Source organism: Mesoplodon bidens, assembly GCF_964165515.1.
Source record: "Mesoplodon bidens genome assembly, chromosome: X".
NCBI lineage: Eukaryota > Metazoa > Chordata > Mammalia > Artiodactyla > Ziphiidae > Mesoplodon > Mesoplodon bidens.
This window is the reverse complement of record NC_138163.1, coordinates 135219807-135291895: the sequence shown is the minus strand read 5'-3', so window position 1 is coordinate 135291895 and position 72089 is coordinate 135219807. Positions and strand designations below refer to the sequence as shown.

Genomic DNA, 72089 nt, shown 5'->3' with positions numbered 1-72089 from the left:
GGAAAACATAGGCAGAACACTCTATGACATAAGTCACAGCAAGATCGTTTTTGACCCACCTCCTAGAGAAAGGGAAATAAAAACAAAAACAAATGGGACCTAATGAAACTTAAAAGCTTTTGCACAGCAAAGGAAACCATAAACAAGATGAAAAGACAACAATCAGAATGGGAGAAAATATTTGCAAATGAAACAACTGAGAAAGGATTAATCTCCAAACTTTATAAGCAGCTCAGGCAGCTCAATAACAAAAAAAAAGACACAACCCAATCCAAAAGTCGGCAGAAGACCTAAATAGACATTTCTGGGAAGAAGATATACAGATTGCCAACAAACACATGGAAGAATGCTCCACATCATTAATCATTAGAGAAATGCAAATCAAAACTACAATGAGATATCCACACCAGTCAGAATGGCCATCATCAAAAAATCTAGAAACAATAAATGCTGGAGAGGGTGTGGAGAAAAGGAAACACTCTTGCACTGCTAGTGGGAATGTGAATTGGTACAGCCACTATGGAGAACAGTATGGGGGTTCCTTAAAAAACTACAAATAGAACTACCATATGAGCCAGCAATCCCATTACTGGGTTTACCCTGAGAAAACCATAATTCAAAAATTGTCATGTACCAAAATGTTCATTGCAGCTCTATTTACAATAGCCTGGAGATGGAAACAACCTAAGTGTCCATCATCGGATGAATGGATAAAGAAGATGTGGCTCCTACATACAATGGAATACTACTAAGCCATAAAAAGAAACAAACGAGCTATTTGTATTGAGGTGGATAGGCCTAGAGTCTGTCATACAGAGTGAAGTAAGTCAGAAAGAGAAAGACAAATACTGTGTGGTAACACATATATGTGGAATAAGAAAAAAAATGTCATGAAGAACCTAGGGGTAAGACAGGAATAAAGATACAGACCTACTAGAGAATGGACTTGTGGATATGGGGAGGAGGAAGGGTAAGCTGTGACAAAGCGAGAGAGAGTCATGGACATATATACACTACCAAACGTAAAATAGATAGCTAGTGGGAAGCAGCTGCATAGCACAGGGAGATCAGCTTGGTGCTTTGTGACCGCCTGGAGGGGTGGGATGGGGAAGGTGGGAGGAAGGGAGATGTAGGAGGGAGGAGCTATGGGAACATATGTATATGTATAACTGATTTGCTTTGTTGTGGGGCAGAGACTAGCACACCAATGTAAAGCAATTATCCTCCAATAAAGATTAAAAACAAAAAAGATTAAAAAAAAGAACTTAAGGGTAAGGTGGGAATAAAGACACAGACCTACTAGAGAATGGACTTGAGGATATGGGGAGGGTGAAGGGTAAGTTGTGACAAAGTGAGAGAGTGTCATGGACATATGTACACTACCAAAAATAAAATAGATAGCTAGTGGGAAGCAGCTGCATAGCACAGGGAGATCAGCTCAGTGCTTTGTGACCACCTCGAGGGATGGGATAGGGAGGGTGGGAGGGAGGGAGACGCAAGAGGGAGAATATATGGGAACATATGTATATGTATAACTGATTCACTTTGTTATAAAGCAGAAACTAACACACCATTGTAAAGCTATTATACTGCAATAAAGATGTTAAAAATTTGTTACATTGCAGGTTAGGAATTTGAGGTTCAGAGAGTTGAGGTGACTTGCCCAAGGTCACACAGCTTACACTTGTTTGATTATAAAGCTTGTGTTCTTAACAGTACCACTCATTAAATGTCCAAAATGAGAAAAAAATAATTAGCTACTATTTTAAAACTCAGCAAACATTTCCTCTTTTGGAATATAGGAAATAATGACTATTTCTTGAATTTTGTGGAGCAGCCTATTTTCAGTTTTCCCTTCATTGTTCTTAATAGTACACTTGTACATTTTCAACCACATGTATTATGTGGCTTAAGGAATATGACCACTCCCTGTAACACACAGGGAAGAATCTGTTAACTCAAAAAATAATATTTTTTTCTAAAGATTTTGGAGTGACTGAGAGAAGGAAAAATGTCTGACTCACTCAGTTTCTTTAATTAGTCATTGCTTCTTGTCATAAAGTTAGAATTAGAATGTAGGTATTTCTAACTAGCATGAGGAGAAACGGGTAAGATCAAAGGCTTTTGTAATGATTTATGTAGAATGTCCTAAACCTATTGGTGTGAAGCTTGTTACAGAGTTATAATAACAATAGCAGTAAATTATTCTTATTGATGAGACTCTGAACTGTACGGGGGCATGCAGCTTCCCATGTCTGACCTCATTTTAACCAGTTTTTCCCATCTCTGTTATGTAGTATAATGAGGAGACTACAGTGCCAGGTTACCTAAGGTCTTAAATCTGAGAGAGGCAAGTCTGGGTTCAAAATTACATCTCTGATTATTAGACTCCGGCACTGTCTAATGCATGATGTTACTATAGAGAAAAATATCAAAAAGCTGTGCCCAATATCATAAGTACATATGATATCTAAGTTAGCTCTTGCTATGTAGGGTTTTAAAACTGCAGTCAAGATGTCAGGTCAATTAGAAAGCCTCAGATTAGGTGACTAAACAAGCAAGAATATACAAGGGAGAAAAGACAGTCTCTTTAATAAGGGGTGCTAGGAAAACTGGACAGCTACATGTAGAAGAATGAAATTAGAACATTCTCTAACATCATACACAAAAATAAGCTCAAAATGGATTAGTAAGACCAGACACTATAAAACTCTTAGAGGAAAACATAGGAAGAACAGTCTTTGACATAAATCACAGCAAGATCTTTTTTTGACCTACCTCCTAGAGTAATGAAAATAAAAACAAAAATAAACAAATGGGACCTCATTAAACTGAAATGCTTCTGCCCAGCAAAGGAAACCATAAACAGAATGAAAAGACTAGGGAAAGATAGATGAGAAAAAATATTTGCAAAGCGACCAACCACGGATAAATCTCCAAAATATACAAACAGCTCATGCAGCTGAATATCAAAAAACAAACAAACAAGGCAATCAAAAAAATGGGTGGAAGATCTAAGTAGACATTTCTCCAAATAAGACATACTCATGGACAAAAGTCACATGAAAAGATGCTCAACGTCACTAATTATCGGAGAAATGCAAATCAAAGTTACAATGTGGTATCACCTCACAGCAGTCAGAATGGTCATTATCAAAAAGTCCACAAGCAATAAATTCCACTGTTGGTGGAAATGTAAATTGGTGCAGCCACTATGGAGAACAGTATGAAGCTTTCTTAAAAAGCTAAAAATAGAGCTACATATGATCCTGCTATCCCACTCCTGGGCATATATCCGGAGAAAACCATGATTCGAAAAGATACATGCACCCCAGTGTTCACTGCAGCACTATTTACAATAACCAGGACATGGAAGCAAGCTAAGTGTCCATTGACCATGGAATGGATAAAGTTGTGGTACATATATACAATGGAATACTACTCAGCCATAAAAATAATGAAATAATGCCATTTGCAGCAATATGGATGGAACTAGAGATTATCATACTAAGTGAAGTAAGTTGGACAGAGAAAGACAAATATCATATGATATTGCTTATATGTGGAATCAAAAAAAATACAAATGAACCTATATACAAAACAGAGATAGAGTCACAGATGTAGAAAACAAACTGTGGTTAGACAGGGGGAAAGGGGAGGAGGGATAAACTGGGAGATTGAGATTGACATATAGACACTATGATGTATAAAGTTGATAACTAATAAGGACCTACTCTGTAGCACAGGGAACTCTACTCAACAGTCTGTAATGACCTACATGGGAAAAGAATTTTAAAAAGCGTGGATACATGTATATGTAAAACTGATTCACTTTGCTGTACACCTGAAACTAACACAACATTGTAAATCAACTATACTCTTCAGCATGACAGTTTGTTTCACACAAATGTGCAACCTGAGAAGGCAATAGAGAAAGTCACCTAACATCATGGGAGTAACAATCCATTGTAACCTAATCACAGAAATGACTTTTCTTTACCTTTGCTCTATTCTTTTGGATGGAATCAAGTCACTGGTCCAACCTACTCTCTAGTAGAGGTGATTACACATGGGCTGAATAACAGAAGGTAAAGATTGTTGCGGGCCAACTTAGAAGTGTATCTTTTTTAGTTAATATTATGAGTCATTTTTGAGGGCAGGTGTTAGGTATATGACATGTTTTTCAAGACTAGGAATTTGTAACCAGAGACTTATAAGCAATATCAGCATAACATTGGAATTTGGAATTTGCGGTACATGATATAGGACTATATAGAACTGAGACAGGAACCATTTTGGTATTTTTTAATTGTAGGTTGCCTTGTTTTTGACTAAAACATTTTTATTTGTCTCAAAGAAGAGTGAAGCCCACAAGTTTGTAAATTACTTTTAGAAGAGATTTAAGGAGTGAGGTGTATTAATCTCACTGAAGAATCAGCTCAGTGATAAAGAGGGTGATGAAAAGACAAGTAGAGCATTTCCACTCTGGAAAGTTTCTAAAGATGTCAAACTTCATATCTAAATATGTATACTGAACAGAGTTTGTGGAAAGGGGAGCTGATAGAACTGTTTAAATATATGATTGTGACTCATTTCATTGGAGAATTTCAGTGCACCATAAGCCACTTCTTCATCTTGTCATTCAGTATATTTCCAAGGCAATATACGTGTAGAGAAATTCACAATAGAAATTTATTAAAATGTGTATCAACAAATTAATTACTAATCATTCAAGTAGAATGTTCTCAAATATTTGTTGACATGAAGTTATTAAAACGAAAAAGACTTAGTGGTCATAATATATGATCTAGTAAATTCAAATCTACACCTTGAAGGATTTTTTAAATTTTATTTTATTTATCGTTGGCTGCATTGGGTCTTTGTTGCTGTGTGCAGGCTTTCTCTAGTTGCAGCGAGCGGGGGCTACTCTTCGTTGTGGTGAGTGGGCTTCTCATTGCGGTGGCTTCTCTTGTTGCAGAGCACAGGCTCTAGGTGAGCGGGCTTCATTAGTTGCAGCATACGGGCTCAGTAGTTGTGGCTCATAGGCTCTAGAGCGCAGGCTCCTTAGTTGCGGCACACAGGCTTAGTTGCTCCACGGCATGTAGGATCTTCCTGGACCAGAAATTGAACCCGTGTCCCCTGCATTGGCAGGAGGGTTCTTAACCCGTGTGCCACCAGGGAAGCCCCTGAAGGATTTATTGAAAATACATTTTTATGACATTTCCAGGAATGAAAAAAAATAAGCCACAATTGTGTTTCGTATGTCTTTTTGTTTTGTCTAGCATGTTGATCACTTCAGTGTAATTGGTAGGAAAAATATTTAAATACAGCTACTGATTGGATCCAGAACACCACATTTTATATTCTAGCTCTTAAAGTAATATTGCCCAATCCCAGTCATTTTTATTCTTTGATTTCCTTCTTTTAACATTTTGTTCTTTTATATACCATACCATATTGGAGAGAGTTATCCTATACCCCAAACACATACTAGTCTGTCTTCTTCAGATTTTATTGTTTCTTACTAGGACATGATCATTCCATATTCATTGAGAAACTGGATATTTGAGAACAGTGTACAAAATGGGATAACATTTTAAACCTTTGTATCAACCCTTAATAAATTATTTCTTTCTTTAAAAAACTTCAATTTTGTTTGATATAATAACAAATGAATATATTTCCACTGAGGAAAAAAGAGTTCAAATGTTTGGATAGTATTAAACCCAGATTCCCAAACCCCTCTGGTAAGAGGTTGCAACAGAATTTTATTTGGTACATTTCCTTCCAGTGCTTTGAAAAATTGAAATTTAAAGAAGAATTAAAAGAGTATTTTTAACTGTTGCTGAAATTTAAATGAATTTACAATTTTGAAAATGTTTTAATATGAATTTTTATTGTTTTTCTTTTATTCCCCAAAGTTTGCCTTTGATGATAAAGCAAACCTTGTAGACCAAGTCAGACTTAATCGGCAATGTGAGGAGGCCAGAAAGAGGTAAGAAACTCATTTTAAAAATCTTGCCTTCTGCTTACTTCTTTTTCCCTGGAGAGAAATAGAACACAGTTCAGTATGTGTCTACCTAAAATTTTACCAAAATGCAGTGTCTAATGTAATACAAAATAATGGATTCTCATTTTTCGTTTAGCTTCTGAATACATGTAACAAACTGTCAAGTGCATTTAAAATGTCAAATTCAAAATATTGCTAACACTTGTAAAGATCTGATTCAGTAAGAATGGAGATTTTCCAGCTTTTTAAAATCTTCCTGGCTAGTTGAGAACTCCCTTTTTCCTCCCTCTTAGACTGAGTATCAGTCCCTCAGACCAAGCTAAGTTAAACTATTTTTTTTCCATTTATTTATTTGGCTCAATAGGTTAATGTTGAGCCATTAATGGAAAAAGCCACACATAATTATTTTCAAAGACATTTTAAGAACTAGAGTAACAGGTAATAGCAGTAGATATTCCATTTCATTTTGTTTGAAAGAATTTAAATGCAATTATTTATATTGACCTAAATAATAATAAATAGTCTGGCTTCTGAAATTCAATATTTGACTATAGTTTTTGCCTGTTTGTTTATCTTTCCTAGTCTTAATTTTAGAACATGGGCAAATCTGAGACAATCAATACATCATATTTCTCCTCAAATGCTTAGGGCCCCTTGTTTTCAATATTGTCCCACTACTTTAGCATTACTCTCACCTGCTTAGAGACTTTACCTCTTTTCTTCCTTTGGTAACATCTTAAAACACAGTTGTTTAAAATATGTACTTCTTAAAGCTATAAAGTATATCAAAAAGAAATTTCTTTCATTAAAAATGAAATACTATCTTGAAGACAAAACAGCAGGATACCAGCTAGTGTAAGGAGGATACTTTCTGGCTAAATAATTGGCTCTCATCTATGTGTATAATTTATGTATGTCTGGACTTTCACTTTTCTTGGCTTCTTAGAAAATGTAAAAATATCAACAAAAACAGATCACATGACTCTCTGCTAAGGACAAGCATTAACTGACATAGGTCTTCGGTTTGCTAAGTGGTTTTATATTGAATTTTTTTCTTGCTTATTATGATGTAGTAGTGTTGGACTTTAAAATTTCCACATGTAATATTTCAAAATTCATTATCCATATTGATTATCTACAGTGGTCACATTATTAATCATATACTTCTTCTCTTTAGCTTGCTCATATTTTTTGAAGGAATGTCGCCTCTTGTGAATATTCCTCTGGGCATTTTGCATGTTTGTTCTGAAAATGCACAGTGTAGGCTGGAATTTGCCAGGCTGTACTAAACTCAGAAAATAGGTCATTGCTGTGCTTAGCAAGTAATTGTTACATGTTTTGCTGTAGCATTTACCAAACACAGTGATCAATTTCTTATTTTCTAGAGATGTAACCTTTAAGGTTACAGTGAATAACGTTTAAAATGTTTAGGTAAGTATTTAGGTAGATTATTCATGAAAGAACATGGCATTTTACCTTCTTACGTATATTTTATATTTATATTTTACATATATTTTATTTTTTAGAGCATCTTCAGGTTTACAGCAAAACTCAGTGGACAATATAGAGTTCCCATGTACTTCTTACCTATCTACACATATAACCTCCCTCACTATAAACATCTCCAGAGATGTACCAGAGGGTAGGTACATTTGTTACACTTCATGAACGTACATTGTCACATCATAATCACCTGAAGTGATTCATTAGGGTTTGTTCATGGTATTGTACATTCTGTGCATTTGGACAAATGTATAATGACATGTATCCAATATTATGCTATTCAGTACAGTGTTTTCACTTCCCTAAAAATCCATAGTGCTCTGCCTACTCATTCCTTCCTCAGCACTAACCTATGAAAACCACTGAGATTTTACTAACTCCATAGTTTTCCAGAAAGTCATACACATATAATTATGCAGTATGTAGCCTTTTCAGATTGACTTCCTTCACTTATAATACTGTGTAAGTTTCCTTCCTGTATTTCATGTCTTGATGGCTCATTCCTTTTTAGTGCTGAATAATATCCCATTGTTTAAATGTACCATAGTTTATTTCTCTGTTCGTCTACTAAAGTAAGACATCTTGGTTGCTTCCAAGTTTATTTTTTTATCCTATGCACAATTTTATTGATGGAATAAACATATATTTCCATTGATAAAATGTAAAGACATAAAGGGAAGTGTTTCTTGATACATAGATGATATAAATAAATGCAGGACAAAATTAATAAGAAATGAGATGGAAACAAATTGCTTCCAAGGTTTGTGTATTATAAACAAAGCTGCTATAAACATCCATGTGCAGATTTGTATGGACATAAATTTTCAGCTCTTTTGGGTAAACACCAAGGAGTGTGACTGCTGGATCACATGGTAAGAGTATGTTTAGTTTTATGAGAAACTGCCAAAGTGGCTGTAGCATTTTGCATTCCTTCCAGCAGTGAATGGGAGTGCCTGTTGCTCCACATCCTCACCAGCATTTGATGTTGTCAGTGTCCTCATTTTGGCCATTCTAATAGCTGTGTAGTAGAATGTCACTGTTGTTTTAATTTTCATTTCCCTGGTGACGTATGATTTAGAGCATCTTTTTTTTCATATGCTTTGCTGTCTGTTTATCTTCTTCAGTGAGGTGTCCGTTAAGGTGTCTGGCCCATTTAATTGAATTGTTTGTTCTCTCACTGTTTAGTTTTAAGTATTCTTTCTACATTTTGGATAACAGTTCTGATCAGATGTGTCTTTTGCAAATGTTTCTTCCCAGTATGTGATTTGTTGTCTCACATGTGTTGACATTGTCTTTCACTGAGCAGAAGTTTTAATTTTAATGAAGTTGAACTTACCCATTATTTCTTTCATGGATCATGCCTTTGGTATTGTATCTAAAATGACATTTCCAAACCAAGGTCTTAGTTTTCTCCTATGTAATCTTCTAAGAGTTTTACAGTTTTGCCTTTTATATTTAGGTCTTGAGTTAAATTTTGTGAAGGGTGTGAAGTCTGTGTTTAGATGCTTTGTTTTTTTTTTTGCATGTAGATGTCCAGTTGTTCCAGCACCATTTGAGGAAAAGACTGTCTTTACTATCCTGTTCTTTTGCCAGTACCACACTATCTTGATTACTGTACTGCTTTATATTAAGTCTTGATGTCTCATAGTGTCAGTTCTTCAGCTTTGTTCTCTTCCTTCAGTATTGTGTTGCCTGTTCTGGACCTGTTGCCCCTTTAGAATCAATTTGTTTATGTCCACTAATATAAGTTGCTGGAATTTTGATTGGGATTGTTTTGAATCTATAGAGCAAGCTGAGAAGAAGTGACATCTTGACAGTGTCAAATCTTTCCTATCCATGAACATGGAATGTCTCTTCATTTATTTAGTTCTTCTTTGTATCAGTTCATCATAGTTTTGTAATTTCCTTTGTATAGATCTTGTACAAGTTTGGTTAGACTTATAACTATTTCATTTTTGGAGGTGCCATGTGAATGGTACTGTGTTTTAAATTTCAGATCCACTTGTTTATTGATGGTATATAGGAAAGCAGTTGATTTTTGTATAAGCTTGTATCCTGCAATCTTGCACTAATTGCTTAAGAGTTACAGGGGAAATTTTTTTGTTATCAGTTTCTTTGGGGTTTTCCTCATAGACGATTATGTGAACTGTGAACAAGGACTGTTTTATGTCTTTCTTTCCAATCTGTGCACAGTGTATTCCTTTTATTTTATTCCGTTAGTTAGGACTTCCATACGACATTGCAAAGGATTGGTGATGGAGTACCCCATTGTTCTGAACTTGATCTCAGTGAAAAAGCTTGAGCTTCATACCATTAAGAATGGTATTAGTTGTATTTTTTTTTGTAGATGTTCTTTATCAAATTGAGGAAGTTTCTATTTCTATTTTAGTGGGGGTTTTTTGTTTTGTTTTTTATATATACTAAATGAATGCTAGATTTTTTCAGATGCTTGTTCTGCATCTCTTGATATGGTCACATGATCTTTTTAAATCTGTTGCTGTGATGGATTATATTAATTGATTTTTGAATGTTGAACCAGCACACCTAGGATAAATCCCACTTGACGGTTGTGGTGTAATTCTTTTTGTGTTATGTTGGATTCAATTTGCTAATACTTAGTTGAGGATTTTAGCGTCTGTATTGTGAAGAGAATTTTAAAAGTGAAGTTCATGGATTTTTCTGTGTCCCTGTCTCGCAGAGTCACAAATATCCAGAGGCAGCCCTCCCAGTTTGAGAGCGAGTCCTGGCTGGGCATGGCCGAGGCCGACAGGGACCGGCTGCAGCTCATCAAAGAGAAGGAGGCCCTGCTTCAGGAGCTGCAGCTCATCGTCCAGCAGACGAGGCCGGCGGAAGACGTGGCCCGGCTGGAGGAGGAGCGGCGGCGCCTGGAGGAGGAGATCCAGCGCTCCCAGGCCACATCTGTGCAGGGTGCCACGGAAAGGTGGGCTGGCTGGGCAGGCGGGGCCGGCTTCCAGCGGAGGAGCAACTGGCAAAGCCGAAGCCTTATTACTCAGGCAGCTATGGCCTGGCGGAAGGTGGAGGGAGCCGGTGCCTGCCGTCCGCAGGGGGTACCCAGGGCTCGGAGGCTCCCGGTCCCTATTACAAGTGGGAGGTGGTCGAGAATCGGATGGAGTAGGGAAGACCGGAGAACCCACGACTTAGACCCCGCCCACTCCCGCTGCAGGTGCCGGGTGCCCCCGCCCCCTATGTTTTCAGGACAGCGCCCAGGACAGGTGTCGGGTCTCCAGCCCACAGGGGGCTGGAGGCAGGTGGGGGTCGGCTCTGTGACCACGGGGGGAACCTCGTTCCTGACATCAGCAGCATCTCCGTTTCCGCAGTCTACCTCTTACTTTTATCTCCGACTTCGATTTCTCGCCAGCAAAGCCTGCCCATTTGGCAGCAGGAAGTCTCCGCTGTCTCGCGTGTCTGTTTCTGAACGTGCGTCTCTTCACCTGGTCTTGGGGCTCTTTCCCAGCGTGGGACACATGAAGCCAGCACAGAGTCCTTTGTCCTGTGTTGCTCGGCCTTTCGTTGTGTGCCCTGTCTCCTGGTTTGCGTTTGCTGTGTGTGATCACAGATTGCTATGTGATCACGGATTGTGTGGAAGGCTCCGTCTGCTTTCCACGTTGCACAGCTGTCAGAAGTTTGGGGATATTTGCTGAGCTTTGGAGAGCCCACCGCCCATTTGATAACATACTGGCTCCTTAAAATTCACTGTGTTACCAGGATCATAAGCTGTATCTCTGTGAGCATTCTCTAGGTAGAGTTTAATAGTCACCTGAATTATTTGGTCAGTACAGATGCCCTCATAACGACTGTTTCATCGAATGTTAAGATTGTCCTCTGTATTTGCTGGGGGTTATCTCTACTTGGTTATTCATCATTAATTGATAGGTCTGTGTCCTGTCCTTAGGGGCCAATGTCAACGCTGGAGGGAAGCGGTGTGGTTTGGAGAGTCCAGTGCATAGGAATGGGCAGAGTGCATGCTAATTTGCCTGGAGTGGTAGAGTGCCCTCTCACCTCTCTCAAAATAAACCCAGAGTTTATTGCTTCTGACTCTGCAAAGGGACTATGAAATGGAAGTTTCATCTGTGCTCTTGTGCTTCTGTATTGTTTCAGCTTAATATCACTTTCCATTTTTCCCATGGTATTCTCTTGTGTACGTTCTGGGTGGGAGGCCCTGGCAGTTCCATTTGTTTCTCTGTTAATGGGATGGATTCAGTCCTGTGAATACTACTTGCTTCTTAGGACCTGACACCCACATGCCAGTGACTGATTCTGCCCGTGCCATGTGGAGATGCCAGGGCACAAATCCAGGGAACCCCCAGAGCAGGTGTTACCATTATGCTTGGATTCAAGACCTGGGTCCCCCAAACTTGTCCAGCTTATGCAGTCTCTTTTGGGACCAGTGCAGGAGCTGAGTCTTAGGATCTGAAACCATGGGGTGAAGAAGGAGAGGTGAACTTGTCTTCTGAGTATGAAATATATTGGTCCTGGGTCAGAAATGGTAAAGGGGAAAGGGAGGATGGATAAATTAGGAGTTTGGGATTAAAATATACATACTAGTATATATAAAATAGATAACCATCAAGGACCTACAGTGTAGCACTGGGAACTATACTCAATATCTTGTAATAACCTATAATGGAAGAGAGTATGAAAGGGGAATATCTGTTTATATATGTATATGTATAACTGAATCACTTTACTGTACACCTGAAACTAACACAACATTATAAAGCAACTATACTTCAGTAGAAATTAATAAAAAATAAACATTTAAAAAGTAAAGTGCTATTTAAAGTAAATGACTTAAAGATAGTAAATTAGACACTACATTTTAAAGTCTGTTATCTTTTAAAATACTCATCTTTGTAGAAGGAGTTCTTAATGTTCTTAGAAGTTCACCTTCTTTAATGTGCAAACATGAGACTCTACTTCTAGGGTTGAACCCTGGCAAGTTTCCTGTATGTCTTGTCCTTCCTAGTTGAAAAAAGGTGTACAGAAGGTTGGCATGTATTTAAGATAACTATTTTTATAGAAAAATAGAATAGAAATATGGCCGCTTACATCCCAGACAGTTTTTACATCTCTCAATAACTCATAGACTGGCTTGTATAAATGTTTCCACCTCTGTTTTATAGGGAATTTACATTTACATTCATCACCACCCATGGTTACAACATTTTTTTTTCTTGTCACGAGAACTTATAAGATTTACTTTCATGGCAACTTTCAAATACACAATACAGAATGATTAAGTCTAGTTATACTGCTGTACATTACTTCCCCATGATTTATTTAACTTGATAACTGGAAGTTTTTGACCACCTTTACTCATTTCACTCTGCCCTTCACGTCTGGCCACCACCAATCTGCTCTCTGTATCTATGACCTTGTTAGTTTATTTGTTTGTTTTAGATTCCACATATAAGTGAGACCATACTTTATGTCTTTGACATCTCACTTTAGCACAGTCCTCTCAAGATTCCTCCATGTTGTCACAGATGACAATATTTTCTTCTTTTCTGGCTGAGTAATATTCCAACACGTGTGTGTATTTACCACATCTTCTTTATTCATTCACCTGACAATGGCACTTACGTTGCTTGCATATCTTGGCTGTTGTAACTAATGCTGCTATGAATATTGGGATACATGTATCTTTTCAAATTAATGTTTTCACTTTTTTCTTTTTGGATAAATATCCAGAAATGGTGTTGCTTGATCATATGTTAACTCTATTTTTGATTTTTAAGGAACCTCCATATTATTGTTCATAGTGGCTGCACCAATTTACATTCCCACCAGCAGTGTAGAAGGGTTCCCCTTTCTCCACATCCTCACTAACTCTTGTTATTTCTGTTCTTTTTGATAATAGCCATTCTGACAAGTGTGAGGTGGTATCTCACTGTGGTTTTGATTTGCATTTCTCTAATAATTAGAGATGTTGAGCATCTTTACATGTGCCTTAACATGTTGGTCATCTGTATGTCTTCTTTAGATAAATGTCTATTTCAGATTCTTTTGCTATTTTTGTAATTGATTGTTTTTTTCAACTGAGTTGTGTGAATTTTTTATATATTTTGGATATTAACCCCTTATGAGATATACGATTTGCAGATATCTTTTCCCATTCATTAGGTTGCCTTTTTATTTGGTTAATGGTTTCCTTTGCTGTGCAGAAGGTTTTTAGTTTGATATAGTACATTTGCTTATTTTTGCTTTTGTTGCCTGTGCTTTTGATGTGAAATCCAAAATATTGTTACCAAAACCAGTGTCAGGGTCTTGATATACCACCTATGTCTTCCTCTTGGAGTTTTGTAGTTTCACATCTTATAGCCAAGTCTTTAATCCATTTTGGTTAATTTTTTATATGGTGTAAACTAGTGGTCCTGTTTCATTCTTCTGTGTGTGGCTGTCCAGTTTTCTTATCACTGTTTATTGAAGAGAATGTTGTTTCCCCATTTTATATTCTTGGCTCTTTTGTTGTAGATTAACTGACCATATATGAGTAGGTTTACTTCTAGGCTGTCTGTTCTGCTCCATTGTTCTATGTGTCTTTTTATACAGATATTATACTGATTTGACTATAGCTTTGTCATTTAGTTTGAAATCAGGAAGTGTGATTCTTCCAGGTTAGTTCTTTCTCAAGATTGCTTTGACTATTGGGGTCATTTGTGGATGCCAATTTTAGGAGATTGTTTATTCCTTCTGTGGGAAATGCCATTGGTATTTTGATAGGGATTGTATTGACTCTGTAGATTGCTTTGTGTATTATTGACATTTTAACAGTGTTAATTCTGCCAATCCACAAGCACAGAATATCTTTCTATTTATTTGTTTTTTTCTTCAGTTTCTCTCATCATTGTAACGGTTTTTCACCTCCTTCGTTCAATTTATTCCTGGTATTTTATTCTTTTTGATACAATTGTAAATGGGATTGTCTTTCATCATTTGTCTTTCTGACAGATCATTATTAGTGTTTAGAAATGTAAAATATTTCTCTATATTGGTTTTGTATCCTGCAAATTTACTGCAACTTCATTTATTAGTTTTAACAACTTTTTGGTGGAGTCTTTAGTGTTCCCTATATGTCATATCATGTCATCTGCAGATAGTTATAGGTGTACTTATTCCTTTCCATTTTGGATTTCTTTTATTTCTTTTCCTAGTCAGATTGCTGTGCCTAGGACTTTCAATACTATGTTGCATAAAAGTGGCGAGAGTGGGCATCCTTGCTTTTTCTTGGTCTTAGAGGAAAATCTTTTAGTTTTTCATGTTTGAGTATGATGTTTGCTGTGGGTTTGTCATAATGACCTTTATTATGTTCAGGTATGCTCCCTGTATACCCACTTTTTTTTTTAGAGTTTTTGTCAAAAATGGTTTGAATTTTGTCAAATGCTTCCTTTGTATCTATTGAGATAATCATATCATTTTTGTCCTTCATCTTGTTAATGTGGTATACAATTGATTTGCAAATATTGAAACATTATTGCATCTCTGGACTAATTCCCACTTGATTATAGTGTATGACTCTTTTAATTTATTGTTGAATTCACTTTGCTAATATTTTGCTGGTGATTTTTTCGTCTATGTTCATCAGGCATATTGGCCTGTAACTTTCTTTTCTTGTGGTGTCCGTGTCAGGTTTTGTTAACAGGGTAATGCTGGCATCATAAAATGAGTTTGAATTTGTTCCTTCATCTTCTATTTTTTGGTAGAGTTGGGGAAAAGTTGTTATTAAGTCTTCTTCGAATGTTTGGTAGAATTCACTAGTGAAATCATGTGCTCCTTGGGCTTTTGGGGGAGGTTTTTAATTATGGATTCAATCCTGTTGCTAGTAAACTGTCTCTTCAAATTTTGTTTCTTCATGGTTCGGTCTTGGAAGGTTATATGTTTCTAGAAATTTATTTCTCATAGGTTGTCCAATTTGTTGGTATATAATTGTTCATAGTAGTCTCTTATGATTGTTTGTACTTCTGTGGTATTAGTTATGTCTCCTTATTCATTTCTTAGTTTAATTATTTGTGATATTTCTGATTTTAATTGTCTTTTTTTCTTGGTGAGCCTGGCTAAAGCTTTTTCAATTTTGTTTATCTTTTCAAAGAACCTGCTCTCGGTTTCATTGATAATTTCTACTGTCTTTTTAGCCTCTATTTCATTTATTTCTGCTCTCATCTTTCTTATTTTCTTCCTTGGGCTAACTTTAGGCTTCATTTGTTCTTCTTTTTCTAATTCCTTGAGGTTCAAGGTTAGGCTGTATATTTGAAGATTTTCTTATGTCTTCTAGTAGGTATCACTAAAAACATTGCTCTTAGAACTGCTGTGTAGCATTCCAGAAGTTTGATGTGTGTATTTGGTGTGTACAGATATAGGAGTGTAATTTTCTTTTTCTTGTGGTGTCCTTGTCAGGTTTTGGTAACAGGGTAATGCTAGCATCATTAGTTAGGAAGCATCCCTCATCTTCAACTTTTTCAGAAAGTTTGAGAAAGACAGTTATTAAATCTTCTTTGACTGTTTGGTAAAATTGACCAGCGAAGCCTGCTGGTCCTGAACTTTTGTTTGGTGGGAAGTGCTGGATTACTGATTCAACGTCCTTACTAGTTTTTGGTATGTTCAGTTTTCTCTTTCTTCATAATTCAGTCCTGCCTTGAATGTTTCTAGGGTGCATCCATTTCTTTTGTGTTGTTCAGTTTGCTGGCATACAATTGTTTATAGCAGCCTCTTATAATCCTTTGTATTCCCATGGTGTCAGTTGTAACGTCTCCTCTTTTATTTCTGATTTTATGTGTTTAAGCCCTGCCCTTTTCTTGACGATGTTAGCTAAACTTTCATCAATTTGTCTATCTTTTAAAAGAAAAAAAGCCTCTTAATTTCATTCATCTTTTCTATTGCCTCTTGAGTCTTTGTTACATTTATTTCCATCCCGATCTTTGTTATTTCTTTCCTAATAGTACCTTTGGGCTTCATTTGTTCTTCTTTTTCTATTTTCTTCGTGTGTGAAGTTAGTTTGTTTCTTGAGTTAGGCATTTTATCACCAAGAACCTACCTTTCACAACTGCTTTTGCTGCATTCCATAAATCTGTTACGTTGTATTCGCATTTTCTTGAGGTTGTTTTTCTTTAAATTTCTTTTGATTTCTTCATTGACCCATGGATGGTTCACTACATGTTGTTTGATCTCACACATTTGTGAACTTTCCAGTTTTGTTTCATAATTGATCTCTACTTTTACACCTGTTGCCGAATACACTTGAATCTTCCTTTATTTATTAAGGCTTGTTTTGTGGCCTAAAAAATAATTTCTTTTCCAGAATGTTCCATGTGCTCTTCAGAAAAATGATTCTGAAAAAATGTGATGCTGCTGATTTTTTTCTTTTTTTTGATGGAATGTTCTGTATATATCTGATAAATCTATGTGATCTCACATGTTCTTTAAGGCCTACGTTTTCTTACTGATTTTCTGTCTGGATGATCTGTATGGTTGATGTAAGTGGAGTATTAGAATCTGCTACTATTATTGTATTAATGTCTATTTCTCCCATTTGGACTGTTAATATTTGCTTCTATATTTAGATGGTTCTGTGCTGGGTGCATAAATGTTTACATATGTTATATCCTCTTACTGGATTGACCCCTTTATCATTATGTAATCCCCTTCTTTGTCTCTTAGTACAGTCTTTGTTCATAAACTCTATTTTGCCTGAATATATATATATATATATATATATATATATATATATATATATGCAATCATTTTGATTTGTAAATGGGTCTTTTGTTATAAAGGCAAGATTAATCAGTCCCCACTGTTCAACAATTATTTATTATATGTGCAGGGCTCTACTCTCGGCAGTAGGCTTACTACAGTAGGAGAAAAATATTCTAGAAAATTATGAAGTAGAAGAAGGCAGAAGGAAGAAGAAATATATACTTCCAACCCATATCAACCCATGACAGTTGATATTTTGTTTTATTTGATTTTTATCTTTTATTCTCTAGATACTAGAATTGCATTTATTTTTTGCCTGGAAGAGGGCCTAGGATGAGGGAATCAGATTTATTCCAAGGAAATCCAGTAGATTTCTATGAGCTCTGCCTTTGAACCCATCTGTGGGATTCCCATCCACCTGTCTATTTACCTACCTGTCCACCCACTCATCCTCCCATCCGTCCATCTTATCTCTTTATCCACACATTTGTTCCATCACACATGCAACTTCTAGTGTGGATCACTCGCACTGTTCAGGATTCTAGAGGTACAGTGTGAAATAAAACAAAAACAGTTACCTTGGAACTTGTGACATAGGTGTGCTTTTAGAACTGATAGTCATTGATCTGTTTTGGCGGAATATATAGCTGAATTTCTTGTTAGGAAAATATACTTGGCATCTTTGAAATCCACCAGTGGACTGTTTTTGTACCTACAGGATTCTACTTCAGGAAAAAAGAAACTGTCTCCTGATGCAGCTGGAAGAAGCCATCTGCCTAATGTCCTATCTCCAGTCCGAGTTACAAAGGTAGGTAACATGATTATCATGTTATAACATAGTGGCCGTGAACTTCACGATTCATTTAGCCTGGCTTTCTCTCCCAGAACTTAGAACCTGCAGTGGTTGTAAGTACAGGACAGGAAAGTGAAGACAGGATATTTTTAAGATGAGCTGCTTATATGTGACCCAAGGAATATGAGGAGAACCAAGTGTGACTTCAGAATAATGAATCTTAAGTCAGATTTATCGAAGGATTTTGTAACTCACAGCATCAGGAGTGTATATGTCCATCTACATAGATGCACACGTACACTTTTAATTATTTCTCTTTAAGATACTCATTTTAATTAGGCATGAATATCTTTAAAATCCGAGTTGGATGCTCAGTAAGAGCTCCAGTTCTCAAGCACTTACCGTATCGCGAAGTGTAGTGTTAAGGGCTTTCTGTGTATTATTTTCTCAGTTCTCCCCCTCACAGCGCCTTGAGGCAGGAACCGCTCTCATCCCAGCGCCGGGTGAGAAGGTGGGAGGCTCGGAAAGGGCAAAGCCCTTGACCAAATCAGCTGCATACAGCTAGTCTTGAGTGTGAGCTGGAACTTGAGCTCGAGCAAGAGCCCTTGACGTTAACTACTGCTCTCGACTGACATTCAAAGAAACAAAGGAAATATTTACGAAGGGGCGGGGGTGGGGGTGGGTGTCTTAAAACGCTCAGAGGTGTTGAAGAGGCGCCGGGGTGAACGGGCCCGAGGCAGAGGTTTGCTCCTCGTGGAGCTCGGCTCGCGGTGGGGACGGGCGGGCTCCAGGCTGCTCTTGTCGTTTCAGCCTGTCCGCCAGCACCCTGACCGTCTCCTCGGGGAGCAGCCGCGGCTCCCTGGCCTCCAGCCGGGGCTCCCTGAGCTCCGTCAGCTTCACCGACATCTACGGCCTCCCGCAGTACGCGAGAAGCCCGACGCCGAGGGCGGCCCGCTCCTGCGCTTCGACCTCGTCCCCTTCGACTCCCTGGGCCGGGACGTCCCCTTGGCGGACGCCCCGGGCCCCGCAGACCTCCACAAACAGAGGCGCTCCCTGGACACGCCACAGTCCCTGGCGTCCCTGTCCTCGCGCTCCTCGCTGTCCTCGCTGTACCCACCCAGCTCGCCCTTGGACACGCCCTTCCTCCCGGCCTCGCGAGACTCGCCCCTGGCCCAGCTCGGGGACGCCTTCGAGGTGGCGGGCCTGGGCCCCCCTGGACAGGCTGCGTGCTCAGGCCTCCGCCGTGGGGGACGAGGACCCGCCGGGCGCGGCGTCCCTGCCGCCGCACGGGTGCCCCAGGAACGGGGAAGGACCTCGCGAGCGAGGACCCCAAGCCGCTACCGCTCCCATGGCTGCAAGTACGTACTGATGGGTCCGGTGGGTGCCCCGGGGCCGGGGAGGAAAGGTCTCGAGCTCAGCTGGCTCTGCTGTGGCCTAGTGAGCCCTCAGCTTAGGACCCTCCAGGGCAAGAGGAGGCCCGCACGCACGCACGCACGCTCGCCCGCCCGCCCGCTCCCTTGCTCGTTCCGCGTGCTTTTGCCCTGGGTCCTTGAAATGTCATGGAAAGTAGTCTTTCCCAGCCATTTGGCTTGTTTTCAGAATATACTTAATTGTCGAAAATGAGACAGTTCCTCCGCATTCGGAGGCTGCTAAAGAAGTACTTGGGCCTTAACGAACTCTCCAGGGCGTGTGCCCACATGCAACGTTCTGTGTGTTCCCGCCTCAGACCAGCACTGGCACTGCTGTCTGGCTGTGGCCCGGCAGAAATCTCTACTAACGTTGGCCCTGTGACTTCATCTCTTCATCCTTTGTTCCTGGAATTTTCAAAGACTTAATTCTGTCAAACAGGAAATGACAGTATTTTGGATGATTTCAGAAGTTGTCGCAGTAAGCATTAGTCATTTCTACCAAATTACTTTCTCTGGTGCTCTTCAAATCCTTGCCTACTCAACTCTAACTGCATATCCTTGGGCACACCCTTAGACCTGGTTGACTCTCGGCTTCATTGCTCTTCAACAAATACACCATTTTGTTACCCATGGGTTATAGACACAGTCCTAGTTTCTCTCAGCATTTACATATCTATTGACCAGCTATGTTCTGAATCAGTCCCTTGGCTAATTGGCACCTCCGTTGTTTTCCTATCTTTTTTGTTTGCAAATGCTGCTCATACATTATTTCAACATCCCAATATAAATTATTTCCATAGTTCATATGCATATGTAAGCTGTATTTACTTTGTTCTTTTTTATACACATATTCTCTTGTTCATCTTCACTTATTGTCTAACTTTACTCTTTCCTTTTCCCTTTGCAAACTTTCCTTAAAACGTTTCCATTTTCACTTATTGTCTAGCCTTTACTCTTCTTTTCCCTGTGCAAACTTTTCTTTTCCCTATGCAAACAGTCCGAAATATAGAAGTATCAGTCCAGTTATACACAAAGTCAGCAAAAGATTTAAGGACCCCTTTCGGTCCACGGGAGAGACTGGGTGGGAAGAAGAGCTGACTTAATTTCTTTATTTTTCATCCACCACTTGGTGGTGGATGTTATAGCGCTTCAAGCTTCTTAGACTGGGAGGTCTTTGCTGTCGGTACGGTCAGATACTGCCACCTGGTGGTGCGTTCACATATGAGTAGAATTGGGCCCTTACAAACTAGAGGTACTTGACTCAGTGAATGGGTCCTGATAGGTGCTTGCGCAGGGCTGGGTGAGCAGCTTCAGGCATGGACGCAGGGTGACTCCTTGCCTCCCTTGATGCTTGTGGGAATGCCTGAGCTTAGAGTCATCGCAGCTTCATAAAATTGGCAAGGATCGCAGTACTCATTACAATAACCCCACCCCTCATTTATGACGCCCGAGGTCATGTAGTTCCCTCCACTCTCCAGTCTAAGAACAGTACAGTCTAAGTTTGACTCAAGCAAGCTTTAGTGAGAAAAATTTTAGTAACATAAAATTCAGAGTTGCCCATTGTGTTTTAAATCAGTCTGAGGGGACAGAGGTGGGGCAGGGGAGTGGGGAAATAAACTGTCATCGTTAACTGTTTTTACATGTTTACTACAGTTTTATGGTCCCCACACTTTAAAAGTCAAATGTGGCACGATTCTGAAATCTGTTTCTGTTTTCATTTCGCACTGGTGTTTGCTAATATAAGTCCATAAATATTTTGACTTTGTTCATCTGTTTATTGATGTTTTTATTACATTCATACCCTGTTTAACATTGTTGGCTTAAATTCTACAGTTTTTTCACTTTGTGCTTTTTTTTTTTTTTTAAATCTCTTTTCTCATGTGGCTCGACAGAAACGTTCACTGTAAGTGACCTTGGACTTCCGCTTCGCCTTGCTGGTCAGGCTGTGCCACATGCTTGTGCAGTGAATCAATGTATTTAGGATGGTCGGGGTGTGGTCAGGAAGGGCATAGCTCATGGCTGTGCTTTAATGTAGCTCAACAGTTGCTCTTATTATTGTTGTCGTTTGAATGGTATTCATCCTGGCTCTGAAAGTTGTGTAAGAACTTTTCTAAGAGCTTGACGTATTTTTTCCTTCTTGCGTTTTTTCCCCAGACTTTAGCGCTTTCATTATTTTAATAGGCCAGCTGGCAGCTTTGCCCACGATGTGATTTTCCTTATACTTTCCTCCCTTTTGTCAGGCAGCGTTGCTGTCCTTAGGTCTCAGTGTCTGTTTGTCTGTGTTTCATGATGGAAAGATCAGAGGTTTATAAAATGAATGTGTGGAAGCTTGTTTATTCCTTACCTCACTGGCGTTGCTCCCCACTTTCCGTCTCGTTGCCTAGAAGCCCAAGTGCAGACGGTTGCGGTGTGTACTGTGGGGTGTGCCTTGTGCTTTCTTCCTCAGCCAGGGCAAACGCTGAACGTACCTCCTTCTGTCAACTCCTGCATCCAGTTGCTCCGTGAATGTGCTAAGCCCAGGATCACTGAGGATTGATTCCCCCATTTCCTTTCTCTCTTCATCCACTTTCACTGCAATGAGAGAGAAATTTTGTCAGTTACACCATTGGGTTGCCTGGAAGTTAACTGGATCATTGTGCAGTGTTACTTCCTTAAAGGCACGTAAGGCCGAGTGTCAGGGCTGGGAATGGAAGTAGTGAGCCGATGTGTTTGCTGGCGTTCCATGCAGCAAACTGAGCGGTTCTATCTGCAGTTTAGAGCTGGAGGGAGGCTCTGGGTCCTTCCGTGGGGCCGGGGTGACGAGCAGAGCTGGACCTGGGAGTCGTCATCTACGATCTGAGAGTCGGTGCCTCCGGCCACCCTAGGAAGAAGCCAGCTTCTGCCGCTGACTGAGCCGGAGCCAGTGGCCCCAACGCTGGGCGCTGCAGACCTTTGAAAGGTCGGCTTTTGTCTGCAGTTAACATTGTGAGACCAAAGGCCACAGCCCTGTCTCTTTCTGTTGTTGTTGTTGTTGTTGTTACGCGGGCCTCTCACTGTTGTGGCCTCTCCCCTTGCGGAGCACAGGCTCCGGACGCACAGGCTCAGCGGCCATGGCTCACGGGCCCAGCCGCTCCGCGGCATGTGGGATCTTCCCAGACTGGGGCACGAACTTGTGTCCCCTGCATCGGCAGGCGGACTCTCAACCACTGCGCCACCAGGGAAGCCCGCCCTGTCTGTTTTGTACCCCGATGAATATATCTGGGTTTAATTGTTGCTGTGAATAATAATTTGGCTGAAAAGAGAGATGGTTGGGGACTTCCCTGGTGGCGCAGTGGTTAAGGATCCGCCTTCCAATGCAGGGGACACGGGTTCGAGTCCTGGTCCAGGAAGATGCCACGTGCCACGGAGCAACTAAGCCCGTGTGCCACAACTACTGAGCCTGCACTCTAGAGCCCGCGAGCCACAACTACTGAGCCCAGAGCTGCAACTACTGAAGCCTGCACGCTCTAGGGCCTGTGTGCCACAACTACTGAGCCCATGCGCTGTAACTGTTGAAGCCCGCATGCCTAGAGCCCATGCTCCGCAACAAGAGAAGCCACCGCCCTGAGAAGCCCGTGCACTGGAATGAAGAGTAACCCCCGCTCGCCACAACTAGAGAAGGCCCAGTGCAGCAACGAAGACCCAACGCAGGCAAAAGAAAAAAAAAAAAAGAAAAGAGATGGTTATTGGTGTCAGGGGTGCACAGATGTCTAGATTTTTAGTTTCTAGAGCTTAGATGGCCAGAGAACAGAGAGAGACAAGAGGGACCTGCATTATTAACAAGAGGCATCATGATGCTTGAGTGAGGCTCACTTCGGGGCTTTACGGTTTAAGCCTGTGTTCTGACCGTGTGTGCCTCTCTCAGAAGTGTTGAGGTTCCTGTGTCCGTCATCACATTTTGCAGTGGGAGACGGCATGCCTGTTTCTGTTGCTTTTGTTAAAAGAAACTTGTTGCTGTGAGGGAAGGAATAGAAAGAGTTGATGAAATGGTAAAAGGGAAAGTGTCAGTGGTTGTCTTTGGCTCTTGGTTAAAACCGATATGAGACAAAAATTAGCTGCCCAGTGAAGGTCCTTTCTAATCCCAGGAGACAGTTCTGGAAGCCAGTCTGGCCCCAGGGCTGCTGAGGAGGACGCTGGGGTTAGAGCGGCAGAGGGGTCACGGAGACGTTGGCAAAGGCCGAGTCTGGGTGCATCTGTGTCCTCTGACTTGAAAGTCCCTCCATTTTGTTGGAGGTTATTTGATGATTTTTAAAAACTCTGTTTTCTGATTATAAAGCAGTGTAGCCTGTGTTCCTTGTATAAAGTATGGAGAATACCAAGCAGCGTCAAGGAGGAAACACCCCCCTCCTGCTTCTCGGAGAGCGCGCTGCCATCCGCGTGCAGGCGAAATCTCTCTCCAGGTCTTCCCGTGTGACACTCTCTCAAAGGGCCACGCCAAGGGCCTTCCCGCCACCTTCTGACCTGTGCGCTCATTAAGGAGGTGAAGGGAGATTGATGATCATTTAAAGGGCTTTTAAAGAAGTAGCCAGAAGCCTGTTTGTTCCATTTTCCAATATAAGAAAAGACTGGAGCAGAGTGCATGTAAACACACATCTGCACACGTGCTGGCCTGTCTCTGCCACTTCGTGCCTTTGTCTCTGCTCTGCCCTGGGCTCCCGCACTGTTGCCTCCTGAGCCCGGCCGTGTCTCTCGTCTGCAGCAACGACCCCCCGAGAAGACAGCGCCCAGAGGCTGGAGCGGAGAGTGCGCTGCGTGTCCACCTGCCTGTCCGATTACTTGCTGGCCAGCGACAGCGGCGTGTTTGAACCTCCCACCGAAAGGTTAGAAGCTGACCTTCTGGCCTCCCTGGGCTGACTTCCCAGAAGGCACCCCTGCTGAGACCTGTCTGGCTTGACACCCTGTGTGTCTCCGGGGTGCAGCTCTTCTGGCTTCTCTCCATGTGGGAGGGGCCCTGAGCATCCCCACGGACCCCCTCTGGTCCCAGGTGGCGTCTGGGGACTGGCCTGGCTTCGGGCATCTAGGATGACTGCTTTCTCTCCGGCCCCGGGGGTTGGAAGGCGTGAGCCCAGTAGAGCCGGAAAAGGAGAACCAGTGTGCGAGGGAGACCTGCTTTTCTAGAAAGGACGTTCACTAGAAATGGATGTTCCCCCCGTCCCCTTTCCTGAGCTGGAGGAGTCACTTTGCAAGGACAAAACCCCTTGTGGGCTTTATTTTGTTTGAGACCTTTGATGTCATGTTTTCAGCTCAGATACCTGTATATGTTTCATTTATTGCCAACTTTTTTTTTTTTTTTTGGCTGCGCCGCTCAGCTTGCGGGATCTTAGTTCCCTGACCGGGGATCGCACCCGCGCCCCCTGCAGTGGAAGCACGGAGTTTTAACCACTGGACCACCAGGGAAGTCCCCCCTGCAAAGCTTTTAAGAGTGTATGTTTTTGAACTTTGTCGTGAATATCACGTGGTTTTGAGAGGTATTTTCTCAAAAAGGCCACTTTGTCAGCAGGTACCCTGGGAGGTGACGTCATGGATCCTGGGGACCTGCCGTGCCCTGTCACTTAAAGCATTTATTTATGTCGCAACTTAATAAAGCCCTTCTCAGTAAGAAGCACCCCTAGTGTGAGAGAGCTTCTGCCGAGCCCGAGGTAACCAGGCCCCCTCGGAGTAACACGGTGCCTTTCCGACTGTGTTCAGGAGTGAGGATGCTGACGAGCCTGTGCGTGGAGACGCTTGTGGTAACGAGGGGCCCCAGATCGATGTTGGATTTTTGTGAGTACAGAAGACTCCTTCCCTGTTGCTCATAAAGACGATGGGTAGATTGGGGCCCGCCTGGCGACTCACACCTCCACACACAGGCCAGGAGGGATGGAGGGACCCGCGTGATCTGGGTGCTGCTCCCTGGCCTGGGTACCCCCAGGCCCATCTCAGCGGTCTCAGGTGAAGGGACAGCGGTGGCGGGAAGGAGAGATGGGCAAGAGCGGCTCCACTGCTGTCCTCCAACACTGAGTCACGGCTGGGGACGCTCACCCCGTGGGCACAGTCAGGCCCTCAGGAAAGTTCCCGCCGGAGGTGGGGTAGCCAGGTGCTGTGCAACACTAAGCGTTTTGGTTTCTAGCTACAGTGTCTAGAAAGGCAGTAACCAGCAGTGTTCAGATGAACAAGGCAGGATGTTCACATCCCAGCAGCTTTCTTTTGCTCACTCTTGTCATCCTAGCGTTTCTCGGCACTCGTGACATTCGGGCTGGGTCATTCTGGGTTGGGGGCTGTCCTGAGCCCCATGGAGTGTTGAGCAGCAGCCTTGGCCTCCACCCACTACATGCAGTAGCCCCCCTCCACTCAGTGTGACAGTAAGGAAAGCCTCTAGACTTTGCACAGGTCCCCTGGGGTGGGGTGAGGACCGCTGCAGTAGTTCAAGCAGGATTTCTGCACCGTGGGGCATTTGCAGTCTGTGAATGTGCCTTTTAGTTTCTAGGCACGACAGTGCCAGCGAGTGTCTCCTCGCGAACGTGCTCCAACTGAAGAACTTTGCCGGGCTGGTGGTGAAGGAAGACTGCAAAATGTAAGGTCCCGTGCCGGTGGGGGCCGTGTCCTCCCCCCGGGCCGTCCTCCACACGGCACCACTGGCTGACCTGCTGCACGTGGCAGTTTGGGGAGGGAAAAGACTGTCGTGGAACCTGAATTTAGAATAAAACGCCAGGGAATGTCTGTCTGAAATCTAAAGGATTGTAAGTTTTAAGAAGAGGCTGGTTTATTATTTGAGGCAGGTGGAGTTATTGGAGCCAGGCTGGTTATGTGCCGTGGCCATGCTGACAAAATGCTGGGTGCCCATCATCGGCAGCGTTGGGGCTGAAAACGTCCATCCTGGTCACAAGGCTGGTGGCGACACAGCCACACTCAGCTCTTGCGATCTGATGAGTTGCCTGAAGAGGCCTCAGGCTGGGCTCAGGCATCCTTGTCCGAGCAGGGAGAAGGAAATCTGTATTGTCCCCAGTGGGGAGATGGGTGCCCGATGGGGATGTGAGGTCCCACTCACCCTGGCGGGTGAACCCACCTGTGATGGGTGTTCAGGCCCGACGGTGCCCTCCCTTTCCGTGAGTCGTCTTTGTAAACTGGTCTCCCGAAGGCCTTGGAAGCAGCCTGGTTTTCAGCGTCTGAGGGTTCGCCCTGATGCTGTACTTCACTCCACCGATGCTGGAGCTTCTCCTGGGTGCTGGCTTCCACGCTGGGGGTGGATAGGGCTGGGAGCCCAGCACGGCGGGTGCCTGGGTGGGCAAGCGCTCTGAGAGGCAAGGCGGGCAGAGCTTGGAGAGGGAGCCAAGGGGCTGTGCAGAGATCAGTGCAGATGTTTTGCCACAAAGATGGTGAAAGCAGAAAGTCTGTTTGACTCCCCCTGAAGTTATAATTGCTGATTTTTATGTTTTCTTTTTGCTAATTTTTTTCTTTTCTTTTCCTTTTTTTTTTTTTCTCTCCAAAGGTAGGTCCGTTCTTTGGACTTTGTTTTGGTTGAGAAAAGGACTTTTTCCAAAGGACTTTGCAGTTTTACCTATTCACATCCAAAGGGTAACATACAGGGGTGTTCGTGTATGTGGTCCATGCTTTTTTCTCCCTGTCTCGATTCCAGACACGTCTGCATCTGTTTGCCTTCGCTTGACCCCGACACACCAAACACATTCTGCTCTAAGGCTCTGGAATTGAAAGCCCCCTTGGCGTTTAATGAAGTTTTCAGAATCCCTGTGCATTCAAACATGGTGATGTTGAAGTCCCTTCAGTTATACATGTGCTCAGTGAATCCTCAGTTGCAGGGAGAACTGTTGGTATGGTACCCTCCTCCTCTCTTTCCTACCTTCCACCCCTCTCTCCCCCTCTCTTTTGTCAGTCTCTGCCTCAGTCTTTCTGTCCTCCTGTCTTCTCCCTCAATCCTGCTTTTCTTCCTGTCTCTCTTCCTCAGTTTCTGTCTGTTTTTCTGTTTGGTTACAGTTTGTTTCAGAGTAACATACAGATTAAAATCAGCAAGGGAGGAAACATATAGGCCAGAGTCTGGGTGAGATCCAATCCTGAAGTGTCCATTTCCTTCACTGTGAGTTACCTTTTGTTCTCTGTCCTTCTTCCCTTCCTAGCAGTTTCTATTAAAGTTGAATAAGCAACATGAGAGCCATCCTCCCTAGGATCCTCCAACACCACTTTAACACTACTTTCATTTTACCTTAGTCCTGTTAGTAAGAATGAAATACTTTCCTTTCTTTCTGCTTAAGATTAAAGGGTAACCTTGATGCCCATTGGTTGTTAAGGTGCAGTCATTCAGGGCCTGTTATGCCTTTTTTTTTTTTTTTTTTTAAACACCGCACAGGGCATTGGTCAGATTAACTTGGCTGATTACGATGGTTCGAGCGAGATGCAGCTGTGCTGGTACTCGGTGCAGGTGTTCACCGGCCCCGAGCCCCCCCCCCGGCGGGACGACGAGTGGCTGGGACCCAGCGACTCCTGGGACCCTGTGCCCGCCACCTCTCGGGAGTCAGTAGGTGGCCTGGCTTTAAGAGGGGCTTTTCCTGGGGCCATTGTTTCTAAGAAACGCGTGTAGACTTAGTCTTAAATAGAACACAGTGGCGACGAAGAAACAGGGTTTCAAGGGAAGTAATAAAAATGGACTATAGTGATGGATGTGGCCATTCATGGTAATATTCTTTAATGCAACATGTTCATGATGATGAGTGATGCGTTGGTTGCTTAAAATTTGAGTCCTCAGAGCCACATGGAAAGGCCAAGTTACTGTCTTGCTGCCAGCCCCGGGGGTGAGCTGCTTCCCGCTGGAGAGCAGCCGGGGACGGCCACCAGCCCGGCAGCAGGGATGCTCCCCATGGGCCGTGCAGGCGCCCGCTTTCCGCTTCTTAGCAGCGTCCCTTTGGTCCTGTAGGACGCGGTGACGGTGCTGTTGGCGAGAACCACGACCCAGCTGCAGGCGGTGGAGAGAGAGCTGGCCGAGGAGCGGGTGAAGCTGGAGTACACGGAGGAGGAGGTCGTGGAGATGGAGCGCAGGGCGGAGCAGGCCGAGGCTGTGTCCGAGAGGTGAGCGTGGCCAGCAGCCCCTCGGGCGAGAGGCCGCCGGGGTGTTTGTCAGACGCCACGCTGCGTGGAATGTGTGCGGCGGCTCTTCGGTACCTTTGCCCAGAAGTCGGGATCCTCACGGGGGATCGTATGCCAGTCTGCACGAGGGCAGTACACTGACCCCAGCTCTACGCGTAGGCTTTTCACCTTTCCTTCTGTTCCCCGAATTTCTCTTAAAGGGGGGGACTGTTGAGGGACTCCCTCGGCCCAGATTGAATACAATAGGGCCCTTTAAGTTTTGTTTTTTTCTTTATTAACTGCTTTATTGGGATATAATCTCCCTACCATACAGTTCACCCATTAAGTGGACAACTAAACGGGGTGGATTTTTACTCCTTCATGTGCCATCTTCAGGGCCGCGTGTGGCTCAGGGTATTTTGTGGTCCCTAACGTTTTGGACGCTTGTCAGTTTTCTCCGTTTCTGACATTAAGAGCAGTGAAGCATCCATTTGGCCCTTCTGTTCACCAGACCCTAGTTGTGCCCATCACCGTATCTCCAGTGAGGAGATCTTTGTTCCGAAACTATTTAGCACATAACAAATGCGGACATGCAGTCCCTCCCTTGGCATTTTCTAAAGTGGATTAAAGTGCATTACATCAGGAATAATTACTTTGGATTAGGCTGCCAATAATTGTGATTGTTCTACTTTATAACACTTTTATTTACAGTCATTGACCCAAATCAGAGTAAGCAGCCATGGGATACACTTTTGGTATTTCCCCCTCCCCCAACGTTTAAATTATGCCCTAATCACTTTTTTTTATTTTTTATTTTTTTATAAATTTATTTACTCGTTGTGGTGTGCGGGCTTCTCATTGCGGTGGCTTCTCTTGTTGCGGAGCACAGGCTCCAGATGCGCAGGCTCAGTAGTTGTGGCTCACGGGCCTAGTTGCTCTGCGGCATGTGGGACCTTCCCGGACCAGGGCTCGAACCCGTATCCCCTGCATCGGCAGGCAGATTCTCAACCACTGCGCCACCAGGGAAGCCCTGCCCTAATCACTTTTGTTAATACTTCACATTTCCATTCTTTGTGTGTATACATGTGGGATGTGCACCCAGCTTCTTTTTCCTTCTGAATCATTTGAAAACTAATCCAAGATCATGACACATTCCTCCTAAACAATTCAGTAGAAATCTAAGAGCAAGCACATTTTCTTACTTAACAGTAGAGTTATACTCAGAAAATATAACAATGACATGGAGTATAAAGTCCACGTACAAAATTCCTCCATTGTTCCGTTGTGCTTTGTTGACTGAAAAAAAAAAAAAAACACACTCTAAAAGCTGAGAATTCTGTTTTATTTGGCAGACTTTCTGAGGACTATAGCCTGGGAGACACCCTCTCAGGTACCTCTGAGAGACTGCTCCAAAGAGGTAAGGGAGGAGCCAGGATATATAGGGGTTTTGCAACAAAAACCATGTAGTTGGAACATTGAGAGATTATAGTTAATCAAAGGAAACCAGGCACCTCAAGTTAAGGAATTTATAACACCACTTTTCTCATCATAGAGACTTCAGAATTCAGTAGGCTAATAGCATGGTTGCTATCATTTAAGGTCTTTTGACTGAATTCTGTTAAGCCTTCGATGTGGGAAACTATATCTTCCAGACCTACTGAAGGCACAAAAATAGCTGCTAAGTAATCATACCCTTGAGATACAGATCTCTTGGCCCATTGGGCTCATACTGATGGCAAATTTGCTGGACTTATGTCTAAATTTTTACGTAAGTGGCCTTGAGCCCAAGGGAATCCTAAAGTACACCTTCCTAGCCATCCTGGTGGAAGCCAGGGCCGTATATTGGACCCACAAAGCCATTGAGTTCCATTACGTGCGATGCACTGTATTCTCGTCGCCTGACCCAGTCTGTTCCATACCTATCACTATCTTTAAGGGAAATGATATATTGCCATTTTTCATAATGTACTAGTGTCGTCAGGCTGATGATTTTTAGTGTGATTTAACTGTTCCCAACGTAAGGAGGTCTTTAAACTTAGATGACCATTTTCAGCCGTAAAAATCCATCCCGTAGCTGAGGGAGGGTCCCTCCTAATAATTAAAAAGTTACACCTTTTGATTGAAATTCAGTTCATTGTTCTGACTGAGCTTGACTGACCTCAATGGAAAACTCATATTTATGGCTAGTGTCAGAATAAGTATGCTTGATGGGCCAAGTGAGGGGGTCCCATCTAGTAATATCAGGAGTGGCCTGACAGAACTATAATTTCTTTCTTCTAAAATAAATTTCCTGAGGGCCATCCAATTAGACCCTTGGAGTGGAGAAACCCAGCAAGATAACCCAGAAGTACTGGATGCAGGTGATTGACCATAGTCCCAACATTTGGAGTGATTTCTCAAATTTGCACAGAATTGTGCCCATTATAGGAAAACATTTGGTTTGTGTGCAGAAGGCCAAGAAACCAAGAAGAAAATGTTGTAAATAACCGTATGGGTCAGGTCCAGCCTGTTGGGATAGCTGTCTATTTCTGATGTCACCTTCTCATCCTGGTGTTGGTGTTTCTTTCCTATTGGAGCATCACTTTAAGGTGAGTTTGAGGTCATCAGCCCTGTCTATAGACCAGTCTGGTGCAGGAGCCCTTTTTAGGTGGGAAACATGAATCCTAGAGTCAGTTCCCTTCAGTTTTGCTGCACATGAGTTAGTTAAAAGCACCTGATAAGGGACCTTGCATCTAGGGTGGAGGTAGTCTTTTAAATACTGCCTTTTCCAATGTACGTAATCTCCTGGTTGTAAGTCATGGGGCATCTGATCTTCGCTTGAGGATAGATTACTATGATATGCTTCAGAAACAAGCTTAGAATATCCTTTGAAAAATGCAGTTAAACCTATGCCATGATGTAATATGTCTCCTTTTAATAATATAAGTTAATATAGTCCATCATTCAATCTCATTGTTCTCCCTGTGATCATCTCAAAGAGAGAGAAGTGATGTTTGCCAAGAGGGGTGGATATGAGGTTGAGAACCAATGGAAGGGCCTTAGGCCAGGTGAGGAATAAGCATCCATAATTTTAGCCAGTTGTTTTTTAATTGTTCCATTTGTTCTTTCTACTAACCAGAAGACTAGGGATTATAAACACAATTAAGTGCTGCGTAGTTGGAAAAATCTTGCAAATTTTCTTAATAATTTGTCCAGTAAAATGAGTTCCTTTATCACTATGTATTTCTGAGGGGATTGTTCAAAGAGGTATCACCCTTTCTAAAATTGATTTCTCTACTTACTGCACTGTGGCCTTTCTGCACGGGAATGCCTTAACCCAATGTGAAAACATTCAAATTATAACAAGAATGTATTGATAACCTTCTGAGCGAGACATTTGTATAAAATCAACATACCAAATTTCAAAAAGACCTGCAGGTAATGGGAAATTTCTTTGAGAACTGTGTAAATGCTTCCCTGGGTTATATTTTGGACAGTTGCACATCTTGAGTAAACCTTCTGGGCTATTGTAAAATAGGCTTCGAAAAATATTGTTTACCTCGTAATACCACCTTATCTGGGTTCCAGTGAGTTAACTCATAAATATATTGTGAAATAGGATATTGAGCTCCAAACAGAAAGATAGGCTTTCCCTTTGGACCTGTCCGCAGCTCTTTGTTAGTTGACTCTTCCTCCATTCTGTGTTTAGGTGTCTTTTTCCTTTTTCTGAAAGCTTTAACCATTTTCAGAAAACACCATTCCCTGAAACTTCAGCAGTATATCAGGAAGGTTACTGGGTGGCTGAAAGGGAAAGACAGTGGTTGGTTGGTTGGTGTCGTTTTTCAGAGCTGCTGTCTTGGGAGCATGATCGACTAGAGAGCTTCCTTTTGCTTCTGCAGTGTCAGCCTTTGAATGGCCCCATGCCTTAGTAACAGCAAGTGCACATGGCAACAGAAATGCCTCTAGTAATTCTGCTACTTGTTTCCCAGTTTTGGTAGGCTGTCCTGAGGATGTTAAAAATCCCACCTCTTTTTTTCCAAAAGCATACCAAAATCATGTGCCACCCCAAAAGTATAGTGGCTGTCTGTGTAAATGTTAGCAGATTTTCCTTTTGCCAAATGACAGGCAGGCTCTTGTTCGTGCTGTTAGTTCAGCCTGTTGGGCAGAAAAGACATTAGAAAGGGCCCATTTTCAAGGATACACAGTGGAGAAATGACAGCGTTACTAGCCTGGTCCATTCCATGAGGTCCTCTTAAATATGAACCATGAGTGCATAGTATAAAGTCAGGATTATCCTTTGGGCTTTCTTGACGGTCAATCCTAGAAGATAAAAAACTGTCAGTTAAAACAATGCAATCATACTTTTCATTATTGCCATTTGATACTTAAGATAAAATACTGTCAGTTAAAACAATGCAATCATACTTTTCATTACTGCTCTTTGATTCTTCTGGGAGCAAGGTCACTGGACTAAGTTCATTACACCTGTGGAGAATTATGTTTGGTGAGAGGAATACAGTCTCATGATTACAATCTCAAGTTAAATGGCTCGCTGAATAAGGTTGTGTGTGAAGAGAGTTTAGTAGAGTTTTCATGGAGTGGGGAACAAAGACGGTGAGAGGGTGACTCATGACTGTCTCCTATGTTGTCTGACAAACAACAGCTATTGCTGTGACAGCTCGGAGGCAAGGGGAAGGCCCTTAGCTACTGGATCTAGCTGCTGGCAGTAATATCCTATTGGTCATTAGTGACTGCCTTACAGTTGAGTTAATATTCCTAGTGTGTCACCCTTGTTTTTATGCACAAAGAGAAAAAAGGGAAAATCATAGTCTGGATGCCCCAAGGCTGGGGCCTTTGCCAGGAAGCCCTTTAGAGAAACTAAAGGCTTCGCAATGGTCTGTTCCCCAACCAAGAGGTTCAGGTTCGTATTGTGTAGGCAAATTATTTATGGTCGAGACACTAAAGAAAAATTTGGAATCCAGCTCCGTTGGTAGCCTGCAAGGCCTAGAAGTCCCCTTACTTGCCTTCTTGTTTTAGGAGCAGGGAAAGCCAAATTGCTTCTAGAGCAATTGAAACCCCTTCTTTAGATACCAAACATCCTAAGTATTTTCCATTAGCCTCACAAAATTGTAATTACTCTTTGGGTGCTTTATGTCCCTTTGAGGCTAAGTTCTGAAAGAAGTACAGGGTGTCTTGCTGATTATCTATCAAGGGTTTGAACACAACAGCAAATAATCCACATATTGTATGAAAATTGACTTATGAGGAAAAGCTGGATCATGTTAAGTCCACTTTTTAAAAACATTATTATTATTTTTAACATCTTTTTTGGAGTATAATTGCTTTACATTGGTGTGTTAGTTTCTGCTGTATAACAAAGTGAGTCAGCTGTACATATACATATATCCCCATATCTCCTCCCTCTTACGTCTCCCTCCCACCCTCCCTATCCCACCCCTCTAGGTGGTCACAAAGCACTGAGCTGATCTCCCTGTGCTATGCGACTGCTTCCCATAGCTATCTGTTTTACATTTGGTAGTGTATGTATGTCCATACCACTCTCTCACTTCGTCCCAGCTTACCCTTCGCCCTCCCTGTGTCCTCAAGTCCATTCTCTACATCTGCATCTTTATTCCTGTCCTGCCCCTAGATTCTTCAGAACGAGTTTTTTTTTAATTCCATATATATATGTTAGCATATGGTATTTGTTTTTCTCTTTCTGACTTACTTCACTCTGCATGACAGATTCTAGGTTCATCCACCTCACTACAAATGACTCAAGTTTCGTATATTTTTATGGCTGAGTAATATTCCATTGTATATATGTGCCGCATCTTCTTTATACATTCATCTGTTGATGGACACTTAGGTTGCTTCCATGTCCTGGCTATTGTAAATAGAGCTGCAGTGAACATTATGGTACATGACTCTTTTTGAATTATGGTTTTCTCGGGGTATATGCCCAGTAGCGGGATGGCTGGGTTGTATGCTAGTTCTATTTTTAGTTTTTTAATGAATCTCCATACTGTTCTCCATATTGGGTGTATCAATTTACATTCCCACCAACAGTGCAAGAGAGTTCCCTTTTCTCCACACCCTCTCCAGCATTTATTGTTTGTAGACTTTTTGATGATGGCCATTCTGACCAGTGTGAGGTGATACCTCATTGTAGTTTTGATTTGCATTTCTCTAATGACTAGTGACATTGAGCATCCTTTCATGTGTTTGTTGGCAATCCATATATCTTCTTTGGAGAAATGTCTGTTTAGGTCTTCTACCCATTTTTTGGATTGGGCTGTTTGTTTTTTTGATATGGAGCTGCTTGTAAATTTTGGAGATTAATCCTTTGTCAGTTGCTTCATTTGCAAATATTTTCTCCCATTCTGAGGGTTGTCTTTTGGTCTTGTTTATGGTTTCCTTTGCTGTGCAAAAGCTTTTAAGTTTCATTAGGTCCCATTTGTTTGTTGTTTTTATTTCCAGTTCTCTAGGAGGTGGGTCAAAAAGGATCTTGCTGTGATTTATGTTATAGAGAGTTCTGCCTATGTTTTCCTCTAAGAGTTTGTCAGTGTCTGGTCTTACATTTAGGTCTTTAATCCATTTTGAGTTTATTTTTGTGTATGGTGTTAGGGAGTGTTCTAATTTCATTCTTTTACATGTAGCTGTCCAGTTTTCCCAACACCACTTAGTGAAGAGGCTGTCTTTTCTCCATTGTATATTCTTGCCTCTTTTAACAAAAATAAGGTGACTATATGTGTGTGGGTTTATCTTTGGGCTATCTTGTTCCATTGATCTGTATTTGTGTTTTTGTGCCAGAACCATACTGTCTTGATTACTGTAGCTTTGTAGTATAGTCTGAAGTCAGGGAGCCTGATGATTCCTCCAGCTCCGTTTTTCTTTCTCAAGATTGCTTTGGCTATTCGGTGTCTTTGGTTGTTCCATACAAACTGTGCAATTTTTTATGCTTGTTCTGTGAAAAATGCCCTTGGTAGTTTGACAGGGATTGCATTGAATCTGTAGCTTGCTTTAGGTAGTAGAGTCATTTTCGCAGTGTTGGTTCTTTCAATCCAAGAACATGGTATATCTCTCCATCTGTTTGTATCATCTTTAATTTCTTTCATCAGTGTCTTACAGTTTTCTGCATACACGTCTTTCATCTCCTTAGGTAGGTTTATTCCAAGGTATTTTATTCTTTCTGTTGCAGTGGTACATGGGAGTGTTTCCTTAAATTCTGTTTCAGATTTTGCATCATTAGTGTATAAGACTGCAAGAGATTTCTGTGCATTAATTGTGTATTGTACTACTTTACCATATTCACTGATTAGCTCCAGTAGTTTTCTTGTAACATCTGTAGGATTCTCTATGTATAGTATCATGTCATCTGCAAACAGTGACAGCTTAATGTCTTCTTTTCCTATTTGGATTCCATTTATTTATTTTTCTTCTCTGATTGCTGTGGCTAAAACTTCCAAAGTATGATGAATAATAATCGTGAGAGTGGACAACCTTGTCTTGTTCCTGATCTTACAAGAAATGGTTTCATTTTTTCACCATTGAGAACGATGTTGGCTGTGGGTTTGTCATATATGGTCTTTATTATGTTGAGGTAAGTTCCTCTATGCCTACTTCTGGAGTGTTTTTATCATAAATCGGTGTTTAATTTTGTGAAAAGCTTTTTCTGTATCTGTTGAGATGATCATATGGCTTTTCTCCTTCAATTTGTTAATATGGCTTATCACATTGATTGATTTGCGTATGTTGGGATAAACCCCAGTTGATCATGGTGTATGCTCCCTTTAATGGGCTGTTGGATGATCTTTGCTAGTATTTTTTTTTTTTTTTCTTGCAATATTCATTCATTTACATTTTAGCCAGCAACAATTACGCAAACACTAACAATTTATATCAGGGGTCATACAGCATATAATACTTAAAAAGTTAGATAAATCTTACATTTAATAATTTCACAATTAAAATGGCTTTTTTATTCCCCCAAGTAGTAAACCATACACCAAAAGAAAAAAAAAAAGACCTTATCTTCAATTGTGAAGGTGATAAATATTTTTGAAAAGATTTACCACAAGAATCTGTTTTGTCCGCATCAAAAACAATGTACCTGAACTTTAAACAAAATTCACATTTTATTTAGGTTGAAATAAACTATACAAAATTGATTTTCTTCACCAAAAATAAGAGCAATATTTTCTATATTATTCCTAGATAAACCACAAAACACTTATTTTTGTAGGTTTTCTAGGTTTTGCTTGTAAATCAAGATGAGGCAGTAGATAGAGTCATGGAAAAAGACAGAAGAAAACAGACAAATCAGTTGTCAGTATCCATGGTCTCTGATCCTGTCTTGACCATGAAACAGAAGTGTTCAACATATACCTGTCAAAAAGCTTATGAAGATGTAGGCTCAATAAAGGAATGTAAACAGCAACAATCAGATGTGGAACAACAATGGCAGGCTCTTCCATTCAAACTTTAACTTGTTCCTTCAACTTCATTTGATAAAGGCAAAATCTACACTGAAATCCTTGTTTGGTGAGCTCACACGTTTCTCTTACAGTCTGATCATTTTAACGGTCCCTTACAGATTTTTAACAGCATACTTAAATTCCTACTATTCAAAGGTCAGTCATGAGCTTCATTGTAATGTTTTATATAATGTATTCCTTCCTCCCATACCTCCTCAAAATTTATTTCTTCCAAGAACTGATAACTAAGTACCTGACAATTGGATCCACAGTGACAAATGTTATATCTAAAATGACTTAATACAATTTCAAAGTGCCATTAGCAGAGATCACACAGAGTGTAACATGGTACTTTCAATGCTATCTTCTGGAAGAACAGTTAGGTCTCCAAAGCATGGGACTTCAAACGGGCCATTTAAACAGGCAGATTATCAATGACTAATGTACTCAATGGGAGGCCTACAGGTCAAGATATTCAGTGATTAAGTGGCCTACGTACACCTTACAACTTTTCTGTAAGATATTTTCAAATTTCCTACAGATTTTTTCAAATATCAAATATAAGAGAAAGCCTATTTTAAAAGTCTCTTAGGTATTTTCAATGGTTTCTGAATTATCTGTAGGAAGCTCTGACTTACTTGTATAGAGTTTGATATATGTATCCACCATTAAATCCAAATCGTGTTTTATATCAAAATTTATGTTAAGCAAAGCCAAGTTACTTGACCTTTGGTCTGTCAAAGTGTTCCTCAGGTATGCTTTGAGACGCTTTCGTCCATTTTCATAGCGTTCATTCTCAACCTTCATCACAGGAAGAATACACAGGACCTTCAGCAATGCATAAACATTAGGAAAAAACTTGATGTCTGGCAGATGAAGGGCTTCATAAATAGTGGATGGAAGTTCTATATCTTTCCCTCTGTGTTTCCACTTGATTCTCCAACAATGCAGCTCAGCAGAGAGTGTGTCAGGATTAGGTAAATCACTTCTGTACATGTCAGCATGATGCTCCTCTGATGTATTGAATTTAAGCTGTCCCATGACAGAGGGTACCAGAGATAAGCATTTAAGAGCTTTGAGGTGTTGTTCTGAGAATATATCTTTCAGTTCCTGAATAATGTGTTCCACTGTTGGAACACTTAGAGTTTCTTTATAGTAACTCTCAGAGGTTAGCTGAGATTCCAGGTTACTGTGCTGAGCTCTGCGAAATTTCCCTGGGAGTTTCATCTGAATATCAAGTTTGGCTGCCAAATTTGTGGCTTCCTCAAACCAAAATTCATGATAAACTTCGATATTTTCCATCACTTCATTTAGTGAATGCAGCACTGCAGTCAAGCTACTGGCTGCAAAGAAGACATCAGAAGTTTGCCCCTGAAGATTTTTCCCAAAGGCTCTTGTAAAAGATAGAACATTTTTAAGAACAACAATGGTAACGATGAAATCAAAATCTGTTACTGCACTACAGAGTACAAATGCTCGGCCAGCTATACAGTTATTCCATCTAACATTTGTGTCACTATTTATACCATCTAAACATAAAACAAGTGCTTGTAGGAGGTCCACTAAGATTTCAAAAGCATCATGCCTGCCTGTCCACTGAGAATGGCAAATTTCCTTCAGTTCTTTGCCCCTTTCTTCATTGTTCTGAAATAGGACAGAAATTACATTGTCAAGTTCTAAAAGCAGTTGTGGTGATCGATGGAAAAAAGAACAAACTTCCTCAATTGTTCCTAACGTGACAGATACCCCCATAACAGGCACTGATTTTGCCAACCACATATTTAAGGCACAGGAAGAGCAGAGTGTGTAGATAGCTTGGGGATATTTCTCTAAAAGTCTAGAAGCAACAACTTTCATTTTGGAAGAAAATCCACTGGACACAATGTAAGCCTGGCCACGACAGTACTCCATGTTTAATCCCCACTTCTCAGTTATCGTAGTGTGAAATTTCACAGCCAAAATTTCTGCATCAGCTTCATAAGGCAGGAAGCCCACAAATTCCTCTCTCAGGTTGTGAGCTTCGTCAACAAACCTCACCAACACAGGCAGGTGCTCTTCCCCTGCTATGTCCACCACATCGTCAGTGACGATGGAAAAGAAGTGAGAGTCTCTCACTTCCCTGAGGGTTTCTTCCCGAATGCAGCTCTCACAGATCTCTAGCATCTGTTTCTGCTGTGTTTTTGAACAGAACAATGTGTTAACTGCTGTTGTCTCAAAGCGCTTTCTCAGAACCTCTTCACCAGAATTGATCCGGCACTCCAGCAGTGCTTGAAAGTTATCAGGAGTAAAGAGACCTTCTGGGATTTCATCAGCTTCATGTCCATCCAGAGGTATGTTCTGTTTTCCCATAAGAATCAAAATTTCAAATAAAGATTTTAAGTATTCTTTGTTTTCCTTCTCTTCAAGGGTTAAAGGTAAAATGTCTTCATCCTGCTCTTCACCCCCTTCTTCTGCACTGGGGTTCTGAGCATTGCTGTTGTTTATTTCCTTATGTTTTGGGTCCTGTTCAGAAGTTTCATCAATTTTTTTCTGTTTCAGTGTCCTGATTTCATCTTCACTCAATTCTTTTATTCGTTTTCTGTGTCTACTGTGTGGATTATTCAAATGGCTGGTAAGATCAAATATTGTTGGTATTGCATTATCTCGAAGAACTGTCCTATAAGGGCTAGTTCTACAGATCATAGAAGTCTCAAAGTGTTTGGCACACAATCGATAATGTTTATTTAGTTGATCAGGTGTTTTATCTTCTAAGTCTGCTCTCCTACAATTCTCCACCCACTTCTGGCATCTGGCTGGATCCCGCGGGAACCTGAAAAAGGCCAGGTCCGACTGCGTGCTCTTCCGCGTGCAGTTGGGGGCCGCGCAGAAGTTCGGCATCGTCGTCTGCCCGCCGGCCGGCCCAGCCCTCCCCTCCCCGCCTCCTCAGGGCAGCCCGCCCGCCCGTCGGGGCCGGGGAGGGGAGCCAGGCCGGCCGGCCGGCTCGTTTGGGCCGGCGCGCCCTTTGCTAGTATTTTGTGGAGGATTTTTTCATATGTTCATCAGTGATATTGGCCTGTAGTTTTCTTTCTTTGTGACATCTTTGTCTGGTTTTGGTATCAGGATGATGGTAACCTGGTAGAATGAGTTTGGGAGTGTTTGTCCCTCTGCTGTATTTTGGAAGAGTTTGAGAAGGATAGGTGTTAGTTCTTCTCTAAATGGTAGAACTCGCCTGTTAAGCCATCTGGTCCTGTGAAGCCACCTGAAGCCATCTGTTCTGTGCTTTTGTTTGTTGGAAGATTTTTTTTTTTTTTTTTTTCCGGTATGTGGGCCTCTCATTGTTGTGGTCTCTCCCGTTGCGGAGCACAGGCTCCGGACGCGCAGGCTCAGCAGCCATGGCTCACGGGCCCAGCCGCTCCGCGGCACGTGGGATCCTCCCGGACCGGGGCACGAACCCGTGTCCCCTGCATCGGCAGGCGGACTCTCAACCACTGCGCCACCAGGGAAGCCCTGTTGGAAGATTTTTAATCACACTTTCAATTTCAGTGCTTGTGAGTGGTCTGTTTATATTTTCTGTTTCTTCCTGGTTCAGTCTCAGAAGGTTGTGCTTTTCTAAGAATTTGTCCATTTCTTCCTGTTTGTCCATTTTATTGGCATATAGTTGCTTATAGTGATTTCTCATGATCCTTTGAATTTCTGCAGTGTCAGTTGTTACTTCTCCTTTTTCATTTCTAATTCTATTGATTGGAGTCTTCTGCCTTTTATTCTTGATGAGTCTGGCTAATGGTTTATCAATTTTGTGCATCTTCTCAAAGAACCAGCTTTTAGTTTTTTTGATCTTTGCTATTGTTTCTCATTCATTTCTTTTTCATTTATTTCTGATCTGATCTTTATGATTTCCTCCCTCCTGCTAACTTTGGGGTTTTTTTGTTCTTCTCTCTCTAATTGCTTTAGGTGTAAGCTTAGGTTGTTTATTTGGGGTGTTTCTTATTTCTTGACGTAGGATTGAATTGTTATAAACTTCCCTCTTAGAACTGCTTTTGCTGCATCCCATAGGTTTTGGATCATCGTGTTTTCATTGTTATTTGTTTCTAGGTATTTTTTAATTTCCTCTTTGATTTCTTCAGTGATCTCTGTCTATTAAGTAGTGTATTGTTTAGCCTCCATGTGTTTCTATTTTCTACATATTTTTTCCTGTAATTGATATCTAGTCTTGTAGCATTGTGGTCAGAAAATATTCTTAATATGATTTCAGTTTTCTTAAATTTACCAAGGCTTGATTTGTGACCCAAGATATGATCTATCCAGGAGAATGTTCCATGAGCACTAGAGAAGAAAGTGTATTTTGTTGTTTTTGGATGGAATGTCCTATAAATATCAATTAAGTCCATCTCTGAATTCTTATTCAGGTAGACTGCCTCTTTCCTTTTCATTTGTTTGGTCTGGTGGGTTTTTTACTTTGCTCCTTCATCTGCTGTGTGTTTCTCTGTCTCTGTCTTCATTTTGCTTAACTCACTGTGTTTGGGGTCTCCTTTTCTCAGGCTGCAGGTTCATAGTTCCTGTTGTCTTTTGTATCTGCCCACACTGGGTACGGTTGGTTCAGTGGGCTGTGTAGGCTTCCTGGTATAGGGGACTGGTACCTGTGTTCTGGTGGATGAGGCTGGATCTTGTCTTTCTGGTGGGCAGGTCCACGTCTGCTGGTGTGTTTTGGGTTGTGTGTGAACTTAGTATGATTGTAGGCAGCCTCTCTGCTAATGGGTGGGGTTGTGTTCCTGTCTTGCTAGTTGTTTGGCATGGGGTGTCCAGCACTGTAGCTTGTTGGCCACTGAGTGGAGCTGGGTCTTAGCATTGAGATGGAGATCTCTGGGAGAGCTTTCACCGTTTGATATTACATGGAGCCGGGAGGTCTCTGGTGGACCAGTGTACTAAACTCAGCTCTCCCACCTCAGAGGCACAGGCCTTACACGTGGCCAGAGCACCAAGGCCCTGTCAGCCACACAGCTCAGGAGAAAAAAAAGAAAGAAAGAAAAGAGAGAGAGAGGGAGGGAGGGAGGGAGGGAAAGTTATTAAAATTAAAAAAATATTAAAAATTGAAAAAATTATAAAGTAATTAAAAAGAGAAAAATAAAAAAAGAAAGAAAGAAAAGCATAACCAAACCAAAAAAACACATCCACCAATGATAGCAAGTGCTAAAACTGATACTAAAAGACAGACAGAACCCTAGGACAAATGATAAAAGTAAAGCTATACAGAGAAAATCACACCAAGAAGCATACACGTACACACTCACAAAAAGAGAAAAAGGAAAAAAATATATATCTATATATAAAAAAAGGAAGAGAGCAACCAAATAAATAAATCTACCAATTATAATAAACTCTAAGTACTAAACTAAGATGAACATAAAACCAGAAAGAAATTAGGTGCAGAAAGCACACCCCAAGTCTACAGTTGCTCTCCAAGTCCACCGCCTCAATTTGGGATGATTCATTGTCTATTCAGTTATTCCACAGATGCAGGTACATCAAGTTGACTGGAGATTTAATCCTCTGCTCCTGAGGCTGCGGGAGAGATTTCCCTTTCTCTTCTTTGTTTGCACAGCTCCTGGGGTTCGGCTTTGGCCCTGCATCTGCACGTAGGTCGCCCTCTGGTGTCTGTTCTTTGCTCAGACAGGACGGGGTTAAAGGAGCAGCTGATTCGGGGGCTCTGGCTCCCTCAGGCCAGTGCGGGGAGGGAGGGGTACGGATGCGGGCCGATCCTACGGCGGCAGAGGCCGGCGTGACGTTGCAGCAGCCTGAGGCGCGCCATGCATTCTCCCGGGGAAGTTGTCCCTGGATCACGGGACCCTGCCAGTGGCGGGCTGCACAGGCTCCCGGAAGGGGGGGTGTGGATAGTGACCTGTGCTCGTACACAGGCTTCTTGGTGGCGGCCGCAGCAGCCTTAGCGTCTCATGCCCGTCCCTGGGGTCTGCGCTATTAGCCGAGCCTCGTGCCCGTCTCTGGAGCTCGTTTAGCCGGTGCTCTGAATCCCCTCTCCTCGCACACCCCAAAACAATGGTCACTTGCCTCTTATGCAGGTCCAGACTTTTTCCCAGATTCCCTCCCGGCTAGCTGTGGCACACTAGCCCCCTGCAGGCTGTGTTCACGCAGCCAACCCCTGCCCTCTCCCTGGGACCTGCCCTCCGAAGCCAGAGCCTCAGCTCCCAGCCCTCACTGGCCCCCGTGGGTGAGCAGACAAGCCTCTCGGGCTGGTGAGTGCTGCTCGGCACCGATCCTCTGTGCGGGAATCTCTCTGCTTTGCCCTCTGCACCCCTATTACTGCACTCTCCTTCATGGCTCCGAAGCTTCACCCCACTGCCCACCTGCATCTCCGCCAGTGAAGGGGCTTCCTAGGGTGTGGATGGAATCTTTTCCTCCTTCACAGCTCTCTCACCGAGTTTCAGGTCCCACCCCTATCCTTTTGTCGCTGTTTTTTCTTTTTTCTTTTTCCCTACCCAGGTATGTGGGGTGTTTCTTGCCGTTTGGGAAGTCTGAGGTCTTCTGCCAGCGTTCAGTAGGTGTTCTGTAGGAGCTGTTCCACAGGTAGATGTATTTTTGATGTATCTCTGGGGAGGAAGTTGATCTCCACGTCTTACTCCTCCGCCGTCTTGAAGGTCTTCCCTGTAAGTACACTTTTAATATCTGGGGAAAGTAAGTGGGGCTTTCAGTGTAGCCCTGTGGCATCATAGTCCATGTATATTATAGTTCATTCCAAGCAAAGGCAAAAAGATACTGGGCGTCAGGATGTACAGGGATACTAAAGAATGCACTGCAGAAATCTTTCACAGTAAAGAAGTCACTCTTTTAGGGATATAGGACAGTAAGGTATGGGTATTTGGCACTGCAGAATAGCAAGGAAGATAGTAGCACTGATAGATCTCAGATCTTGTACAAAACTCCAACTCTTGCCATTAGATTTTTAACTGGCAGAATGGGAGTGTCACAATGACTAGTGTAAGGCACAATAAGCCCTTTCTTAATCAAGCTGATATCAAAAGTTCTGTTTCTTCTGTGGCTTCCCGCCTTGATAGGTATTGACTAATATTGGACAGGGGTTTATTTTGGTCTGTGGTAATTTTAATGGCTGCTGCAGAATATATTTTCCCTATGTCAATAGGATCAAGTGACCCCAATTCTTCAGGTACTAAGCCTGGCAGTTTTTCTTGTTCAGCATCACTCTCAGTCACAAACTTTATATGATGAAGAAATCTGAGCAATCTTTTAGGGCTAAAACCATTTCTCCCTTAACAGTAAAAGAAATACGAGCATCATAAGTTTCTAATAAATCTATACCGATCAGGTGCATAGGGGTATTTTCTACTAGGAAAAAGGAGTGCCTTCGTTTAAGTTCTCCTAATTATAATTCTAAAGGTAATGATTTAAGGGTCTTAATATTTGCATTAGAAACGCCTACCGTCTGTACCGAGGTATTAGAGAGAGAGAGCCTTTAATTTTGATAGGGTTCAAAATGTAAAAGGTAGCCCCTGTATCTATTACTGCTTTAATTATTTTCTCCTCATATAATAATTTCTATTTCTTCCAGGGTGTTCGAGAGGAGAAGGGGAAAGACTCCCCGTGTTCCCTCAGATCAGGCTTCCTCTTGTTTAACTTGAAATTACAGTCTATATCTGGTTTCCCTTCTAGGTCCCTCTTTTCTTTTCTTGCAGTTTCCCCAGTAATGACCCGGTTGTTTTCAGTAAAAGCAAATTTCAGAATTTACCAGTCGCGGATTGAATAGGGTTGGGTTAACTTCAGACTGACATTGATTATTTAATTGTTGCAACTGAATGTTCATAATTTTTATAGAGGCACCTTTTTCTTTTTAATACTTTTGAAAAGTTGGTCAGCCAACATGACAAGGGCATTTGTATGTGATACAGACAAATCATGTCTAAATGATTAACATGCCTAAATCATGTCGTTTAGAGTAGCCGATTCCTCATCCAGACCTTCTAAAAAGATGGAGTTAAGCAAAGAATCATCTTGGTGGTTAAAGAATGATTCAGGTGTCATGCTGGAATATTGTTTAAAAGTTTCCTTGAACCTCTCATAGTAATCCAGGATTGATTCATCTCGTGTTTGTTTACATTGCTGAATCTTTGACCAGTCAGCAGTTTTTGGAAAAAGCTCTGTGATAATTCTGAGTAATTTATGAGCTAACTCCTTGCATTCACCTTGAGCCTGTGGGCTGTATAAATCAAAATTTGTTAAGGGGTCTCTCCATCCTGCTTTCTCTACTTATTCCTTTGTTTGACTTTTAGAAACTAATAGCTGTATTAATTGATATAAATCTGAAAACGTGGGCTCATAGGTTTGGACGATTAGCTCAAATTCCTTAGCAAATCCCAATGGATCTTGACTAGATTCGAGAAAGTCCTTAGCTAAAACTAAGTTCTGCTCGGGTCCAGGATGTGTACGTAAGCGCAGAGTACAGTTCACCTCTTCCTGTAATAGGTTTCTCCTTCAAGGGAGCTATGAATACTTCTGATCTTATGTCTTCCTTTCCTGGGGAAGGGGAAGCAGCAGGAGAATGGGCTGGTGGAAGAGAGAGAGAGTGCGTCTGGGTTAGGCAGTTCGGATAAAGGAGGATATAAAGAAGGAACAGAGTGAGAGACAAGGTCAACGCTAGTGGCTTTTAAAAATTCTAGTATCATTTTGAGCAACCTTTTGTTGATTTTTTGCGAAGACGTTACTTTATCATTTCCCCTTTTAGAAGCTTCTAAATAGCAATTGAAACAAGCATTCCATTTCTGTTTGATCTTTTTCTACCTGCATATGCACGCCCCCCCCAGTTTTCAAAGGTCAAAACAGACCCAATTTGGCCATTTAAGGTTGAGATCTTTTAGTGTAATTTCCCTAATTCTGTTGGTCCTTGCAAGTGTGAGCTCCAAACATATTGTACATGAATCTGGCTAGGGTGTTAGTGTGGAGGCTGGCTTTCTGACACTCCATGTTTCTCTGTTTGAGGGTGTCTGTTTCCCATTTTAAAGTTGAATTTATTGGGGATAAAATTTTCTAGTGAAATTGTGGGGTGGGCCAGTGTGCTGCTTGTGAGTCTAACTCCTCCGGGATTTTGCCCGAAAGTCGTTTTAGCTCCTTTTACATGTCTTGGGTTTTCCCTCTGGTAGTGTAAAGCCACCACAATGCTCAGAACTTATTCATGTTCCCAGCAGAGCAAGCTTTCATTGAAATGAGTGGGTTTCTGTATAGGGATGGTTGCACAGTACAAGGACTTGCCTCCACCACTCCTGCAAGTTAATTATAGAAAACCGGACATCTCAAATGAATGAATTTAGCACTTTTGTACATATGGGAAGATACAAGAGTCTGGGCTCGCTGAAAGCACTCCTTTGATGTGCACCTTAGCTATCTAGGGTCAGAATCATGTTCTTTCCCATCCTGAGTCCCCTCTGGGTGCACCACTGGGGGCGGCTGTAGTGGCTGAGGTCTTGATGGTGGGCTTCCTGTTTTTATCTTGAGCTCTCTCTCAGGGCTCAGCATTGGGGGCAGCTGTAGTGGCTGATGGCTGTTGTTCACTGATATGGCAGGTGGCATCCTTAGTCCACAGCTTCATAAGTATTTTTGAAAAGTTAGGTATTTCCTTTGAAGTCCTCTTTGTTTACTATTTAGTTGCATTTTGGTTTGTTTCTTTTGTTGTTTATTTGGGATCCAGTTAACAATCAAGTGTTCCATTTACTTAACATGATATAATTTCTTTTCTGATTTGTTTGAGAATACATTATAGATATCATACCCTTTTCTAGTAAAATTCTTCAGTGTATTTTCCTAAAAACAATGATTCTGCCTCATTACCATATGAGTAATCAAAACCAGAAAATTAACTAATTAGTACTATTATCAAATCTATAGACATATTTAAATTTAACCAATTGAAACACAAATATGGTTTAAAGAAAAAGAAAAAAATGTTTATCAAGGTTCCAGTAAAGGTTTATGCTTTGCTTTTATCTCTCAAGTCCCTTTATCCTCATTATTCTGGAGCGTTTTTGTCTTTTATGACCTTAACATGTTTGCCAAATTCAGGCCCATTATTTTGTAGGATGTCCCTCCATGTGGCTTTGTCTGATTCTTCCTCATTAGATTCAGGTTTGTGTTTTTGGCAGAAATATCTAGAAGTGACATTGAGTTATATGTATACTATCAGGAGACACACGTTGTGAATTTGCTATACTGCTAAAGAAGTCAGCTTTATTCATGTTGTTAAAATGATGTCTGTCAACGTTTCTCCACAATAAAATTAATAGTTTTCCCTTGTAGTTAATAAGTGTCTTGGGGGGAGATCGTCCCCCTTAATTTTTAAAAGTAAATTTTTTGTTACAAGTTTGGAATCACAGCTTTGTTTTCCTCTCCTTTGTATCATAATCCAACACTGTCATTTATTTTGATGCTAGTTTTATGGTTTTAAAAGAAAACATGAAGTTGTGAATTTTAGTCTTTGCTAAAAATCCTGAAGCAGTCCTAGGATACCATGTCCCTAGAGAGAAAACAGTTTATAGATCTAAAAATCAAAATATCGGTCAGTTTTAGTCCTATTTGATTTATGTGAATGGATCCTTAGTAAAAGTGTCTGATTTTAAGGTTTTTTTACATTACTTTATTGTAAACTCCAAGATTTAATCATGCCATTCTGTGTTCACAGCCAATTCTTTAGCCTCGGTCTGAGGTCCTCAACCTGATAATCATATGCCAAAGTACATGTATTTTTTTCTTGGGGAGAGGATCCATAGGCTTCAGTATATCTTTAATGGATCATTATGCATAAGTTGCCTTTATGTTCCACCCACATTAGTTTATTTTTCATTTCAGCCTCAGATTGATTCCCTTAAACATCTTTTCCTTAGGTCATCACTTTGCTTAGGATGCTGTATCTTTTTTCTGACTCATCAGTGCAAACCTAGGTATTTTATCCTAACTTTCAGACCTGCTATTAGCTAAATAGATCTAATAGCCTTTTTATGGCTTCCCCTAACCCCCTAGTCTTTTTGGTGCCACTTTAAACTTTTCTCCTGAATTTATACATTTGCTTTTTGCCCACTCTATGCCATTTCAGACTGCACTCTTTTTCCTTTTATGTCACACATTACTCAGATTTTCTTCATGATGATTTTCCCATAGTAATTCATCCTGAATTCCATGAGTATTTACATATCACAGTCAATACTACGCTGTTGCATATTGTTTTCATGTTTCTTCGGAATTCTTTAGGTATTTAATGTGTGTAACTGATCTGCTCAATGGATCATACATTTATTGATAGCAGGGACAATATATAGATTTCTTTAATTTTTATAGATACCAGTACCTACTCTCCATATTTATTCTTTCCTCAAGTATTTATTGAACACCTGTTATGTACCACTGATTGCACATGCAACAGCACAGAAAAGAAACAGCCCTGCTTTCAAGAGCATGCATGCAATAGACCAAAAAAATCAGTAAAGTATAATACGGATTCTTTTGAGCTTTTAAAGCTTTATTAAGTTTTTTATTGTGGCAAATATATAACATAAAATTTACCTATTTAACCCTTTCAGGTGTATAACTTAGTGGCATTAAATAAGTGCGTTCATAATGTTGTACAATCATTGCCATTACATTTCCAGAACTTTTCTTTTTTTTTTTTTTTCGGTATGCGGGCCTCTCACTGTTGTGGCCTCTCCCGTTGAGGAGCACAGGCTCCGGACGCGCAGGCTCAGCGGCCATGGCTCACGGGCCTAGCCGCTCTGCGGCATGTGGGATCTTCCCGGACCGGGGCACGAACCCGTGTCCCCTGCATCGGCAGGCGGACTCTCAACCACTGCGCCACCAGGGAAGCCCCAGAACTTTTCCATCATCTCAAACTGAAACTCTGTACCCATTGAATAGTAACTCCCAGTTCTTCCCAAACCAGGTCTTAGTAAACACTGTTGCACTTTCCGTTTCTATGAGATTGCCTAGTTTGGCTACCTCATATAAATGCAGTCATACAATATTTATCCTTTTGTGTCTGAATTATTTCACTTAGCATATGTCTTCAGCGTTCATCCATGCTGGTAGCATCAGAATTTCCTTTCTTTTTAAGGCTGAACAATATTCCTCTGTACATATGTAGCACATTTTGTTTATACATTCATCTGTCGATATACACTTGAGTGGCATCCATCTTTTGGCTATCATGAATAATGTTGCTAGAAAATTGTTATACAAATACCTGTTTCAGTCCCTGCTTTCATTTATTTTGGGTATATACGTAGAGATAGAAATGGTTCATCATATGGTAATTCAACAGTAAATTTTTAAAGAATCCATCATATTTTCTTCTGCAGTAGCTGCACAATTTTGCATTCCTGTGAGCAGTGCACTTGAAGTTCCATTTTCTCCCAGTCTTTGCCAAAACTTGTTGTTTTCTGTTTCTTTCACAATAATTATCCTAATGGATGTAAAGTAGTATTCATTGTGGATTCATAGTGTGATCATATTTTCATGTAGCTTAATGGCTATTTGTATATCTTCTTTAAGTTCTTTGCCAGTTTTAAAATCAGATTTGTTTGTTTTTGACTTGTAGGAGTTCTTCAGATACTTTGGATATTAATTCTTTACTGGATACATGGTTTGGGTATACTTTCTCCCATTCAGTGGGCTGTCTTTGAGGTCTGTTGATTGTTCCCTTTTTACTTCTGTGGCCTGTGCTTTTGGTGTCATATCTAGAACATCATTGCCACGTTGTGGCAAGTTTTCCTCCTATGTACTAAGAGAGAAATTAATGGCTATAAGCTCTTACCTTAAAAAGGAAGAAATATCTCAAATCAACAAACCAAAACCTTACAACTTAAAAAACTAGAAAAGAGGAGCAAATAAATGAGAACTAGCAGAAGGAAGGAAATAATGATTAAACCAGACCTAAATAAACTAGAAATCAACCCTGCTGACAACCCTCCTGACCTAGGACTTGAGCTTCCATAATTGTGAAAAAATACTTTTCTGTTGTTTAATCTCCCTAGTCTGTGGTATTTTTTAAATAGATCTTTATTGGAGTATAATTGCTTTACATTGTTGTGTTAGCTTCTGCTGTATAACAAAGTGAATCAGCTATATGTATCCATATATACCCATATCCCCTCCCTCTTGCGTCTCCCTCCCACCCTCCCTATCCCACCCCTCTAGGTGGTCACAAAGCACCGAGCTGATCTCCCTGTGCTATGCGGCTGCTTCCCACTAGCTATCCGTTTTACATTTGGTAGTGTATATAAGTCCATGCCTCTCTCTCACTTTGTTCCAGCTTACCCTTTCCCCTCCCCGTGTCCTCAAGTCCATTCTCTACGTCTGTGTCTTTATTCCTGTCCTGCCCCTAGGTTCTTCAGAGCCTTTTTTTTTTTAGATTCCATATATATGTGTTAGCATACGGTATTTGTTTTCCTCTTTCTGACTTACTTTACTTTGTATGACAGACTCTAGGTCCATCCACCTCACTACAAGTAACTCAGTTTCATTTCTTTTTATGGCTGAGTAATATTCCACTGTATATATGTGCCATACCTGTCTTTATCCTTTCATCTGTCAATGGACACTTAGGTTGTTTCCGTGTCCTGGCTATTGTAAACAGAGCTTCAGTGAACATTGTGGTACATGACGCTTTTTGAATTACGGTTTTCTCACAGTATATGCCCAGTAGTGGGATTGTTGGGTCGTATGTTGTTCTATTTTTAGTTTTTTAAGGAACTTACATATTGTTCTCCATAGTGGTTGTATCAATTTACATTCCCGCCAACAGAGAACCTCAGACCCCAGGGAATATTCATCAGAGTGAGGTCTCATGGAGTTCCTCATCTCAGCACCAAGACAGCTCTACCCAATAGCCTACAAACTCCAGTGTTGGAAGCCTCAGGCCAAACAACCAGTAAGACAGGAACACAATCCCACTCATTAAAAAAAAAGATGGCAAAAAAATATGTCACAGATGAAGGAGCAGGGTAAGAACCTACAAGACCAAATAAATGAAGAGGAAATAGGCAATCTACCCAAAAATGTAACAGCAGACACTGTGGTACTTTTTAAGTGCAGCTGTGGCAAAGTAACACACGAAGAAAAAATGATTTGACCACCATCATGGCCAAAACACTCAAGTACTTAAGTAGAAATAAAATCCCTCATCATATTAAAGTCCATGTATTGAAAATCCATAGCAAACCTCATATCAATGTTTACTTCACATATTATAGAGCTCTTATGTTTGGTTCAAATGTATTTATAATTGTTAAATTTTTCTGAGGAATTGACATTTTTATCAATAGACTTTGCATCAATATGTCAATATTAAATTTACATATATATCAATCTTTGTATTTTGTGATGGTTTTTGGCTTGTATAGTCTCCCTTCTCTCTTCTGGTTACTATTTCCACAGAATATTTTTTCTTTTACTTTCAAGCTATCTGTGTCTTTAGATCAAAAATGGGTCTCCTGAACAATATGTTGTTGGTTTTTGTGTTATCCATTCTGTCAGTGCATGTCTTTGGGGAGTTTAGTCTCTTTACATTTAAAGTAATTTCTTACAAGGATGCTTTCTGTTGCTGTTTTGTTACTTGTTTTCTCTGTATCTTACAGGTATTTTTGCCCATCATTTCCCCTTTCTTTTACATTTAGTTGATTTTTTGGTTGTTTGACATGTTTTGTACCCCTTCTCATTTCCCTTTATGTATATCTAATAGGTTTTTTTTGTGTGTGTATGGTTATCATGGGGATTACATATAAGATCCTAAAGTTTTAACAACCTAATTTGAATTGCTACCAACTTCACTTCAGTCGTGTACCAGAGCCACTGATAATAATCCTCAGAGTGAGAAATCAACAAGATGGCAGACGAGGAAACTCTAGGCTCTCTTCCCCCATGGAAACATCAAGTATATAATATACAGATCAAAGTAGTTTATAAGAACTTTAGAAATGAGTTAAGAACCAAGTACATGTCTAATCAAGAAAAGCTGCATTCAAAACAGAAGGAAATTTCATGCCATTTTGCTCACCTTTATCCCAGACCCTTTCCAATGTAGCACAGCGTGTTTGGGAAGAAAATGCCAATTCTCGTTTCTTCTCTCAGGCAAAGGTAATGAGTGGAACCTGCTTACAGTGTTCTGGCTTATCTGGGGACTACCCTAAGGGCTGGTTCTTGTCTTGCCAGACTCACACCACTAATGGTATAGTTTGGATATCAGCTTTGAGGCCACATATATCAGGGCTGGTGCCACAGTATGTTAGAGCTGCAGGGGGTCTGCAGTCCTGCTGTCAGCCAGGAATAAGAGGTTATAGGCAGATGAATATAACAGAAAATATGGTCCAGAAAAGAACCAGGGTGAGACTTTAGTTATATTAAGATGTTTAAAGGCAGCTGTATATACTGGTAACAGGAATCAAAGCAAGCACAGTCCTAGGAAAGAAACGTCCTCAGACAACTTTTCTTTTTTTTTTTTTTTTTTTTTTTTTTTTTGCGGTATGCGGGCCTCTCACTGTTGTGGCCTCTCCCGTTGTGGAGCACAGGCTCCGGACGCGCAGGCCCAGCGGCCATGGCTCACGGGCCCAGCCGCTCCGCGGCATATGGGATCCTCCCAGACCGGGGCACGAACCCGTATCCCCTGCATCGGCAGGCGGACTCTCAACCACTGCGCCACCAGGGAGGCCCCAGACAACTTTTCTAATTGCCTATATCCTCCACGCTTCTGCTTATCATCTTACTGTGGTTTCCTTAAATGTGTCCAGGAATTTCTCTCTTGCTGCTTTCAGTTTTACATCATTATCTTTGTTCAGTTTGATAATAATGTGTCTTGTTGTGGGTCACCCTGAGTTTATCCTACTTGTAGTTGTTAAGCTTTTTGTATTTATATGTCTATTTTGTCAAATGTGGAAAGTCTTCCTATATCTTCAAACAAATCTTTCTACTACTCTATCTTTTCTCCTTATAAGGATCCCACAGTGGTCCACTGACACAGTGTCCTATAGATCCTATGGGCTGTGTTCACTTTCCTTCAATCTTTTTTCTTTGTTTGTTGGATTCCTTATTTTCAATTGTCCTGTCTTCCAGTTTGCCTCTTGTTTTTACATCTAGTTAAATATGTCATTTTACCTCTTCAGTGAATTTCTTCACTTATTTTTTTCACCTCCAGCTTTGCTTTTTTAAAAAGTAATTTATGGGCTTCCCTGGTGGCGCAGTGGTTGAGAGTCCGCCTGCCGATGCAGGGGAAACGGGTTCGTGCCCCGGTCTGGGAAGATCCCACATGCCGCGGAGCGGCTGGGCCCATGATCCATGGCCACTGGGCCTGTGCGTCCGGAGCCTGTGCTCCGCAACGGGAGAGGCCACAACAGTGAGAGGCCCACATACCGGAAAAAAAAAAAGTAATTTATATCTTTTACTCATTATCATCATTATTACTATATTCTTATATTGTTTCCTGATTTCCTTATTTTTTTGTCCATGTTTTTTTTCCTTTTGCTCTTTGGACATATCTAATACAATTATTTGACATTGTAGATTTGTTGTCTGTGCTTGCTTTGCGATGATTTCTGTTGATTTATTTGCTTCCTTTGAATGGGCCATCTTTCCATGTTTCTTTCTATGCCTTGTGATTTTTTTTTGTTGTTGTTGTTGAAAATTGTGCATTTGAAAAAACAGGCACTTTTCCCAGATTTTGCAGACTGTGAGCCTCGACATCACCTTGAAGCGAAAGCTTATGACCTCCCCAGTTTTTTCCTTCAGTGTGTGTTGAGTCTTTCCTTCAGCGTGTGTTGACTGACCCTGCTTTCTGCTTTCTCAATTCCCCTATAAAAATAGCTCAATTTTTGAATGCTCAGTTTCCCAGATTGTGTGTACCCAGCTTATTCTAGGGCTTTTTGTGGTCTATTGTATGTTTATACCAGTAGGTCAGTCCAGCAGCAGCTTTCAGGAGTACCGCCTGCTGCTTCTGCTCCTTTTCTATGACTAAGATGGGCCATGCTGCTTCTCCTGCACCTGAGATTCAAGTGAGGCAAAACTAGTCCAATCCTTTAGCTCCCTAACATGTTAAAATGTTACAAGTAAGGTCTACCCTACTTTTTCTAGTTTAAGGGAGGGAATTGGGAACTAGGCTGCTGTCTCCTCTAAGCTAAAAGACCATGGTCAAGGGCTATTAAAAAAAAATGCTGTAAAATTTCCTACCACCTGAATATTTTTTCATTTTGAATATTTTATCATTTTTCTTCATTCATTTGCTTACTAAAGACTGCGATTGTTTGCAGAGCTCCTGTCAGTCTATTTCAGCAGTGTATTGTTTTGTTTTGTTTTGAGGTATAGTTGAGTGTTTTTTGATGTTTCCATGAAGAAACAAGGACTTAGAGCTTCCTAGTTCACCATTTTTGCAAAATCACCCTGTTTAAGAAAGCATTTTAACAGAGAGGCTAACGAACAAATAATATCATAAGGGTGTAGATTTTTAGGAATGGTGGTCATTTTAAGGCATCTCTGAGAAGGTGAATTTTGAGTAGAGACCTTAAGGAAGGAAGAGCAGGAGCTGGGGAAGAGCATGAGGCACTGTGGCACTGAGGCACTGAGGAGGAAGGCCTAATATGGTGAGAGAATAGCAAGGAGCATGGTCTGGGGCGATGAGCAGAAGCAGTTGTCACAGCTGAGAGCAGAGTTAGTGAAGGGGCCAAATTATGTAGGGTCCACTCAGGACTCTTGTTTTTTTCTGAAAGGGGTAGGAAATTGAGGAGTAGTTTTGAGCACAGGGGTGACGTGATTGTATTTCAGTTTTACTGGGATCTCCATTATTGCACTAGAAATAGATTCAAGAGAAGGGTAGGCATGGAATCAGGCAGGGCAATGAGAAGTGTATAGCACTAACGTGCTGAGTAGGAGATTATGGTGACTTGGATGAAGGGTTGGTGACAAGGGGTCAAAAAATGCCTAATTTTTTCTCTCTTCATTTTATTGAGATATAATTGACATAAACACGGTGTAGGTTTAAAGTATATATCATAATGGTTGGACTTACATATACATGTTAGAATGATACCAGAGTAAGTTTAGTGACCATCCATCATCTCACATAGATACAAAATTACAGAAATAGAAAAAAAATTTTTTCTGTAATGAGAACTCTTAGAAGTTACCCTCTTGACAACTTTCATATATAACATACAGCAGTGTTCATTATATTTATCATGCTGTACAAACATGCTTAGTAGTTGTTTATCTTATAACTGGAAGTTTGTACCTTTTGACTGCCTTCATTGAATTCCGCCTCCCCCAGTCCCTACCTCTGGTAACCACAGATCTTGTCTGTTTTCAGTGAGCTTGTTGGTTTTTGAAATATAACTGACCTACAACACTTTGTTAGTTCCTGTTATACAACATACTTCTATACATGTCAGAATGATCTCCACAGTAAGTCGAGTTAACATCTGTCACGACACAAAGACAGTGCACAGGTATTGGCTCTGTTCCCCACCCTGTATATGCATACCTATGATTCATTTGTTTTGTGATTGTAAGTTTGTACCTCTTAATCTCCCTCACCTATTTCTTCCCTCCCATCACCTGTCTCCCCTCTGACAATCCCCTGTTTGTTCTCTGGACTTATGACTCTGCTGCTTGTTTTGTTATGTTTGTTCAGTTATTTTGTTTTTTTAGATTCCACATATAAGTGAATTCGTACAGCATTTGTCTTTCTCTGTGTGACTTATATCACTAAGCCTAATATGCTCTAGGTTCATGCGTGTGCAAAATACTTGTAATTCTGAAAATTGAGCCAATGCAGTTTCTCTTGGTCTAGATAATGGAGTGTGAGAGAAAGACAGGAGTCCAGGATGACACTGAGATTTTTTTTGCATGAACAGATGAAAAACTTTTGGTAGAGTACAGAAATTCACGTTTAGACTCATTAAATGTGAAATGCCAGTTAGACCTCCAGTGGAAATGGCAAGGTTGTTTGGTGACTACACTAATTTAATGCTTGTGTTCTAGAAAGAGTCGTGGTAAACAATAAATTACTCTCTAGGTTGATAAGGAAACCAACACAGAAGATCTCTTCCCAGAAGAGGTGGCGAGTCTGCCGAAGGAGAGGCCCGGCCGCAGGGCCCGCGGCTCGCCCTTCACGCGGAGCAGCACCATTGTCCGTTCCCAGACTTTCTCGCCCGGAGCACGAAGCCAGTACGTTTGCAGCGTAGGTCGGGAGTCCTTTGCCACCTACCTGGAAGGATTCTTCATCGGTCGCGGGCGGGGCTGGGCAGCAGAGGGTTGGAGCTCCCGGCTGACCCTCACCTGCACGCAGGGTTGAGAACTCTGAGACAAGTGGAGGGGGAGACCCCACCTGCTGTGGTCCGTGGAGACAGGACAGCAGGTTGGAGGTCGGCCGGCCGTGGCCGTGTGACAGTAACAGCACGGACTAGCAGAGACGAGGCGCTGTTGAGGATTAGTGCTCACGGCGCAGCACACTGGGGCGCCATTTGGCTCGAGGAGAGCTTCGACCCTCCCGCTCCTCTGACGGGGCTCGTTGGGGAAAGCATCTTCCCTTGAAGGGACTACCATGGAGCCGCTGCATTAGGGCGGAGCCAGAGTTTGATCATATGAGAGAGGCAGACCGTCAGGCCCACGTGGGAGATACTGAGGGGTCGCCAGGCCCACCCTCAGGCTCAGAAACTGGCTAGGACTCACGGAACTCAGAAAAGCCGTCGTATCCACGGTGATGGTGCGCCGCAGGGAAGGGGTGCAGGCCGACGCGCAGGGGGAAGAGGCATCGGGCAGCCCTCCGGAGAGACCGGGCGGAGCTTCCAGCCCTTCTCCCGCAGCGGAGTTGTGCGGCAGCTCTCACCTCTCGGCGCAGTGGTAGCGTGCCCGGAGCACAGCCGACCAGGGACGCTCACCCGAGGCTTGGTGCCCAGGGCTTTTGTGGGGGTTGTCACGGGGCACAGCTGGTGGCCGGCATGGCCGACCTTCGTCTGCAGCCCCTCCAGGGTCAAGCTGGTGGCCCAGGGCCCCCCTCACATTGTCAGCAGAGACTGTGTGGCCAGGCCAAGGTCCCCAGGTAAACAGAGACACTTAGAACGTTCTAGGGACTTACAGGTCACTGCCCAGGAGCTGAGCAGGGAGCCCACCTTCCTTGGGGAGGGAATCCTTTACTCACAGGCGGGAGCAACAGGGGCTGGGCCCCGGGTGGCCACGTTTGTGAGGCCTGCAGCTCCTCTCCCCGCGCAGTGAGGTGTCCCGGTCGTGCTGCCCCGGGCAGCCCAGGGTCAGGCGGGGCACTCCTGCCCCATCAGGCTGCAGCTCTGCGGGGCCTGATGCTTCATCACGCGGCTGGAGGTGCCTGATCGAGGGCCGTCCTTCCTTATCCTAGACTCCTGCCGAACCCCTGCGGAGCAGCCTCCAGCCTGCTTGCTGAGGAGGATGGGGTGGTGAAGGAGGAAGCCCTTCACCTCCCCAGAGACAGGCCTCCAGCCCCTGCCCTGTGCTTTGCGCCCTGCACAAAGGCACGCACTGACCGGCGATGCGTCTAGAGGCCTCTTTTTATATATGTTTGTGGTGACTGGGAGGCACGTAAGTGCAGAGCTGTGACATTTCCTGATATCTGGGGTTCATTGCTACGGCAAGTAAGGCCGTGAAGGCCAAGACTTTGCTTTCACACAGATATACGTTGATCCTGAAATGAAAACCTGCCACCAAATGAAATACGTAATGTCTTGGCTCCCATGAAGTCGGCATTATTTATTTTTCTTTTTAAAGACAGGCCTTTTCCCTTGATGGGCAGGGTGGGTGTTAGTGGTGTGCGCTTGTCCTCCTGCCAGGAACGAGGCTCTTATCTGGAACGCCACTCTTCCAAGCTCTTGCGAAAGCTAGAAACACAGCAAATGAGAATGATTGATAAAAAGTAAAAAGCGCTGAGGAAAGTGCGGGTTTTCATGATCGTCACACCATATCAAGAGGCAGTTGGCATTGACAGGACTGAAATTGTGTTGCTCGATTAGCCTGGAAAACCTCAGCTGGTTCAGTTGATGGACCTGAAGCAGGGGTGGGGCTGGGGATTGGTCTGCTTATTTGGTTTGTCTTTGTTTGGCCTGAAACTCTTTTTTAGGGTTTTCTTGTAAGCGAAACCCAAAGTCTTGGTAAAAGCTTTAAGCGGCGTATCTGTTTGAGTACTTGCGCGAGAAACAAAATAATCCAGTTCAGAGTACACAGAGAATGAATGTTGAATTCTTGAGGAAGTGTTTCTGAACCTCAGTCTTTTTGGTGTAGCTTTATCGTAGTGACAGCGACAGTTCAACGCTGTCCCGGAAGTCTCCCTTTGTCCGAAACACTTTGGAAAGACGAACCCTTCGCTATAAGCAGGTATGTGACACGTAGACTAATATGCCATCCCTACATACCCTGGGAGTTACTTCTACAAACCGGAAGAGGTAATATTTTAGGTAAGATTAATTGAAAGGTAATATGTTTATTTCCTTGTTTACTTAGATATAATTTTTAAGTGTATATGTCAATATGTTACCAATATTTGTTAATTTCCTAAGATAATGTCATAATCTACGATAATACATGACCTTTACGTTTTAAAATATAAATAAGCAGCCATTCTGTATAAGAGATTCTTCTTTCTTTTTTGACAAGGGAGTATAGACAGTTTAGAAAATTTGAGTCTTTCAACGTGGCGCATTCTCCTACATAGGACTGTTCTACAGTTTTCCTTTATATACACCGAATTTTTTCTCCACATCATGCCAGTTTACACAGTTTTGCTACTTTTAATTTGTAAGGTGGTGGTTCCCTGACTTTCCTGGGCAATAATTCTTTGAAAGAAAAAGAAATTCCTAGATCTCGCTGTGGTGGTTGTATTTAGAGTAGCCGCTGACTGAGAATGATAAGAAAATACATAACTCAGCAACAAAAATATTTCTCAGCAGCCATGCTGTTGGCATTTTGGCCTAGGTCTGACTTTGTTGGGGGCTGTCCTGTGCAGTGTGGGCCGTTGAGCTGCATCCCTGGCCTTGACCCACTAGTTGCCAGTATCAGCCCCTCCCCCAGTTGTGACAACCAGAAATGTCCCCTGAGGGCCCAAGTCACCCCTGGTTGGGAACCAGTGAGCTCTGCTATGAATGGTTCAGCAGAGCTTTTAAGTGAGTTTGTGTTTATTAAGTCACTTACATTTGCATTTAACTTCTGTATATGTGCAAAATAGTGTTATGGGTGTGTAAGACGCATACAGTTATTCAGTCCCCCCCGACAACGCTGATAGGCTCGTGGATTTGTGATTTTGTTGCACTAACTGCCTTCTCCGGCGTCGTTTGCCATGGCGTGGGAAGTACCGCTCTCAGCTCCACGTACAAAATTCTATTCTCGTCTTAGAACTTTCTTGAAAACAGGAGACTTGCTTACTTCAGGCTTATATGGGGAGGAATGGTTTTTTGTTGTTGTTGTTGTGTTTTGGCCTCGCTGCGCGGCTTGCAGTCTTAGTTCTCCGACCAGGGATTGAACTTGCACCCCAGCATTGGAAGCGGGGAGTCCTAACCTTTGGACTACCAGGGAATTCCCTGGGGAGGAACGTTTTTGACAGCTTGTGTGTGTTTAACCAGAAAGCCCTCAACGTGGTTTATAACGTGCTTTTTTCCCGTTACGCAGTAGGTCATTAAGGTTTTGCCGTGTCGGTATATTTTTCATCTTTTTACAATAGCTGCGTGTTCTGCTGGCCTTATAATGTATTTGATCACTTTTCTCTTGTTAGGTATTTAGGATTTTTTCTGTCATAAACCTTTTGCTGTGCCTTTCAGATGCAAGTCAAATGAAATTTCAGACCCAAAGAAAACACAGCATTTTGTGGCTCTTGCTTATATTGTCAAGTAGCACTTGGGAAAGATGATGCCCTCCTGCCCCGTGTGAGAGGGTCTGTTTCTCTGCGCTTTAGCCAAAGCCTAGGTCGTCATTACAGCGGACAGTTTGCTGTCACTGGCTCGTTACCGGAGTGGAGATTTGAACCCGTGTCGCCCACATCCGTGTTGTGTTGGCGTCGGGCCACGCTGCGGGTGTCTCCCTCCAGTGGGGTCGGTCACTCGGGGAAGAAGCTGCAGGTAGGGCGCGGGCGGGGTGGGCGCGCTCACGGCCGCGGTCTCGCAGCCCTGCAGGTCCTCCCTGGCTGCGCTGGCGGCGCGCACGTCCCTGGACCTGGAGCTGGACCTGCAGGCGACGCGGACGCGGCAGCGGCAACTGAACGAGGAGCTGTGCGCCCTGCGTGAGCTGCGCCAGCGCCTGGAGGACGCCCAGCTCCGCGGCCACGCCGAGCCCCTGGCCTGGCTGCTGCGCAACGAGCGCTTCCGGAGCCTGCTGCGGGAGGCCGAGAGGCAGGTGAGGCCCCGGCCCGCCAACGGGGGGAGGGGGCAGGCGGGCGAGCCTTTCTCACCTCCTGGTGCCCGGATCTGGCAGGGGCTTCTATCGCTCTTCACTACAAATAGAACTACCATATGACCCAGCAATCCCACTACTGGTCATATACCCTGAGAAAACCATAATTCAAAAACAGTCATGTACCAGAATGTTCATTGCAGCTCTATTTACAGTAACCAGGAGATAGGAACAACCTAAGTGTCCATCATCGGATGAATGGATAAAGAAGATGTGGCATATATATACAATGGAGTATTACTCAGCCATAAAAAGAAACGAAATTGAGTTATTTGTAGTGAGGTGGATGGACCTAGAGTCTGTCATACAGAGTGAAGTAAGTCAGGAAAAGAAAAGCAATTCTCGTATGCTAACATATATGTGTCATGAAGAACCTAGGGATAAGATGGGAATGAACTAGAGAATGGACTTGAGGATATGGGGAGGGGGAAGGGTAAGCTGTGACAAAGAGAGTGGCATGGACATATGTACACTACCAAACGTAAAATAGATAGCTAGTGGGAAGCAGCCGCATAGCACAGGGAGATCAGCTCTGTGCTTTGTGACCACCTGGAGGGGTGGGATAGGGAGGGTGGGAGGGAGGGAGACACAAGAGGGAAGGGATATGGGAACATATGTATATGTATAACTGATTCACTTTGTTCTAAAGCAGAAACTAACACACCAAGTGAACCTGAGCCCGCGCAGAGTCGGAAAACTCCAGTGAACCTAAGAATGGCGGTACGGGTTTGGTGGCCGGAGAGGTGGTGGTGGATGCATTGCCGTATTTTGACCAAGGTTATGAAGCGCCTGGTGTGCGGGAAGCGGCTGCGGCATTGGTGGAGGAGGAAACACGCAGATACCGACCTACCAAGAACTACCTGAGCTACCTGACAGCCCCGGATTATTCCACTTTTGAAACCGACATAATGAGAAATGAATTTGAAAGATTGGCTGCTCGACAACCAATTGAATTGCTCAGTATGAAACGATATGAACTTCCAGCCCCTTCCTCGGGTCAGAAAAATGACATTACTGCGTGGCAAGAATGCGTAAACAACTCTATGGCCCAGTTAGAGCATCAAGTCGTTCGAATTGAGAATCTGGAACTAATGTCACAGCATGGATGCAATGTCTGGAAAGTGTATAATGAAAATCTAGTTCATATGATTGAACATGCACAGAAAGAGCTCCAGAAGTTAAGGAAACATATTCAAGACTTAAACTTGAAAGCAGCGAAAGAACATGCAACTCACAGCTGGATCTAAATTAAGAGAAATGGAGTCAACTTGGGTATCCCTGGTCAGTAAGAATTATGAGATTGAAAGGACTGTTGTACAATTAGAAAATGAACTCTTTCAAATGAAGTAGCAACATGGAGAGGCAAACGAAGAAAACATACGGCAAGACTTCTGAAAAAGACTAATCTGGTGGGTAGAAAGGAAGGCATGTTGGGCTTTCACAGAAGATCAAACATCTGAACTGTGAAGAACAACAGCATCTTACGGAAATCATCAGTGGTTAAATGTTTAGTAAGCATAGAATGTGGACTGTTATATTCTGTGTGTACATTTCAGCAAAATAAAAAAATTCAACATAAAAAAAAACCTAACACACCATTGTAAAGCAAATATACTCCAATAAAGATGTAAAAAATACCCCCCCCAAAACTGGAAGAAAACCCGTCTTGTTCACCCCGCATTGCTGTTCCAGAGGAGACAGACCAAACTTGACTTCCATCAAGAACAGGCAGCTGAGAAGATGCTGAAGAAGGCCTCCAAAGGGGTGTGCCAGCTGCGCAGGCAGAACCTCAAAGAGCCCATCCAGGTGCAGGCGTTCAGGTGGGGAGAAGCCCAGGCCTCACTCTCCAGCTTGCTTTTTACTGTCATACCTTTGTCATTCTAAAGAGTAAAGTATTGAGAAAGACCCACAAGGAAGTCGAGAACAAAGCTGGAATCCCCACTGCTGTTAGCATTGTGCGATTTTTCTCCTGATTTATTTTCTGTGTAGCTTTAATTAAGGCCAATTATGATCATTTTTGTTTAATTTTGCATTCAGCTTATTAAGAATTAAAATACCACATGTTACTACCTAACCTGTTATTTTTTTCATGACTAATTTCATCTAATAAACATAATTCACTTACTGGCTCTTGTAACATCTTTTATGTTTATGATCATAAATAACAGCAATTTACATATGTACAGTATGTTTATCTTTGCTTTTTAAAATTTAGATTGAAGCATACTCTATATATAGGAAAATGTTCTTTTCTATGAATATAGTTTAGTGAACTCTCATAAACTGAACATTACAAAAATCAAAACATCAGCATTTCCAGATTACCCTGCAAATTTCCTTAAACACTGTGTTGAATTCTAATGACATAAATATTTTAGTTCTGCATGGTTTTGTTCTTTTATACAGCCGCAGTTAACACAGTTCTATCCATACTACTTTGTGCCTGCCTTTTAGCTTTGTTTTTTTCTATACCTGTAACTTTTATGACCTTATCATAAAATAACACAAGATATTATAACCACTTCCTTCAGTTTGGATTTAGAATTCATATATTGATATATTTTTAAAATGTATTCATTTGTTGATAGAACAAGAATTAACCCTTACTATGTAGCAGGCACTCTTCCAGCCACTGGAGATAAATCCCTGCCCTCCTAGGAGTATCATAACTTCTATTAAAATTTTGAAAATTTGTGTACAAACATATGGGAATTCAAATTCTGATTGTTCTGTGAACAAGGAAAGCCATCACTGATATGAGAGCTACCTGCCAGCTTTCAGTGTCTGCATATCACCTTCTAACATAATTTTTTCCATGCCCACCCAGGGAGAAGGTAACATTTTTCACGAGACCAAGGACCAACATACCTCCGCTGCTGACTGATGATGTTTGATGAAGTATTTATCTGCCTATTTTATTTCCACGAAGTTCTAAAGTTGTCTAGCTAAAATTGTCTTTCAAATATTTGTGCAAAGTTATTAATATACACATTTTGTTTTCAAAATCTATAAATAAGTATTTTTTGATAGTGACAGGAACAGGGCTTGGCTTTTCCTTGTTGTTAAATTTACATCTCAAGCAGGTTATTTTATAAAAGAATAGCTATTGTGTTAAGATTCGACAGTTTCCATGCGGTTTTCTTTGACTTGAAGGGTGGAAGACAGAAACTCAGGCAAATTCACTCTATTGTCATTTATTTATAGTTCTTTTTTTCCTCCTTGAAGGAAAATACTGACTTTAAGGTGTATTTTAAGACTGAAATTTAGTTCTTCAGTATTTGCCATGTGGTAGAATGGATCTTTGGGGCCGGTTTTGTGTCTGACATCGGAAATGCAAACACTATGTGCTGAACTCGTCACTCGTCCCGTTTCTCCTGTGTGCATTTATCACGTATATTGTACACTTTCGCACCCTTTATGTTCTGTTAAGATGCCACCTTAGGGGCTCAGTCCTAAGTCAGTGCGGGGTGCGCGTTGTGGAGCTCGGTCTCCCTCGCGGGCTGGGCACCCATAGCCCCTGGTTTCCGTGCACCTTTCCGTGCCCACCCCGGGTCTGAGGCTGGTCACGGAGCCCCTGGCAGCCACACAGCCCACCCTCACCTGGCCTGGGCAGCCCCGCCTGCCTTTCCAGTCCGCCCCGTCTGATCCTGACCGACAAGGAGGGCGGTGGTGGAGCTTCTGCTCTGCTGCTCTGCACTGCAGGAAAGTGAAAAGAGAAGAAAGAAGGTGTGTTTTCACTGAGTCACTGGATCCGCTGATGGATAGAGCAGTCACGACGTGGATGCGATAACCTTTGAAGGCGCTTTCTTGAGGAAGCCAGCTTCCGTGGGAACTACAACTGCCTGGCGAGTCACTCACAGGAGAGCATGTGCTTTCGATCAGAAGGCCCCCACCCCATACTGGAGTCTTCCCAACATTTCTTAAGAAGTCGTAGAACTAGCTCATGAGGAAAAATATGTTTATTCAATAAAAGGATACAACTATTCTTTTGAATTTCCAAGTGATATAAATATTTTGCCTAATATATACTTATTATATTTAAAATGCAGTCTTCTTCGTGAAGCTTTGGATGAGTAAACAAGATCAATCAAAATGTGAAAGAAAGAAAATACAACTCTTCCTGTGGCTTCCTTCTCCCTCTTTTCCGTTGAAAATATCTGTTAATCATGGTCTCCTCATTAGTCTGAAGCCTCTTCCCTAGTATAACCTGCCTTTCTTTTAAATTGAGTTAAAAATTATTTTGTGAAAGCCTTTCATTGACACTCCACATAATATGGACAATAGAGTTTGTAAGTAGTACTAAGACTGAAAACTTCATGCTATTCACAGTTGTCATCTGTTGCTATGCGTTTGTGCTTCTAATCTTTTTTTTTTTCCCTCATCAATTTCTTAGTGTGTATACTGGCAGTGGAAGCAGAGACTCACAAAACATTCCTTATTAGAATTAGCAGCCAAGCAGACAGCATGGATAAGCAAGTGAGGACAGTTAGGCCCTCTCTAACTTCCCTGAGCTATTTGAAACTTTAAAATCAAACAAAGAACTGTTTACCACTGGACTCTAGAGCATGCAAATGGCAAGTTATTTATGTCTGAGGTACAGTCTCCATTCATGTGGGGAGACTTGCAGAATGCATTTTCTCTGTGCTGCTTTTTAGCAGCTGTGCCAGCATAGAAATGCCCCAAACAAGTGGTTTTGAATAACACTGCTTAACATACCCCTCTCCACCCTTTACCCCCAGCTCAAGCAGATTTCCATTTGGAAGTGTTTCCCTGCTAGAGAGCTGGGTTTTTTTTGTTGTTTTAAATCCCATCTTAGCCAAATGCAGCTTCTATGGCAGTGCACTGGCCTCTTACATTTGCCACTTCTCTGTTTTACTTCTCCATGCTCTGCCCTGCATGTGATTGCTTTTATAAGATCATAGTAAGGACGTAAAATCAAGACAAATAAAGAAAAGTTCTGTGCTGCCTGTGGAGGACCCTTTTTTGAGTGTTCATTGTTCATGCTGGAAAGGACAAATGGTCTGTGTTAGAGGCTCTGGTGGAGCAGATGGTGGGCTTGATTTTGCAACTTCTGATCAATTAAGACTGTCAAGAGCATATCCCACATGAACGAAAACTTAAGTCCTGTTGCTTTATGTTTATCTTTGTTTATCCTTAAGTGTTGTGTCCCCATGATGAAGTGATATAAAATACTATATCTTCCTCAATTAAAATTTAGAACTCAGTCATTTGTATGTTTTTTCATGTATTCATTACTTTATTAATAAAACATATTTACTGAACACCTGCTACTTACCTGGCACTATTGTAGGCCCTAGAATTAATTCCTGACATCATGGGAGCATCAGAAACTGTATGACATAATATGTTTACATGTTTCATTTGTCATTAAGAAAACTGCCCTATTTTATTGGCAGTCCTGCTCGGGGTAGTCAGAGGTAGATTGCAAATGCTGATACCCCTTTTCAAGAAACTGTTAAAATGCTGCCACTAAGCTTCTTTTAAAATAGAACTACAAGTAAAAGAATTTTTTCTTCCTATGATCACTGAATTGTCAAACTTTGGTTGAAAACTGCTTAAATAATTATTCTTCCATTGTGGGAATAAGTAATAATCAATATTCCTCTCTTTGCTTATGTCACCATTTCCTCTGATTTGTATTGTTTGAAAGTATTTCTTAAAATTAGAGTTCTTGGGCTTCCCTGGTGGCGCAGTGGTTGAGAGTCCGCCTGCCGATGCAGGGGACGCGGGTTCGTGCCCCGATTCGGGAAGATCCCACATGCCGCGGAGCGGCTGGGCCCATGAGCCATGGCCGCTGGGCCTGCGTGTCCGGAGCCTGTGCTCCGCAACGGGAGAGGCCACAACAGTGAGAGGCCCGCGTACCGCAAAAAAAAAAAAAAAAAAAATTAGAGTTCTTAAAACAGAGTGGAAATATGTTTTAAAATTCCTTTTAAGTTTTGGAGAACTATAAATGTATAAAAATAGTAAAATAAACCCCTATGGTCCTCTGACCAAATTTCAGCATGGATCAGTCATGGGCAAATTTGTTTCTTTTACACTTTCATTCACTTCTCATATTTTGAAGGAAATCCCACACAAAATATCATTTTGTCTGTAAATATTTCAGCTCCCATCCTATAGTAATCTAGGGTTTTCCAAAAGTCTCCTCATTAAAATAAACTCATGGTTGAAAGAAGCTTGTTAGGAATAAAAAAAAGACATTGATTTCACCTTTTCACTGATTTCTGTGTTAGGAAGAACCTTGGATGAAGACCAAAATACACATTTCTTATTTTAAATCAAAATTTCATAGTGTTCTATTGACCTTACTTTATTTTATCTTATTTTATTATTTTTAAATTTTTATATATCCTGAATCTTTCATCCCCGTGAGATTTCCTTTGTCTCACTGTTGGGCTGCAGGCCAGAGGCCTGCAAGCCCTAGGCCTGCAAACCCTGCACTTGCCCAGATTTAAGACCAAAGAAAGATCCTGGGGTCAGCAACATAGACGTCAGTGGTTTAATGGCTGGGGGTGGGGTGGGGGTGCTTACACATCTAAGCAAGATCCTGGAGCAACACCCCATCATGTGCAGCTCACAGCAGGCAGGACTCCTGGGGTAGGGGGGAAGGTTACCAGTTATAGGTGTAATTGACACCAGGTTGGCTCATTAGTTACCAGGGAAACTAGTAGAGGGGCACACCCCTCACTGCCCCTTTGTTAAGCTATCCTGGTAAAGGTGTTCTGATCTAAAGCTACAACAATTACTAGCTGGGGCAGGGGCAGGTAAGTAGGAGAAAGTCAATCATGTGAGTAAGGTGTAGGTGAAGCAGGCACTGGTCCAGCAGGGGATGTACAGAGAGCAAGCAGACAGCCATCTGGGGGGTCTGATCATGCAGATGGGATAATAATTAGGTGATTGTTTCAGTTGACTTTGCTTTTACATTTTATATTGGTTTTCTTTGCTGTGTGAGATAGTACGCGAAGTGAGGAAGTTAACTGTGGGTACAAAGGGAATCCTGCACTTGGTAACTCATATGCTTGTACCATTCAATACCCAGGTTGTCTCATCAAGGTGAACGACACAGTACTGATTGATTTAGGGACTGGCAAGATACCAGCTTTATCAAGCTGAGGGTGCATACATGGGGACTCATTACTGCTATTTTCTCAACTTTTGCAAATCTTTGAAAATAATTTTTTTTTTTTTTTTTTTTTTTTTTTGTGCGGTACGCGGGCCTCTCACTGCTGCGGCCCCTCCCGCTGCGGAGCACAGGCTCCAGACGCGCAGGCCCAGCGGCCATGGCTCACGGGCACAGGCATGTGGGATCTTCCCGGACCGGGGCACGAACCCGCGTCCCCCGCATCGGCAGGCGGACTCCCAACCACTGCGCCACCAGGGAAGCCCTTTGAAAATAATTTTTGAAGTTGAATTGTATTTCCTATTTCCAATTAAAGTAAATGTTATTTATTAAATTAAATTTCCAATTAAAATTTAACTTTACAGATTTTCCCCCCAACTTAACTTTGTTTTACATATATCTGTATCTCTTTCTCTTATGATGAAACTCCTGGTATTAATTAAGTTACTTAGTTTTATAAACAATACACATAAAATAACATCAAAATTGCAAAGCCAGTATTCCTAGGGACAAGAAATCCACTGAGTGGAGACAAAGGTGTTTTTGTAGTTCTTTTTGACCCAGGAATTATATTCCTGGTATTACTAACGTGGTATTGGTAGATTACTAGCAGTGGCAGTGTTAGATTGTCATCCTCAATACCACACCCTGATATCTGATACCACTTGCAATTTTGTGGGTGGGTGGGGTCCCCAAACCACACCCGGATTTAATAACACTTTAGAACAACTTGCAATACCCACTGAAGGCTGTTACACTCACGGTTACAATTTATCATAGGGAAAGGATACCGATTAAAGTCAGCCAAGGGAAGAGGTGCAGTAGGGCAGGGTCTAGGAAAGCTACACACACAAACCTTCCAATTGTCTTCTCCCAGTGAAGTCATGGATATTGCTAAGTATTCCTGGCTGTGATGTGTGACAACGGACATGAAGTATGGTCAACCAGACAGACCCACCCAAGCCTTAATGTCCAGAGTTTTTACTGGGAGTCAACCATGTGGCTGACCACCCCTGTGGCTGATCCTAGCCTCTAGTCCCTTGAGTGGTAGAGCTAATACCCAGTGGCTCCAAGTCCCTACCATATATCACATTGTTAGACTGTCAAGTGTAGCCGGAAGCCCCCAGGTAAACAGAAACACTGTTATCAGGCTGGATGTTCTAAGAGCTAAGAGGTCACCTCTTGGGGATGAGGAAGGCAAAGACTAGATGTCTCTTTACTACTCACCATTTTCTCTATGCTTGGTTAACAGCGTTGGGTAGATTTGTTTGTTGGGTAGGTTTGTTTACTTCTGTTTGCAGTATGAGGTTGTGTTCCTCTTTTTGTTTTCCCGTTCATCCACATCCTTTGAATATGTAAGACCAATTTGACTGGATCAGAAGTGAAGAAAACAGTCTGGAAAAGTATAATCAAAAAAGTTTCAGGAGGCGCAGGAGGTCCGTCCATGGACTGATCCGCAGTGGCGAGGGTGGGCGCGGTAGTGAATGCCAGCGTGTGCGCCGCCGTGGCGGGGGCGGTGCTGGCCCAGTACATTTTCACCTTGAAGAGAAAGACGGGCCAAAAGACCAAGATCATCAAGATGTACGGGGGATGTCAGGCAAAAATCTAGAAGGATAGGGGAGCGGAGGAAGATGGCGGAAGAGTAAGACGCGGAGATCACCTTCCTCCCCACAGATACATCAGAAATTCATCTACACGTGGAACAACTCCTACAGAACACCTACTGAACGCTGACAGAAGACCTCAGACCCCCCAAAAGGCAAGAAATTCCCCCACATACCTGGGTAGGGCAAAAGAGAAAAGAATAAACACAGACAAAAGGATAGGGACGGGACCTGCACCAGTGGGAGGGAGCCGTGAAGGAGGAAAGGTTTCCACACACTAGAAACCCCTTCACGGGCGGAGACTGCAGGTGGTGGAGGGGGGAAGCTACGGAGTAGCGGAGGAGAGCACAGCAACAGGGGTGTGGAGGGCAAAGAGGAGAGATTCCGGCACAGAGGATCGGTGCGCACAGGCACACACCAGCCCGAGAGGCTTGTCTGCTCGGCCACTGGGGTGGGCGGGGCTGGGAGCTGAGGCTCGGAAATTGGGTTTCAGTCGGAGCACAGGGAGAGGACTGGGGCTGGCGGCAGGGAGACAGCTTGAAGGGGTTAGTGCACCACGGCTAGCCCGGAGGGAGTCCGGGGAAAGGGTCTGGAGCTGCCGAAGAGGCAAGAGACTTTTTCTTCCCTTTTGTTTCCTGGTGCAGGAGGAGAGGGCATTAAGAGCACTGCTTTAAGAAGCTCCAGAGACGGGCGCGAGCTGCGGCTAAAGGCGCGGACCCCAGAGACGGGCGTGGGACGCTGAGGCTGCTGCTGCCACCGCCGCGGGGCCTGTGTGCAAGCGCAGGTCACTGTCCACCCCGCCTTCCGGGGAGCCTGTGCAGCCCGCCACTGCTGGGGTCCCGGGACCCAGGGACGGCATCCCCGGGAAAGTGCACGGAGCGCCTCGGGCTGGTGCAACGTCACGCCGGCCTCTGCCACCGCAGGCCCGCCCCGCACTGCGTGCCCCTCACTCTGGCCTGAGTGAGCCAGAGCCCCCGAATCAGCGGCTCCTTTAAACCCGTCCTGTCTGAGCGAAGAACGGACGCCCTCCGGCGACCTACGTGCAGAGGCGGGGCCAGGTCCAAGGCTGAGACCCGGGAGCTGTGAGAGCAGAGAAGAGACAGGGAAATCTCTCTGTGCAGCCTCGGAGGCAGCGGATTAAAGCTCCACAGTCTACTTGATGTTCCCTGTGTCTGTGGAGTGCATGAATGGACAGCGAATCATCCCAAATTGAGGAGGTGGACTTTGAGGACAAGATTTAAGACTTTTTCACCTTTTCCTCTTTTTACAACTAATTATCCCAAATTGAGGAGGTGGACTTTGAGAGCAAGATTTTCGATTTTTCCCCCTGCTCTCTTTTTGTGAATGTGTATGTGTATGCTTCTGTGTGACATTTTCTCTGTATAGCTTTGCTTCCACCATATGTCCCAGGGTTCTATCTGTCCGTTTTTTTTTCAATAATTACATTTTAATTTTAATAATGCTACTATATTTTATACTTTATTCTATTTTACTTTACCTGCTCTTTCTTTTTTTCCTACCTTCCCTTCCTCCCTCCCTCCCTCCGCCCCTCCTTTCCTTCTTTCTCTCTTTCTTTCCTTCCACCCTCCCTCCCTCCCTTCTTCCTTTCACTCCTTCTTTTTCTTTCCTTCCTCCCTCCCTCCCTTCTTCCTTTCACTCTTTTTCTTTCCTTCCTCCCTCCCTCCCTCCTTTCTTTCTTTCTTTCTTTCTGTCCTTCTTTCTTTCCTTCCTTCCTCCCTCCCTTCCTCCTTTCACTCTTTTTTTCTTTCCTTCCTCCCTGCCTCCCTCCTTTCTTTCTTTCTTTCCATCCTTGCTCTCTCCCTCCCTCCTTTCTTTCTTCCTTCCTTTCCTTCTTCCTTTCTTTCTCTCTCTCTCTCTTACTTTCTTCTACTAATTCTTTCTTTCTACTTTTTCTCCCTTTTATTCTGAGCTGGGTAGATGAAAGGCTCTTGGTGCTGCAGCCAGGAGTCAGTGCTGTGCCACTGAAGTGGGAGAGCCAACTTCAGGACACAGGTCCACAAGAGACCTCCCAGCTCCACATAATATCAAGCAGCAAAAATCTCCCAGAGATCTCCATCTCAACACCAGCACCCAGCTTCATTCAACGACCAGCAAGCTACAGTGCTGGTCACCCTATGCCAAACAACTAGCAAGACAGGAACACAACGCCACCCATTAGCAGAGAGGCTGCCTAAAATCATAAAAAGTCCACAGACACCCCAAAACAGACCACCAGACGTGGACCTGCCCACCAGAAAGACAAGATCCAGCCTCATCCAACAGAACACAGGCACTAGTCCCCTCCACCAGGAAGCCTACACAACCCACTGAACCAACCTTAGCCACTGGGGACAGACACCAAAAACAACGGGAACTACGAACCTGCACCCCGCAAAAAGGAGACCCCAAACACAGTAAGATAAGCAAAATGAGAAGACAGAAAAACACACAGCAGGTGAAGGAGCAAGATAAAAACCTACCAGACCTAACAAATGAAGAGGTAATAGGCAGTCTACCTGAAAAAGAATTCAGAATAATGATAGTAAAGATGATCGAAGATTCTATTTCCAAGATCCAAAATCTTAGAAATAGAATAGACAAAATGCAAGAAACAGTTAACAAGGACCTAGAAGAAATAAAGATGAATTGATTAAAAACACAATAAATGAAATGAAAAATACTCTAGATGGGATCAATAGCAGAATAACTGAGGCAGAAGATCGGATAAGTGACATGGAAGATAAAATAGTGGAAATAACTGCTACAGAGCAAAATGAAGAAAAAAGAATGAAAAGAACAGAGGACAGTCTCAGAGACCTCTGGGACAACATTAAACGCACCAACATTCGAATTATAGGGGTTCCAGAAGAAGAAGAGGAAAAGAAAGGGACTGAGAAAATATTTGAAGAGATTATAGTTGAAAACTTCCCTAATATGGGAAAGGAAATAGTTCATCA

The 72089-nt window shown here is 42.4% G+C and overlaps 1 protein-coding gene and 1 pseudogene across 2 annotated transcripts; one reads left to right on the top strand and one right to left on the bottom strand.

The window, feature by feature from the left end:
- Positions 1-37545: 37545 nt before the first annotated feature.
- Positions 37546-46527, bottom strand: THAP12 (THAP domain containing 12; the record flags this gene model as incomplete). The annotated part of the gene is made up of 3 exons (XM_081223141.1): positions 37546-39294; positions 39737-39961; positions 46393-46527. 3 exons carry the CDS (start codon positions 46525-46527, stop codon positions 37546-37548), a joined length of 2109 nt encoding a protein of 702 aa, XP_081079267.1.
- A 14541-nt stretch (positions 46528-61068) lies between these two features.
- Positions 61069-61989, top strand: LOC308608375 (pre-mRNA-splicing factor SPF27-like; annotated as a pseudogene). Its single transcript has one exon. The product of its transcript is annotated as a pre-mRNA-splicing factor SPF27-like (transcript).
- The last annotated feature ends 10100 nt before the right edge of the window (positions 61990-72089 follow it).